The sequence below is a fragment of the Sycon ciliatum genome, chromosome 8 (genome assembly GCF_964019385.1).
Source record: "Sycon ciliatum chromosome 8, ocSycCili1.1, whole genome shotgun sequence".
NCBI classification, from domain to species: Eukaryota; Metazoa; Porifera; class Calcarea; order Leucosolenida; family Sycettidae; genus Sycon; species Sycon ciliatum.
Window position 1 is genome coordinate 11,852,287 of NC_088650.1, and position 71,778 is coordinate 11,924,064.

At 47.7% G+C, this 71,778-nt stretch overlaps 3 protein-coding genes across 4 annotated transcripts; 2 read left to right on the plus strand and 1 right to left on the minus strand.

Moving 5' to 3' along the window:
- The first annotated feature begins 6,481 nt into the window (after positions 1-6,481).
- Positions 6,482-26,656, plus strand: LOC135823433 (uncharacterized). Its single transcript, XM_065336287.1, has 5 exons — positions 6,482-6,658; positions 16,106-16,929; positions 22,383-22,828; positions 23,845-23,999; positions 25,971-26,656. Exons 2-4 carry the CDS (start codon positions 16,152-16,154, stop codon positions 23,962-23,964), a joined length of 1,344 nt encoding a protein of 447 aa, XP_065192359.1. The 5' UTR covers positions 6,482-6,658; positions 16,106-16,151; the 3' UTR covers positions 23,965-23,999; positions 25,971-26,656.
- Positions 26,657-28,429: 1,773 nt separating this feature from the next.
- LOC135823432 (uncharacterized) lies at positions 28,430-40,116 on the plus strand. Its single transcript, XM_065336285.1, has 5 exons — positions 28,430-28,833; positions 31,547-32,370; positions 33,144-33,589; positions 36,621-36,774; positions 38,899-40,116. The coding sequence occupies exons 2-4, from the start codon at positions 31,593-31,595 to the stop codon at positions 36,738-36,740; spliced, it is 1,344 nt and encodes a 447-aa protein (XP_065192357.1). The 5' UTR covers positions 28,430-28,833; positions 31,547-31,592; the 3' UTR covers positions 36,741-36,774; positions 38,899-40,116.
- Positions 40,117-41,375: 1,259 nt separating this feature from the next.
- LOC135823434 (uncharacterized) lies at positions 41,376-59,449 on the minus strand. Of its 2 annotated transcripts, none has more exons than XM_065336288.1 (14): positions 59,145-59,449; positions 56,087-56,303; positions 54,750-54,902; positions 53,935-54,128; positions 52,642-52,837; positions 51,839-52,066; positions 49,886-49,990; positions 49,404-49,508; positions 47,686-47,886; positions 46,629-46,764; positions 45,319-45,431; positions 44,562-44,802; positions 41,899-42,142; positions 41,376-41,813 (listed from the first exon to the last, which is right to left on the minus strand). In XM_065336288.1, the coding sequence occupies exons 2-13, from the start codon at positions 56,276-56,278 to the stop codon at positions 42,003-42,005; spliced, it is 2,004 nt and encodes a 667-aa protein (XP_065192360.1). In that variant the 5' UTR covers positions 56,279-56,303; positions 59,145-59,449; the 3' UTR covers positions 41,376-41,813; positions 41,899-42,002. The 2 variants fall into 2 exon arrangements, with proteins under 2 accessions (XP_065192360.1, XP_065192361.1); XM_065336289.1 differs by having other exon boundaries at positions 41,882-42,142.
- Between the last annotated feature and the right edge of the window lie 12,329 nt (positions 59,450-71,778).

The window sequence follows — 71,778 nt, forward strand, 5'->3', positions numbered from 1 at the left end:
TTCTCAAACAGAAAGTCACGAACGCCAACCAGCCAGAGCAAAGCAGTATCTGTATTGCGTGCCGACTGCGCTCTTTTCAGCAAGATGGCTGTTATTGCCCAGAGTCGCCATATGGATGTTCGTCAAATTCTCTCGTACCCATTGGGCGGATCAGCACCGTTATCTCTCTGTACCTCAGATGGCACACTAGTGAAAACTAACAAGTCTGCACTGCTCCAGTTGCTCGTGAAGGTTTCTGATGGTGTACGTCCACCCGGAAATACTCCATCTGAGTCAAGTGCTCTCATTGTTGATGCTATGGCTATGTTGCAAGCCATGAGCCAGAAATCACTACCTGCTACCTTCTCTGACCTTGCATATCACATCTTCATTCACTGCTCACCAAGGCTGGAAACTAGTGGATGGCAAGCTCCAGGTTGACTGGTTGTCCCTGGAGCCTGCTCCCACAGCCCTAATGGAGTTTGTTAAATACTGCTCCATCTGATATCCGCACTGCTGCATCGCCATCCCTATTTCGCCATGCATTACTTTCATTCTTAGGGTACTCCGTAAGAAGACCTTGAGTCTGTGGGGACTGCCCTATGAAAATATGAATAAAATTAATAATAAAACAAAGGACGAAACAGTTCTGTCCGCAGATTGAGTAATAATAATAATAATAAATGCGGCTGCAAAACAGGCTGTGACGGAGGCCGCTGCTCCTGCAAAGCACAGTCTTTGCATTTGTTAAATACTGCTCCATCTGATATCCGCACTGCTGCATCGCCATCCCTATTTCGCCATGCATTACTTTCATTCTTAGGGTACTCCGTAAGAAGACCTTGAGTCTGTGGGGACTGCCCTATGAAAATATGAATAAAATTAATAATAAAACAAAGGACGAAACAGTTCTGTCCGCAGATTGAGTAATAATAATAATAATAATAGTAATAAATGCGGCTGCAAAACAGGCTGTGACGGAGGCCGCTGCTCCTGCAAAGCACAGTCTTTGCATTGTACTGATGTTTGTGGATGCAGCGCTGCAGATAGCTGCCAGAACAGGGCCAGTGATCTGGGCAACTAACTGCCACTATAGCATGAGATTGAGTTTCAATTACGTACAGTGTTGGCCAAATGTTTGGGCCTACCCAAGAGAAAACAGGTTTCTAGAGAGAATCTTTGTATAGTGCACGAACAAAACTACTGAAGTTGGCTATCTACCGAAGAGATCATACTCTGATCCATCTTTCGAAGGCTAGATAGTTGTAAAATAAAATAAAGTCAATTTAATCGAAAAAGCGTAGGCCCAAACTTACGGCCAAAATTAAAAAACAGCAAAATCCAGGTGACTAGCTAATAGATATCAACTAAATCTAATCGAAATGATTTGTTTCCATGCTAAGAACCTATCAGTGAACTGTTTGCCCAATTTTACCACTAAGTAGGTCCTCTCTTTGCCTTGACGACAGCCTCCATGCGCGCCGGGATGGTCGAGACGGGTTTCGCGTACTTGTCCCTGCTGATCTTCCGCCACGCTGTCTTGCACACTTCCCCAGGCTGTATTTCGGTTGATGGGACTTGGGGAACATCATGGCAGAGACAATTCAGCATTTCCCACAAATCCTCAGTCGGATATGAATCCGGCGACTGCGTCGGCCGCCCCAGTGCGCGATATGGGCGGTCCACCAATTACGCCTTTATCGCGTGTGCGCGCGCAAATACGTCATCCAGACCGCGCAACACATCGACCATGGACGGCTGCATACTGTTCTGCAGTATTCCTTGGTATTGGTCTGCTTTCATCGCTCCGTTAACGTTGTAGAGCCACCCGACCCCGTTGCCGGCGACGAGGTCCCGTATCATGATGCAGCCACCACTATGCTTGACTGTGCCAACAGTACACTCTGGCACAAGTTGTTCACCTGGTCAACAACTGAAATACATCACACCATCTGATGCTCTCATATTAAATTTAAACTCGTGGGGCCACAGTACGTTGCTCCACTGGTCCACAGTACATCCTTGGTGGGCCCTGGCAAAGACCAGTTGTTTCTTCAATTTTCTGGTTGATATACGGTTTTTTTGTGGTCCTGCAGCCTCTCAGGCCAGCTTTCAGCAGTCTGGGACGTTCCGTACGGCTCGGGACATGTTTGCCACGGTTTTGCACCAGTCTGTCTTGAGCTCCCACGACAAAGTCCTTCTGCTAGCCAGAGTTATCACCTTGAGGCACCTGTCGTCACGAGCAGACGTCAGCCTTGGATGACCAGAACGAGGCTAATTCTTGCAGCTTTGCATCACTGCGAACCTGGTGACAGTTTTCTCACCGTGCGCGCACAAACGCGGGTCAAATTGGCGATATCATTCGAAGAGAGGCCATCATTATTCATCTTCACTGTCAACTCCCTCACGTCAGAGCCAAAGGTGCTTGGATCGACCCATGGTGAAGGAAAAATGTCAAAAACAGCAACTAAAATTTGTTGTTCGTGTCGTGAGGACCACCACGTGTTGTGCAGTTGAATTTCCCGCTGGTTTTGCATCACACATTTTTGTACCGTACGGTACCGTACAAATTCAAATATTTTGGCCAAAAATTTGGGCCTAGCTTTTTCATGATTTTCACCTGAAAATTTGTTTTGAAGCGCACGTGCGCTGTAGAAAACTTATCTCACGCGTTTTCATCGGGCTTGCAGCAGGTTTGAAGATATACAACCTGGCAGCACCACTGTATTGTGCCAAACCCCAAAAATTTATAGGTAGGCCCAAACTTCTGGCCAACACTGTACATCTACATTACATACCGTATTTCCGCAAATAAAAGGCCGTCCTTGTATACAACGCCTTCCTCGTTTACAAGGCCGGGGCAGGGGGCGATTGAAAAAATAAAAGACCGTCTCCGATTAGAAGACCGGGCCTACTAAATGAGTCTTTGTTCTTGTGTTAAAAATGGAAGACTGTGCTCAAACTGTGGAAAAAAATAGAAGACCGTGCTCAAACTGTGTAGAAGAAAATGGAAGAACGGGGGTAAAACTGTGTGGCGAGAAATAGAAGACCGGGGTCAAACTGGGTTGAAAGAATAAAAGACCGTCCTCGAATACAAGACCGTCCTCGATTATAAGGCCGGGTTAGGGCGAGGTTGAAAAAATAGTAGACCGGCCTACTATTTGTGGAAATACGGTACATGTACACATCCATGGACAATGTACACGTAAGAGTATTATGCTTTTTTATATTCCTTTCTGGCATTCCTGCAGTCTGTATATATCCCAATGGTCTTCATTCCAGATCGTGTTAACTTGATTTTAGTCATTCAATCGTTCTACAACATTACTGTAGGCTAAAACAAGAATAAAACAGTAGTTGCTATGGTGTTGCTATGCAGTTGCCATGGTTACCATGCACTAAACTTCAACGGCTAATTTCAGCACCTTCCATCACGTTTCGAGGGTCAAAAAATATATCGTTGAGCTCCTTGTGGTCCCCTCTACACGTTGAAACTCTCAAAAAGTTGTGCGCTCTCAACTGCAACGAAAGTAAATATTTTGGGCACCTGGCCCCCGTACTAGTACGGGGGCCAGGGCTGAAAAAAGTCCTTCAAAAAAAGTTTCGTTCCGAATTTTAGCGCACAACAATTTGACACCACAGAGTCATAGCGGGGGCAATACAGACATGAAACCAAAAAAAACCGCTTCGAAAAGTGAATGGAAGGTCCCGAACGAGGTGATTTTGTCCTCCACTCGGCCAGTACGTGCGGTATGCCCTGGAAGTCGTAAAATAATGACTTGCCAAGACAGATGAGACTTCCCTACACAACCCCAGTGCAGGCCCGCTGCACAAAACTTCAGTCCTGGTATTGTTGACACGCAGGTGATGGTTTCGGCACCACGAAGGGCCCGGGCAACAATTTCGAAAGTGGAGTAGGATGTGGTATGTTGACTGGGTTAACTCTCTCTCTCCTCCGATCGACTTCCGAGTCAGTCCTCTATTGTTGACACGCACGTAGCGGTTTCGGCACTACGAAGGGGCTGCACCTCTAGCACCAACAATGTGAGTTTCACGACGGTAATCTGGCGCCATCATTGAGGTGCCGGGATGTCGGAGGGCAACTCGGCAAAGCGTCTCTGCTCCCGTCGTCGAGTCAGGAAGGAAAGATAGCATTTTTCTGTCGAAAGTTGTTGCTTGGAAAGAAGCACAAGTACCAAAAGACATCTCAGTGCCAATCTCTCAACGCAGCCCAGAAAGTGCTCGATGCAGCTGAGGTAAGAGAGGTCAACGCAATTCCCTTTCATGCCCGATTGCTCGAGAGGTAGATCTACATTGCCATCGTGACTGTTTCTGCCACTACACGCGAGTTTTGGAAGACAAAAATGACATCGATTTATCGGACAGTACAGGTGGAGAGGCGCAAGTGTTGGCTAGCTTCCTTGCAGTAGTCCACAAGAAAGACTTGCGGCACAGGAAAAGAAGTTCCTGGATCCCATTCCAAAATTGAAGCTCGGAACATTCTCAAACAGAAAGTCACGAACGCCAACCAGCCAGAGCAAAGCAGTATCTGTATTGCGTGCCGACTGCGCTCTTTTCAGCAAGATGGCTGTTATTGCCCAGAGTCGCCATATGGATGTTCGTCAAATTCTCTCGTACCCATTGGGCGGATCAGCACCGTTATCTCTCTGTACCTCAGATGGCACACTAGTGAAAACTAACAAGTCTGCACTGCTCCAGTTGCTCGTGAAGGTTTCTGATGGTGTACGTCCACCCGGAAATACTCCATCTGAGTCAAGTGCTCTCATTGTTGATGCTATGGCTATGTTGCAAGCCATGAGCCAGAAATCACTACCTGCTACCTTCTCTGACCTTGCATATCACATCTTCATTCACTGCTCACCAAGGCTGGAAACTAGTGGATGGCAAGCTCCAGGTTGACTGGTTGTCCCTGGAGCCTGCTCCCACAGCCCTAATGGAGTTTGTTAAATACTGCTCCATCTGATATCCGCACTGCTGCATCGCCATCCCTATTTCGCCATGCATTACTTTCATTCTTAGGGTACTCCGTAAGAAGACCTTGAGTCTGTGGGGACTGCCCTATGAAAATATGAATAAAATTAATAATAAAACAAAGGACGAAACAGTTCTGTCCGCAGATTGAGTAATAATAATAATAATAGTAATAAATGCGGCTGCAAAACAGGCTGTGACGGAGGCCGCTGCTCCTGCAAAGCACAGTCTTTGCATTTGTTAAATACTGCTCCATCTGATATCCGCACTGCTGCATCGCCATCCCTATTTCGCCATGCATTACTTTCATTCTTAGGGTACTCCGTAAGAAGACCTTGAGTCTGTGGGGACTGCCCTATGAAAATATGAATAAAATTAATAATAAAACAAAGGACGAAACAGTTCTGTCCGCAGATTGAGTAATAATAATAATAATAATAGTAATAAATGCGGCTGCAAAACAGGCTGTGACGGAGGCCGCTGCTCCTGCAAAGCACAGTCTTTGCATTGTACTGATGTTTGTGGATGCAGCGCTGCAGATAGCTGCCAGAACAGGGCCAGTGATCTGGGCAACTAACTGCCACTATAGCATGAGATTGAGTTTCAATTACGTACATCTACATTACATACCGTATTTCCGCAAATAAAAGGCCGTCCTTGTATACAACGCCTTCCTCGTTTACAAGGCCGGGGCAGGGGGCGATTGAAAAAATAAAAGACCGTCTCCGATTAGAAGACCGGGCCTACTAAATGAGTCTTTGTTCTTGTGTTAAAAATGGAAGACTGTGCTCAAACTGTGGAAAAAAATAGAAGACCGTGCTCAAACTGTGTAGAAGAAAATGGAAGAACGGGGGTAAAACTGTGTGGCGAGAAATAGAAGACCGGGGTCAAACTGGGTTGAAAGAATAAAAGACCGTCCTCGAATACAAGACCGTCCTCGATTATAAGGCCGGGTTAGGGCGAGGTTGAAAAAATAGTAGACCGGCCTACTATTTGTGGAAATACGGTACATGTACACATCCATGGACAATGTACACGTAAGAGTATTATGCTTTTTTATATTCCTTTCTGGCATTCCTGCAGTCTGTATATATCCCAATGGTCTTCATTCCAGATCGTGTTAACTTGATTTTAGTCATTCAATCGTTCTACAACATTACTGTAGGCTAAAACAAGAATAAAACAGTAGTTGCTATGGTGTTGCTATGCAGTTGCCATGGTTACCATGCACTAAACTTCAACGGCTAATTTCAGCACCTTCCATCACGTTTCGAGGGTCAAAAAATATATCGTTGAGCTCCTTGTGGTCCCCTCTACACGTTGAAACTCTCAAAAAGTTGTGCGCTCTCAACTGCAACGAAAGTAAATATTTTGGGCACCTGGCCCCCGTACTAGTATACGCGTAGTAGATCTACGGTCTTGCGAGAGAGACTGCACTGGTAGATCTGTAGATCTCTACGTAGGCCACAGGCACAGGGTCGTGCATCTATTCGCTGTTTCCTTGCAATAAAGTCAGTACTAGTACTCTCATCCTAGCTCTGGGCGTCGTCAAGGTCCTATTGGCTATTGACGTATGTAGTGGAATCATGTAGATGCTTCATTCCCAAGTCCTCATCACTCACCAAGACTGGACCAATTGACTGAATAGTTTCTGTGCTGAACATCTCTCTCCAGCTATATCGCACAGGTGAGAAAGAAAAACTGGTACTTCAAGTAGTTGCCACTGCACACCATTTTTTCATTGAAATCTGGCCGTGACTGGACTGTTTGGCTAAGAAGCTCAGCTGCGCTTCCGCATACATGTACTAACATTTAAAATTTACTGTCCAGGTCTGAACGACTGAGTGTGTTTCAGCGATTATCTAAAGGGGATGGTGAACATTTTAAATTTCAGGGTCCGCGTATAGTTTGGGGCGCGGAGTCGAGTGGTCTTTGTCCGAGGAGGCTGCGGTCCATGGTTCGTTAGATATGCCCAATCGAACATTAGTACAGGATCCGAAGCTCAAAAATAAAATTGGGTCTGCCACTTCACTCCGAGTATTTGCCGCTTTCAGAGCTGATAGGTGATGGTTATAGAAGGTCAATTTTGTTTGTTGGCCCTTCTGAATCGGGGAAGGAGACGAGCGGCGAGAGGGTTTTCGTCGACGATTTCGCAAGCCTTCTCAAGCGTTCTCAAGGAGGTCGCAAATTTATTTTCGCCGTGCGTCCGTACGCGCATGGCTTGAGCATGCACACATTGCGCACCCACGACAAACATTTGAAAAATTTAGGAAATGACGACGCCGTAGAAAATGACGACGCTGGCCGGGGAACTTATTTTGAGGAAGCACGAGGTCTTTCAATTTCAATCCCACGCGAGTAGGCATGGAGGAAGACGAGAATTGTGCCTCCTGTGCACAAAGTCCAGGTAGTGTTGGGCATTTAGTGGCTTCAGCCAGTACTCAGGTTTCGGAAATTTCGTGGGGCTCATGTTTGTGCCACTGTGTGAAGATCGAAGGAAGCGAAAAGGAGGAGAAAGTAAATTTCACGAACACCAGCTGGTCTCGAGTGGTATCTGCTGCCAAAATTCGCCAGGACGGCACATGGGCCTTTCTCTGCCAGGAGCAGTGTAGCACGGATGAGAGCACCCCGCGTGGCTGGTACCATAGGCGCTGCTATGCAGCCTACACCCACAAGAAGACTCTGAGTCGTTTTGAGGGAGAGGAGAGTGGTGGCCTTGCCAGCAATGTTGACGCAGAGGAGGTGGGTGACGCAGATGCCTGTGAGGATGAACCTCCCAAGAAGCGTGTTATGACACGAAGCAAAGTGACAACCATCGACATCACTCTGTGTATAATATGTCAACAAAAAACAAAACAAAAGAACCGGAAAGCTGAACCGCTTACCCTCTGTTCAGAATTCCGTGCTGGCGAAAGCCTGATCCGTGCGGCAAATGCACGTGGAGATGAAGCAGGCCAGCGGATTTTACTTACCCTCCAGGAGGGCAGTCCCGATTGTGTAGCATCGGACATATGCTACCATTTCTGCTGCTACCGTAACTACACTCATTCTAGCACGGTGGCAGCACTGGAGGCAAAGAAGACGACGGCAGTTGCAGACGACAATGTGTACGATAGAGCCTTTGAGTGGCTGGCTGTATGCATGGAGAAGGAGCTCTTCAGTGAGACAGAAATACGAGCGATGCGTATGGACAGCCTGACGTCCAAGTACAGCGCCAAGCTGGCAGAGCTCGGAGCTGCAAGTCAATACCGACGATGGCTGCTGAAGAAGCGCCTGTTGGAGCATTTTGGAAAACGCATCAACTTCGTCCGTCCTGGTCCATTGTCACCCGAGAGCGTTGTAAGCAGCTCCTTGACAGAATCACAACTGCTACAAGTAGTTGGTGCAGCAGTAGCCAAGGCTGAGGCAGCCCAGCAGTGCGCCGACGAATATGCTGGAGATGATATGGCGGATGAAGATGCACCTCCAGCTATTGATAGCAGCTGCAAGGTACATGCCTTCCACACAGCCATGGCTCTGAACAACGCCATCCGTGATCAGCAGCCCACAATACCCACCATGCCACATGCCAGTGATATCGTAAATGAGAATGCGCCAGTGCCAGACATCCTCTACAATGTGCTTGCCATGACCATTGTCGGCCCTGAGAAGTGTGACATTGGTGACCTGACGGACTCCCGTGTCCATGTCCCTGCCGACATCCATTGCAAGATTTTGGCAATTGCTGAGGATATTGTGTATGTTGCAACTCGTGGATCTATTCTGACACCAAAGCACGTAGCTTTGGCGCTTACTGTCCACCACCACACGAGGAGCAAGCACATGGTGGATCTTCTCAACCAGTTCGGCCATGGCATATCGTATTCAAAGCTGCGAGAAGTAGAAACCGGGTATTCTCTCGAAGTAGCAGGAAGTTCCGCAGCCAGCAGTGTTGTAGTACCCCGTGGCATTTCCCAGCATGGAGGTGATGTTCATTTCTGCTGGGACAATAACGACCTCAACGAGGAAACTCTGAGTGGCCAAGGGACGACACACTGCACCAACGGCATTGTGCTCCAGCACTCGCTGCCCTTCCAGGACGATCTGTGTCCACCAGAAAGTACGAGCCGTGCCGAGCCAGGTAACCAACGCCGACCGCGAAGTGTTGCCCCACCTGCAGTTCCGAGCCTAGAATACAACTGCGGTGCGAGACCAAGACCTCCTCCAATGGCCCATCCAGTTCCTGATGCACAAGGCTCGATTGACCCATTTCTCACTGTGGCATCGATTGACCTGATTTGGTTCTTGTTGCGCGCAGACCAGACGGTATCACCGAAGTTTGGTAGACCTGGGTGTGACAGTGTCAGTTCCTTTTCTGGGAAGGGAAAGACTGCTCCGCTGAAGCTGCTCCTGTCAAGCACGCGAATGGCAGAGGCACTGGCGACACTGGGTGTCAATGCTACATCGGATGACCAGCTGCTTTCTGAATGTGAGTGGTTTGCGTGTGCCTTGTATGGCAATCCTGGCCAGCAAGACATCAACAGCCTGCGCTACCAAAGGTTCTGTGCGGCCACATCCTGTGCTCCGCACAAACTACCGCCCTCACGCGACGCTCTCCATCAACATGTGGCCAGGGCTAACTACCAGGCCCACATTTGGCGGAGCGCCACCACTGCGATGCCAGAAGTACCGAGTCCAGTGGGCCATGGCTGGCAGTCGGAGACTGACGGCACGCCTTCCATCTCCTGGATGCTGCAGCGCGTCGCTCCTGCTGACATACTAAAACTGGTGAGCTGTGGGTGCAAGACAAGGCACTGCGTAAGTCAGCACTGTTCGTGCAAGAAGGCGTCCTTGGCTTGCACGGACATCTGCTCGTGCTGCTCATGCGCCAATCCGTTTGGGGCCGTACTCGAACAGAACGACAGCTCCGGTGCCGCAGATGTGGGAACAGCTGCATGTGAAGGCGACCAAAACAGTGAGAGCGAGGAAAGTACTGGTGCTGACGACTTTGAAGAGTCTGACTCCAGCTCAGATTCTGATGAGGATCCAGATCAGGAGTTTGACGACTCGCTGTAGACACTGGCAACTGCACCGTCCTCCCCTGGTCCAAGCCACCCATTGTGTTTGTGAATTATGGCTGTCAACACACCTAACCTGTTCACACATTGTATATAAACTGCTTGTACATAGCTTGGCTTCTAAAGTGATGACGCTATCATCCTACATTTTGTTCCAATTTACATATTAAACTGGGCATATTGTCCATGAATTGCACAGCACTGGACAGCACTGGACATGTCTTCCTTACTACAGTTGTAGTATTTATTTCATTTTCGATTGTGTTGTGTCTACAATGCGTTTATATCATTTCTAGTCTTCTCTAACTCTAATTTAATCGAGTGCTATTGAAGGTGTGTGTGCCTGAGAGAGAAGCAGGGAAAGGGTCCAAGCTTACCTTTGCAGAATGATAGGTAAGGTGTCCCTCGTATCGATCGTATCAACGAAATTCCAATCAAGAAAACATTTGAGATCACTCGCGAAGCAGCGTCAAACTACACGACACTACGGGTAGTTTGTTGGCTGCCATTGCGAGTGGGTAGTGGAAGGACCAAACGATATCTAGGCTAGGCTTACGAAGTCCCTGTGCTTTACTTCTACAAGAGCGAGAGTAAACTTCTTGACCAAGAATATGATCAACAACAAAGTGAAGTCGCCGACCAGATCAGACACTCGCTTTGAGTTTTCAAATTTGACTGCATTTGGTTGTCATGTGCGTACTCTACGCAACTCAGAATCGGCCCGAGACGAAAGGTGAGCAGTTCAAGTGACCGACGAAGCTGAACTAAAATTGCCTCTCGCGGAGCTCCTTCCCCGATCTAGACGGGCCAACAACTACCATTCGACTCCACAACAGGTACTCTCTCCACCTGTACAGTTCGATTTTACTCGGATTCTAGTGGCAGACCACTTTCAGATTTAGACACTTTTTTTTGTCCTGGATCCCCGACTACATGTGCGAATTTGAGCGCACAGTCATCCGGATCCAGGTGATGACGTCACAGAGTGCAGCCAGGTAGCCACACCATCTATTTCGTGTACACAATGGCCATTGTTCGGAACGCGTTCGATTGGGGAACTGTTTGTCGCAGCGTCTTCAGACCAAGACCATTGGACTCAGTGTTACAAACACTATGTACCCTGTGTATGTGGCTTTCAGCTTGGCAAATCTTGAGGTTATCCCGTCTTTTAGCCGTTTCCGAGTTGGACTTTTCCGGCCGCGCTGGCCTTTGCGTGCTTGCTAGCTGCACTGTAGACGTGTTGTCAGCAAAGTCATCACACACGGAACGTGACTGCTCCCGCACTGCCGTGCTACGTTAGTCGTGAGGTAGATCAACAAGAGTCGAGTATAGAGACCAGTCAAGAAACGGACTTGTCATGTACTACACTCGTATCAGTCGTATGTACAGTCAGGGAAGGTGCGTTTCTCCTTTACCGGTGGTTGTGCTTTGAGAAAGATTTTTTAGTTTTCCGCATGGAATAGCCCAGATTCCTTTATGCTACAACGATGAGTTCACAACCGTGACAAGTGACGAAACAATAAACAGCTCGTGCCCGTGGTTCAAAGAGTTTGCACTGTTCTCCAATCGAGCAGCGTCCGAAATTCCGTAAAAGTCCGTAAATAAGTACCTGCCCGAAAGAAATACCCCTTCATTCTTTTGGCTCTGTCTGTTGAAGTCAAGTCCAGCCCGATAAACATACTGCCCGAAATAAGTACCGGTACGGTGCGCACATGCAGCACGTAGCATGTACATCGACATGAAAATGACTTCTCCACTACACACAAGTCAGGTCCGAAAGTTAGTTCGTGCCCGAAAGTCAGTACCCACCCGAAAGTTAGTACGGGTGTGGTCACTAAATTCAAAAGTAAATACGTACTTATTTACGGATTTTTACGGTATGCCAAATTCACACCAAAAAAACCGGCAGTATATGGGAACGATGAGGCAGGCCACTGGAGTCGGTATTGAACAACATTTAGAGCACTCGCATCACTCTTCTCCATTTTGATGACTCTGCTCTCCAGAGATCTGATAATTGTATCAGCATCATCTGCAATAGCTGCTGCTTTGTCATCCGTCGCAAACGCGACACTCTTGACCGGCCTGTGTGGCCATATCTTGAAATTTTCTTCAGCAGAATACCGAAGTTCTCAGCCCCAGACCAAACTCATGAAGGTCAGCCGTGGCTGCATCCTCACTCTCACATGGAGTCACATCTTCGGGGTCGCTTGGACCAACTACTATCGGTCGCCGAATCATTTGAGATAGCATTGACACTAGTATTGCGTTGAAGCGCTTCTTTTGACCTAGCTGCACGCTATGACGTTGCAGAGGCCGCATGACGCGGCCGCATAATGACATGGCGCACCCCCCCCCCCCTCCGAAGCTCAGTTTTTCAAACGGAAATATCTCAAGAACGCTTTGTTGGAGACACATGGGACCAACACCATTCGACTCAGCGCCCCAAAGTCTACGGACCCTGAAATTTAAAATTTTCACCGGACCCCCCCCCCCCCAAAATCAAATTTCCACCAGTTGTAGTCTTCGGTTGCTGAGTCGAATGGTCTTGGTCCGAGGAAGTTGAGACGCTCCCTTCCCCCTATATTCCCAATCAAACTCGCCACTTCCACCGAAACTGGGTGACTGCGCCCTACTAGTTGGGGATTTGTATGCAAAATGTCACTAAAAGCGCCATTTCGTTCTTATAAAAGCACGGATGACCGCGGTTGGCCCATATGTTATAGTCTTTTGGACGCTGAGTCGACTGGTTTTGGTCGTACACCAGTCGGCAGTCGCCTGGTCACAGTGCCTGCAGGCTGCAAGGTTCAACTCTAGTGAATGACAGGAACGAGCCCAAACAGGCTGTAAGTTGACGGTGGCCATGTGACAGATGTACACATGAGCACGTGACCGTTTACTCAACCGTGTTGGATGGGGAATAAGGGCCGAACGCTGCATCTCTGCATTTTCGGACCAAAACCAAAAGACCTGTAACGCTTGTACAGTAGATTATAAACATACTGTAGTGTGTACCCGGGGTGTCTTCCAGCAGACTTACGTCGCGTGTCTTCCAGCAGACTTACGTCGGGTGTCTTCCAGCAGACTTACGTCGGGTGTCTTCCAGCAGACTTACGTCGGGTGTCTTCCAGCAGAGTTACATCGGGTGTCTTCCAGCAGACTTACGTCGGGTGTCTTCCAGCAGACTTACGTCGGGTGTCTTCCAGCAGACTTACGTCGGGTGTCTTCCAGCAGACTTACGTCGGGTGTCTTCCAGCAGACTTACGTCAGGTGTCTTCCAGCAGACTTACGTCGGGTGTCTTCCAGCAGACTTACGTCGGGTGTCTTCCAGCAGACTTACGTCGGGTGTCTTCCAGCAGACTTACGTCGGGTGTCTTCCAGCAGACTTACGTCGGGTGTCTTCCAGCAGACTTACGTCGGGTGTCTTCCAGCAGAGTTACGTCGGGTGTCTTCCAGCAGACTTACGTCGGGTGTCTTCCAGCAGACTTACGTCGGGTGTCTTCCAGCAGAGTTACGTCGGGTGTCTTCCAGCAGACTTACGTCGGGTGTCTTCCAGCAGACTTACGTCGGGTGTCTTCCAGCAGACTTACGTCGGGTGTCTTCCAGCAGACTTACGTCGGGTGTCTTCCAGCAGACTTACGTCGGGTGTCTTCCAGCAGACTTACGTCGGGTGTCTTCCAGCAGACTTACGTCGGGTGTCTTCCAGCAGACTTACGTCGGGTGTCTTCCAGCAGACTTACGTCGGGTGTCTTCCAGCAGACTTACGTCGGGTGTCTTCCAGCAGACTTACGCCGGGTGTCTTCCAGCAGACTTACGTCGGGTGTCTTCCAGCAGACTTACGTCGGGTGTCTTCCAGCAGACTTACGTCGGGTGTCTTCCAGCAGACTTACGTCGGGTGTCTTCCAGCAGACTTACGTCGGGTGTCTTCCAGCAGACTTACGTCGGGTGTCTTCCAGCAGACTTACGTCGGGTGTCTTCCAGCAGACTTACGTCGGGTGTCTTCCAGCAGACTTACGTCGGGTGTCTTCCAGCAGACTTACGTCGGGTGTCTTCCAGCAGACTTACGTCGGGAGTCTTCCAGCAGACTTACGTCGGGTGTCTTCCAGCAGACTTACGTCGGGTGTCTTCCAGCAGACTTACGTCGGGTGTCTTCCAGCAGAGTTACGTCGGGTGTCTTCCAGCAGACTTACGTCGGGTGTCTTCCAGCAGACTTACGTCGGGTGTCTTCCAGCAGACTTACGTCGGGTGTCTTCCAGCAGACTTACGTCGGGTGTCTTCCAGCAGACTTACGTCGGGTGTCTTCCAGCAGACTTACGTCGGGTGTCTTCCAGCAGACTTACGTCGGGTGTCTTCCAGCAGACTTACGTCGGGTGTCTTCCAGCAGACTTACGTCGGGTGTCTTCCAGCAGACTTACGTCGGGTGTCTTCCAGCAGACTTACGTCGGGTGTCTTCCAGCAGACTTACGTCGGGTGTCTTCCAGCAGACTTACGTCGGGTGTCTTCCAGCAGACTTACGTCGGGTGTCTTCCAGCAGACTTACGTCGGGTGTCTTCCAGCAGAGTTACGTCGGGTGTCTTCCAGCAGAGTTACGTCGGGTGTCTTCCAGCAGACTTACGTCGGGTGTCTTCCAGCAGACTTACGTCGGGTGTCTTCCAGCAGACTTACGTCGGGTGTCTTCCAGCAGACTTACGTCGGGTGTCTTCCAGCAGACTTACGTCGGGTGTCTTCCAGCAGACTTACGTCGGGTGTCTTCCAGCAGACTTACGTCGGGTGTCTTCCAGCAGACTTACGTCGGGTGTCTTCCAGCAGACTTACGTCGGGTGTCTTCCAGCAGAGTTACGTCGGGTGTCTTCCAGCAGAGTTACGTCGGGTGTCTTCCAGCAGACTTACGTCGGGTGTCTTCCAGCAGACTTACGTCGGGTGTCTTCCAGCAGACTTACGTCGGGTGTCTTCCAGCAGACTTACGTCGGGTGTTTTCCAGCAGAGTTACGTCGGGTGTCTAGAGTTACGTCGGGTGTCTTCCAGCAGAGTTACGTCGGGTGTCTTCCAGCAGACTTACGTCGGGTGTCTTCCAGCAGACTTACGTCGGGTGTCTTCCAGCAGACTTACGTCGGGTGTCTTCCAGCAGACTTACGTCGGGTGTCTTCCAGCAGACTTACGTCGGGTGTCTTCCAGCAGACTTACGTCGGGTGTCTTCCAGCAGACTTACGTCGGGTGTCTTCCAGCAGACTTACGTCGGGTGTCTTCCAGCAGACTTACGTCGGGTGTCTTCCAGCAGAGTTACGTCGGGTGTCTTCCAGCAGACTTACGTCGGGTGTCTTCCAGCAGAGTTACGTCGGGTGTCTTCCAGCAGACTTACGTCGGGTGTCTTCCAGCAGACTTACGTCGGGTGTCTTCCAGCAGACTTACGTCGGGTGTCTTCCAGCAGACTTACGTCGGGTGTCTTCCAGCAGACTTACGTCGGGTGTTTTCCAGCAGACTTACGTCGGGTGTCTTCCAGCAGACTTACGTCGGGTGTCTTCCAGCAGACTTACGTCGGGTGTCTTCCAGCAGACTTACGTCGGGTGTCTTCCAGCAGACTTACGTCGGGTGTCTTCCAGCAGACTTACGTCGGATGTCTTCCAGCAGACTTACGTCGGGTGTCTTCCAGCAGACTTACGTCGGGTGTCTTCCAGCAGACTTACGTCGGGTGTCTTCCAGCAGACTTACGGAGCTGCGAGTTTGAATCAACTCGCCTAAAAATAGGAGAATCTTTCAATCATTCGCCTCCCGGCTCCCACCCGAAGGCTGTAAGGGCCCCGGTCTGGTATGCAGCTGAGAGTGGCGGAACCGCTCTAGCGATAGTGCCGAAATGATATCATAAGTTACACTTCTGTGGACACTCAAATCTGTTGCCCCCCCCCTCCCTCTCAATTTTCTACAGCGATACATAATACTTCCGCGACTCTGTTTCAGCACACAATGTGTGATCTACAGTGTACGCTGTACAAGGAGTGATGTTGATTTGATGCTGTCTATTGAGTTGTGCTGACCAGTCACTGTACTGTTTTGTTTTGTGCTATTGTTATGTGCTGTAGGAGGTGGTGGAGATCAGTCTTGCTGAAGAGAATACACCAGCACAGCATGTTTGCTTCAAAGTTACGTGGCAATCTCAAGAGTGTCGGTTACTTTGTTCAGCGTGGCTATGGTGTGAGCACAGTAGCCTCGTCAAAACTCAATGTTACTGGCAAGTTGATATCCACTCAGGCATCACCACACTCCATTCCAGGTGTGAGGTATCAGTCAATTCGGCCTGGCAGTCATGCCACCACTGTACGAGATGCCTATAACGCAATTGAGTCAATCTTCGATAGAATTAACAAGACACGCACATTTCAAGCTATTGATTTGATATCTCAATGTGCTCTGATTCAACGGCATGTAACTGAAATACGGAGTCCAAACAAGGTTAGGAGTATCCTGTGGGCTTGTGCTCTGATCACGGAGGAGAACACTGACGTGACCAAGCTGGCAGTATCTGCACTTAATCAACTAGCCAGTCTACCCACTGATGTCTGGCGAGACTACAAGAATCAAGAGCACCTGAGATGGGTACTGCACTGGGCAGCAAAGTGTCGCTGTACAAGTCCAGATTTCAGGAAGTTAATTCAGCAGCAGTTTGATGTCCTGTGCCTTGATCAATGCAGAGATATTGACCATTGTGGCCATGCACTGTTCATGTTGAATTCACCCGACCGTTGCCTGGCGCAAAACTTGCTGAATCGCTTTTTGACCATACACAGTACAGGTGATCCAAAGTATCGTCATACTCAAGTACTCTCACTACTTCTCTACTGTACACTGTGTGGTGTAGAGTGCAGTGCCTTGCTGAAGCTGATCAGTGTTGATCAACTGATACAGAGTAAGTCTATTCTCTGAGTAATGTTTGTTGCATAGAGACTGTAGTGTTTGTTGTTGGTTGTGGTGTTTCTAAACACATGTAACTGCCGTGAAAGAACACTGCAATACGAATACACAGAGATACTCTTTTATTTCTCACCTCACTGTTCAAGTACATAGCTATATCTTTGATTTAAAAATATGGTGTCTATGGTTCAAGCTACACTGTATCCAGTACAGACATGTGTGCTTTCACTTGCGTGTCATAGAAATGTTTGATCCATAGTCATGACCACTGACGGGATGGGGGGGGGGGGGGGTAAATAGGTATTATTTGATGGATTTCAGAGACTAAAAGCCTCTTGTGTACTTTGGCTTGGTGTTTTAGTAAGTTGATGTGAGAGTCACTGATGATCGTTTTCAGATGTCACCTTTCTGTTCATAGTCATGTCGCTACAAGTCAATCTAATAATATAATAGTGGTGTCCATATGGTGGTCTGTATCTGTCTGTTTGTGTTTGTGTATGTATGTGTGTGTGTGTGTAAAAGACCAACAAGTAGGAATTCACTGGTCGGAAAAAGCCACTTCATAGCTGTGTGGTGTAGACTGTTGTATTATGATGTAATGCATTACGTAGCCATGCAAGAGCATGCGCGAGATACGCATCTCGCAGCTGCCTACTTTCATGCAGCATCCTTTAGATGTCGTGGTTCTTATGATTTGCCTACAATGGCCAAGTGAGAATTATAATCCTATCGTAAACAACTAACTTGTTTACCCCGAAACATGGTGTCAGAAGTAAACTAAATAAACGCCCTAGAATTGTCGCAGTAGCGCCACCGGTGCAAGAGGTAAAATGGCAGAAGCAGCCGGATTTACCCCGCCGTCGATGGATTGGCAAGCCGCAGATTTATCTGATGAATTCGAGCGGTTCCAACAATACTGCCTTCTAGTTTTCCAAGGGCCCTTTTCCGACAAGTCCGACAAGGAAAAGGTCGCCTATGTCATGCTATGGATCGGGAGAACTGGTGTTGATGCTTTCAATAGTTTCGAGTGGGATAATGCAAGCGACAAATCCAAAGTAGCTGCCGTCTTCAAGAAATTTAATAAGCATTTGCAGCCACGGGTAAATCCACGACTGGCTCGGTTTGAGCTTCAGAAATACCGCCAGCAACCCGACGAGTCTGTAGATGATTTCTTTGCGAGGTGTAAGAAGAAGACGTCCAAGTGCAAGTTCAGGGACGCTCAGGAGACTAACGATCGCCTGATAGAACAGCTAATCGTGGGGACGAAGCACTCGAAAGTGCAAGAACGCCTGCTGGAGGGTGGTAGTGATTTGACTCTGGACGAAGCGCTTGACAAAGCCCGTACTTATGAAGCAACACAGCGCCACATGGAGCAGCTGTCCACCGCCACCAGCAGCAGCCGTCTACCTGAAACGGTTCACTCCATTTCCAAATCTGTGGGACACGCAGACTGCGGCAAATGTGGACGAACCCACCACCCAAGCAAGTGCCCAGCGCACGGCTCCACCTGCAACAAATGCGGGAAGGCGAATCACTGGGCAAACGTATGCCGTTCGCAGGGGAGAGACGAGGCACATGGAAGGGGCCAGCAACGCGGACGCTGGCGCCAGAGGAGCCCCAGCCCGCGGGAGCGCTACCCCCAGAGGAGCCCCAGCCCACGGAGACGCTTCGACGCACTGCATTTCGACGCCGTCATCATCGACAGCGTCGAGCGTCACCAACCGCCACTAGAGCGAGAGGTGTTCGCGACCCTCAATGTCAGCCTGGACAACACCAACAGACCGGCCACCTTGAGAGCCAAGGTGGATACGGGCGCCCAGGGCAATATATTGCCGCTGAGAGTGTTCTGCCAAATGTTTCCCCAGCACGTCGGACCAAACGGATACCCAAAGCCGAAGTCCGTGAAGCCGTCAAGTACCACCCTCACAGCGTACGGCGGATCCAAGATAAAGCAATGCGGAACCCGTCCTATTCCGTGCTCTTACGATGGCAAGAGTCAACTCGCTGACTTCTACATCACGGACTGCCCTGGCACTGCTATCATCGGCCTCCCGACAGCGACAGCCCTGCAGTTAGTCACGCTGAACTGCGCTGTCCAGGAGAAGTCAGCGAGCATCCGAGACAAGGACGACCTGATGAAGCAATACCCGAAGTGCTTCGATGGCATTGGGAAATTCCCAGGCAAGTACCACATCACAGTGGACCCCAACGTCGTCCCGGTTGTACACCCTCCACGCCACCTCCACGCCATCGCACTGAGAGACGAGATCAAGACGGAGCTGGAGGACATGATCCAGAACGGCATCATCACCAAGATCCAGGAAGGCGAACCAACAGCATGGGTGAACAGCCTCGTGTTCCGCCTCAAAGACAATGGCAAGCTACGCCTGTGCCTAGACCCCAAGGACCTCAATCACGCCATCCTGCGAGAGCACCACGTGGTCTCCACCATTGAGGAGATCACCCCGAAGTTGAGAGGTGCCAAAGTGTTCTCGATCGTCGACGTCAAATGTGGGTACTGGAATGTGGAGCTCGACGACGAATCCAGTTACCTCACCACCTTCAACACACCATTCGGGCGCTACAGATTCCTTCGCATGCCATTCGGCCTCAAGATGTCGCAAGATGTCTTCCAAGCAAGGATCGACCAGACGTTCGAAGGGTGCTCAGGCGTCACCGGCATCGCAGACGACATCGTCACATACGGGACGTCAGACGAGGACCATGATCTCAACATGCACCAGATGATGGTTCGCTGCGAACAATCTGGTCTCAAGTTGAACCCAGACAAATGCCGCATCAAAGAGGACAAGATCAAGTTCTTCGGCATCATCTGCAGCGCTGACGGAATACAGCCCGACCCGAAGAAGGTCTCAGCGCTGAAGCAGATGGAGCACCCCGAGAACGAGGACGAGCTCCAGACGTTCCTCGGGCTAGTCACGTACATGAGCCCGTTCATACCGAATGCAAGGTCTCGGCGCCACTCTGCTGCAGGACGACAAGCCTGTTGCATTCGCCAGCAAGAAGCTTACCGAGACGGAGTCTCGCTACGCCAATATTGAGCGTGAGCTCTTAGCTGTCGTATACGGGTGTGAAAGATTCCACACCTACCTATTCGGTCAGTCATTCACAGTAGAATCCGACCACAAGCCGCTGGAGTCAATCAAGCTCAAGCACCTCCGCGCAGCCCCGCCGCGTCTACAGCGCATGCTGCTGAAGCTGCAGCCGTACGACATGACCATCAAGTACCGCCCCGGAAAGGACATTCCGATCGCAGACGCGCTATCCCGACTGTCGCCAGAGGAAACAGAGCCAATTGAGGACCTCGACGTCAGTGTACACGCCGTGTTCCCGCAATTCAGCGATGCAGCGATGACGAGGATCCGCGAGGAGTCGGCTAAAGACGCCGACATGTCAGCACTGAAGGAGATGATCTTCAGTGGCTGGCCATCAGAGAGGAGCGCGGTGCCGGCAATTCTGCTCCCGTACTGGAATTTCCGCGACGAGATGAGCACCGAGGACGGTCTCATCCTGAAGAGCAGTCGCGTCCTGATTCCCCCGCCAATGAGGGGGGAAATCCTCAGCAAGCTGCACGCCAGCCACCAAGGCATAGAGAAGACCAAGCTGCGAGCCAGAACGTCCGTCTTCTGGAAGGACATCAACAAGGATATCGAAGCAACTGTCTCATCTTGCACGACGTGCCAGCGCCACCAGAGCAGTCAAGCCAAGGAACCACTGATGCAGCCCGATATTCCGCCAAGGGCATGGCACACCTTAGGCACGGACCTGTTCTACCTCGGCGGGTCAGAATACCTCATTGCCGCCGACTACTACTCCAAGTACTTTATCACCCGGAAGCTGCCTGCCGGACAAGCGACCAGCAGGGCCATCATCCAGCACCTCAAGGAGATTTTCGGTGAGCACGGCATCCCAGCCGTGCTGAAGTCGGACAACGGGCCGCAATACAGCAGCCATCTGTTCGCGGAGTTTGCTGCCGAATATGGATTCCGCCACAGTACGTCGTCGCCACATCACCCGCAGAGTAACGGGTTTATCGAATCGCAAGTCAAGATCGCTAAGAGAGCTCTCGAGAAGGCAAGGGAGAGCGGAACCGACCCGCACTTAGCACTGCTGTGCATTCGCGCCACCCCAGTGTGCCAGGGCTTACCGTCGCCGGCCGAGATGCTGTTCGGTCGTCAGGTACAGGACAACCTGCCTCGCAAACACCAGCGCGACACTCGGGACGAGGCCATCCGACAGAAGCTCGAGGAACGGCAGGACCAGCAGAAAGTACACCATGACCAGCGAGCGCAGTCTCTCCGCCCCCTAGTTCCTGGTCAGCACATCGGCATCCGCAGCCCGACCACGCACCTGTGGGAACCTGGTATCGTAACCCAGTCTGTCAACGGGCCACGGTCATACATGGTGCAGCCTGACCATGGGACAGAAGTGCGGCGCAACCGTACCCACCTCAGAGAGAGGCGGGTCCACTTCCCGCCGGATGCCAGTCTCGCAGGCCCTCAGCCGCCGAGTGACGTGCCGTCGCCGTGGAGCGACGTTAGCCAGTCTCAGCCGCCGTCACCGTGTGACGTCAGCCAGCCTGCTGAACCTGCCACCCAGCTGTATCGAACACGGTCTGGCCGCGCAGTTGCACCCAGGTCAATCCTGGATGTGTAGGGCCAGAGAGGCCTCATGGACCTGTTCGCTTATGTCACAGTAGCTGAGGTGCCATTGTTATATTGTACATAGAGCTATTGTTGGATACTATGTCTCTGTTAGCACGCCGTCGTGTGCCATTCATGATTGTTACCTTGTACATAGAGCTATTGTTGGATGTTATGTTCTATATTGTGAACACGCCGTCATATACGTACGGTATGTTATGTAGGTTGTTAAACTCCTTTATGACGAAGGGGATGTTGTATTATGATGTAATGCATTACGTAGCCATGCAAGAGCATGCGCGAGATACGCATCTCGCAGCTGCCTACTTTCATGCAGCATCCTTTAGATGTCGTGGTTCTTATGATTTGCCTACAATGGCCAAGTGAGAATTATAATCCTATCGTAAACAACTAACTTGTTTACCCCGAAACATAGACCAGGCTGAATAGTGGCGGCCAATTCTTCAGCCTTGCAAGCTGTTGAATGGTGCAATCCCAGCACAAGTTGCTATGGCTCCTGCTGTAGCATCGCTATCATCGCCTCCCGCGATGGGCGTCCAATGGTCCAATGGTGTGTGTGTGTGTGTGTGTGTGTGTGTGTGTGTGTGTGTGTGTGTGTGTGTGTGTGCGTGCGTGCGTGTGTGTGCGTGTGCGTGTATGTGTGTGGCTGTGTAGGTGGGTGTGTCTGTGTCTGTCTGTCAATCTAGGCGTCTGTCCCTCTGTGTACATGGTGTATCATATTACCTTTTTTCTCTCTATTTTTGAATCTTTTGTGTGTTAACAGAATGCGATGGCACACACTTGCAAGTGCTACTTTTGCACAACACTCTCCCTGTTACTGCTAATCAACGACAACAGATAATGGACAAGTGTTCAGTGAGGTTCCAGGATAATGTGAAAAGTCAGCAATCAGGTCGAATGTATGACATGCTGTCATACTTCATTGGTCCAAAGTATACCACTGGCTTATCTTCGGTTGATGGTGTGGAAATTCAGGCATTGTGCATATACAACCAAGACCATGAACCAGTGGAGACTGACGCGTATCCAGCTAATGTGTACAATGGTGTATCAATAGATATGACTGCAGCTACATGTCATGGCTACAGTGTTGTGGCCTGCCTGGGTGTGAACGATACTCTACTACTACGTCATCCAGGTCATGTTCCCAATGGTTATGTTGTTCTGCAAGCATCGGCACTGAAGTGGCAAGGATGCTACTGTATTCCGGTGAGTTTAAAGTAGGAAGGAGCAGGACACATAGAGATGGCATAGGTGGCTGAAATGTAATGATTTTTGTATTCCTGGACTTTGCCCATGAGATCTGTATGATGCAAGCAGCTGTATGAAAGAATCATTGTTCACTGTACAGGGTTCTAGCCAGGAATAAATTGTAGGGGAGGGGTAAGGGACAGCAAACAGTTCACCCATTTTTTTATGTTCCATTATTGCCTTGTCACCAGATAATGCATCGTGCGGGCGCACGGAGCACCCGGAACGATCGATTAGTGGCCGCATTTTCGCTGTGTGAGCTTAAAAAACACACAAAAGTCGAAAAAATGAGTCGGGTGGTGCGCTACAAGAGTGAGGGAGGGGGGGGAGGCATCAGAATGGGGCGGCGCTGCCCCCCCCCCCCCCTAGCCCTAGTCCCTTTGGCTAGAACCCTGCTGTACCTAAGGAGTCGTTTTACCGGTGTGCTGAACCAGATCATCTGGAGAGCACATGTGGTGGGGAGTTTGGACATTGATATTGAATCAATTGGAAGACACCTGTTGGTCATTCTCTCTCATTTTACTGTTCATCATCATGTATCTGTATAGTAGATTATAGGAGTCAAAAGAATCAACTTGCACATAGGTATGGCTTTGTCAGTGTTGGACATCTGCATGAACATCAGTTTGACCAAGCTGTATACATCTTTAATAGTGCATTATCATGATGTACTCCTGGTACAGTGGTAGTACAGTGTATGTACATGTACAGACAAAGTCACATGAGTGCAGAGAGGTGTAGCATTTCCATGATTACAGGAGGGGTAGTACAGATAACAACTAAAGGGCAAGTTCAAGATTGCCTGGCTACAGTTCATGTAGCAGCATGGTATTTTATACACGTACGCCAGTTCTTGTAGCAGCGTTTGTGTGAGTTTGTGCGTGTGTGCGTGTGTGTGTGTGTGTTTGTGTGTGTGTGTGTGTGTGTGTGTGTGTGTGTGTGTGTGTGTGTGTTTTGCACCCTTAATTGCACAGATGATCCTTGAACACGGGGCAGCAAAGACCCAGAAAAGTAGCCGATTTGTTCCTGATCTTATGATCAATTATCCCGATCACATTCCAGTATTCAAACATCTACTAGCACCCAAGCAGTGATGGTCACTGGCAGTCACATCTTACAGCTTGCTTTGGTAAGAAACTGTTTGTTTTTCCCAGCTGGTTAGGATCAACGAGAGGGCTTGAAAGCCTAGGAGCCCTCGCTATGCTTTCTTTTTACTTAGGTCATCATGTGTGTTATTCGAACCGATAGAAACGTCTTTGCAAAACGATGATCGGGCACATGTTTTTGCATTGCAAAGATGTTTCTAGCAGTTCGCACAACAACACAATTTGATGACTTAGGTAAGTATAAAGCATAGCGAGGGCTCCTGGACTTTAAGCCGTCTCGTTTTCCAGGTTGGGATTTGAACCGCACCTATCGCCCTGCATGCATTCCCTCGATACACTTCATATACATACACATTCTACCAAGTTACTTCACGTAACGGTTCTGCCGTTGAAAGCCCTATTTAAATTTCTGGCCAGCTTTCTCTGTCGGTACGATACGGTACTGGACTTGCACCAGGCATGGTTTATCACGTGATGACGATTAAAGCGTTGTGGACCCTTGAGACGTTGACGGCTATTTGCCATTCGCCACGCTGTCACCTCCAACCATCCACCGTATTTTCCGGAGTACAAGTCGCACTGGAGTATAAACCGCACCCCCATTTTTTTGGCCACGAAATACGGACATCTACCCTATCTATCACCATTGATTTGATCTTCGGAGTAAAAGCCGCACCCCCCCCCCCCCTTCCGTATTATCTCTATAATACAAGCGCAGCCTCTTGTAGAAGCCCAGTCTCTATTATAAGCGCACTCCAATAGGGCTTCGTAGATATACAAGCGCAGTCTCCACTATAAGCGCAGGGCCTTTAATGGAGAACTGTATGGATCAATGCCATGCATGTTTGACGTCACGCATCACATAAACGCATGCTGATTGCTATGGTAAAAAATGTGCACGTAATGTGCATGTACCAGGTGACCGGGCAGGCATAGTGGGGTGGTCTAAGACCATGATTGAGAAACAGAGGGTACCAAGTTCAAGTCCTGCTTGGAAGCGGAAGGAATTTTTCCAGCCGTGCTGCGACCCATAGTTACTATTGAGAACTCGTGGCCTGGCACGAGAGTAACATGGATGCAGCTATTGGGATTTCTGTCTTTGACCACTTTATGGTGGGTCAGATCAAATCACCTCCCACCGTTTAGGCGCTGCATCTGCGCCTTGATCCTAGAGGGTGGTGGCGTTCCTACGGATGCGGAAAACTCGGCTTCCAGCCGAGTCTCACGCGAACCGTGAAATTCATTAATTTGTGTACCAGGTAGTTGAAAAATTATACACCCAGTCTCTTGTAGAAGCCCAGTCTCTAATATAAGCCCGCGGTCTGGACTGGTTGAAAAAATGTAAGCGCTGGGCTTGTAATGGAGATAATACGGTATAAGCCGCACACCCCCCCCCCTTGTTTGGGATGATTTTTGAGTGTTCAAAGTGCTGGTATAACCTATGAGGGGAAGGTGAGCGCAACGAACTTCCAAGCTGGAAGGCTGTTGGTTTGCGCACTGGAGATGTGTTAGAGCTAGTTGTCAGGCCGTTGAATGTCTCAGTAACATGTCAGTTGTGTGCTTAGTGATCACATTTTCTGACTGCTTATTATCTTGTTACGGTAGTGAACAGTTACTCATAACCAAGAGTACATGAAAACCAGAGTGTGCAGCTTGGATGGGTTGCTGTCACGGCGGAATTCCGTGATTACATCATTTTAGTGATGTAGTGCGCGCAAGCAGGATTTAAGCAGGTCTCTTTCTGCACAACTGCAGCTCAGTTGAACGCACTACGCCATTTCCCGCCTCAGATCTGCGCCCAATATGATGTAATCACGGAATTCCGCCGTGACAGACACCCATAGTAGAAAAATCTCCAAGCTGCACACTCTGGGTTTCATGTACGCTTGTCATAACTCGTAACCCATGTGTCCTTTCTCTTTTTTACACCAACAATACCTCTGATTTTTCTTCTGATTCCAGTCTCTCTCTGCAATTGTCTTCTGTTTCCTCAGACACCGTCCTTTGTTTTGGAAGACGCTCCGAGTTTGCTGGGTGGATGTCATATCATTACCAAGCACACCAACGCGCAGGACCGGTTGATCTTGAACTTGAGTGGGTGAAGCAAGTATTCAAGTATTCAGTTTTGATATTCACACTACTGTACAGTCACTCTCTACCCTGACTTGAGGTGTACTTGCAGTGCCAAACAATTTTTACACATGCATGTAATTCTTGAGGCAATACACTTTTTGCATTTTATCTTGGCCCGAAGTTGCTTCCGTCGATGACTTTCACGGTCGTTCATTCTTGTCGCGGCATTGTATATGCTGTGACTTGTGGCTGAAGCTACAAGTGTTATTTGCACCATATGAAGCTTTGCCTCAGTGCCCTGCACAGCAGAGCAACGACCTTGTTTTCTCTCTTCTCATAATTATGTACAGTGCTCTTGACTGCTGAAAGTTCATAATTTTTAAAACTTCTGTATTCATCTCCTGCTCCCTATCCGCATCTGTGGTGATCTCGAATGCGTGTGGTATCTCCTGGCTCTTTTTGAAACATGGTTAACGTCAGTAACGTTATTGTACCAATTTTCGTTTGATGATCGATTAAGTTCGTGAAAAGTCGGAGTTACGAAACCGCAACTGCTCGTTCTTCTGTCTGTGTAACGTTATATTGTATGCTGACAATACAGTCGTCCCTCTCTAATCCGGCACTTGTTTATCCAGCACCCTTGCAAACCAGCACACCGCTTTCTGGCAAAATGGATTTTTCAGTTAATTTTGTACGCTTTAAAATCCGGCACTTGAATTCCGCCTCCGCGGCAGCGATTTTCTGCAACAAATCGCTCAAACTGTACGTAATTCGGTTTTCTAATCCAGCAGGTGTACATCGCATACCGTACCGGAGCACAGCTATGTCAGTTTGGTCAGTGCATGAGCTACTTATCAGGGAGCATTCTACACATGTAACATACACTTGGGAATATCCTATGCACTGTATAGACATGCATTCCAGAAGTACTTGGATTAACACGGAAAATCCCTGCTTTTTGACGTACGACACAAACATGTATGTTAGTAGGTGGGCCGGGTTGCAGGACAGGACTTGATAATCCAGCACCCTTGTTTATCCAGCAGAAAATGCCGTTGCAAAAGGTGCGCCGGATTAGAGAGGGACGACTGTACTACATTGTTTTTTGATTTTTCACGTTACTACTGTTGTGAACATAGAAATCCAGTGGAATGACCTGACCGCGGGGATGGCACCCTGGTCTTACTTACTTAGTTTGCACACGCACTGTGTGACACTTTAAACACATGGACCAGCACTGGTCACGGCTGCACGGCCAGCGCCTCGTCGCCGCTTGACTTTGCAGCGGATTTCAATGCCCGCTACAGCAGCATGCTGTATGTCTTGAAATTGCTATGTCACAAACAGCCCTCCTGAGTTATGACTATGCTGCCCTGGACGGCTCCAGGACTTGGCATGTGATTTGATATTAAAATTTAATAACTATCATAGGACTACCCAAAGGCAAATTGCCTATTGAGGGGTTTATCGCGTTGAATGGTTGTGGTATGACAAAGCAAAGAGGCAACCATTGTGTGTGTGTGGGGAGGGGGGGGGGGGAGTTTCGAACTATGCAGTCAAAGGATAATTGTATGAAATATGTATCATCTGTAGACGATAGATTACGAAGAAAATGTACGGGTCGGTACACACGGCCCAGGCTTGATCTGGCTGATCCAAGCCCTCTGAACCTCGTTCGGTATGTGCAAGAGTTCATCAACCATGGCTTTCGTTTCACCTCTTGTGTTCATTGCACCTCAAGTTCAAGACCTTGGCGCGGGCTTGGCGGAAAATGCTTAAAAAAACCCGGCAGAATTTGGTACTGGATCACATGATGTTAGTGCACAGTCTAGTTCTGGCCGGAGCAATCCGACCTCATAACTAAAGTAACGCTGTGCTCAAGTAATAAGTAACTTAGCAGAGTGTTTTGTGTGGTGTTTGTTGCCCCCGGCGCAATTTATTCATGCGCCGGTCGGATTTCTCTGGCCAGAGACTACTTTTCTGGTACATCATTTCCAGCATTATCCGCCCAAGCCTTATAATTATGTGAGTACAACACCTGGAAGTGCACTACCCGCCGACAGGTTACACACACTGTGACAGTAGATCTCCCAAAAAAAATGTGAGACCTGCTAGTAGACCTACTGTCTAGTACTACTTACTAGTACTAATAATAATAAGAAGAAGAAAGCAAATATGGGCGTGACGTCACAATCTGCATTCGAGTGCAAAAAAATCGCAAAAAGTAAACGAAATACTCGATCGTACATACATGTATCAGGGAGTCGTAAAATAATGGTATTTTACGACTCATCTGTGATCACTTGATGTAGACTACGTCTCGATCGAATAGTACGCGAGTGGCGAAAAATACTGTCAAAATACTATCGGATGCACTCCCAGAGTATCTTTCAATCCGAGTTTGGTTTGTTTCATACAGTCATCATGGTCATGTACAAATGTCAATGACATGATGTACTACGGTCTTGTTATTCCTGCGAGAGAGACTGCAGTCTGCACTGGTAGATCTCTAGACTCTACATAATAGTCTGCACTGGTAGATCTGTAGATCTGTAGACTCTACATAGGCCACAGGGTCATGCATGTAGTCGCTGTTTCCTTGCAATAAAGTCAGTACTCTCATCCTAGCTCTGGGCGTCATCAAGGTCCTATTGGCTATTGACGTATGTAGTGGAATCATGAGATGCTTCATTCCCGACCCAAGTCCTCACCACTCACCAAGACTGGACCAATTTGACTGACTAGTTTCTGTGCTGAACATCTCCCTCCAGCTATATCGCACAGGTGAGAAAGAAAAACTGGTACTTCAAGTTGCCACGCGGCACACCATTTTTTCATTGAAAACTGGCCGTGACTGGACTGTTTCAAGTGTTTGGCTAAGAAGCTCAGCTGCGCTTCCGCATACATGTACTAGCATTTAAAATTTACTGTCCAGGTGTGAACGACTGAGTGTGTTCGAGCGATTATTGAAAGGGGATGGTGAAGACTTTAAATTTCAGGGTCCGTATAGTTTGGGGCGCGGAGTCGGATCTTTGTCCGAGGAGGCTGCGGTCCATAGTTCGTCAGCCTGCCCAATCGAACATGTGCGAATTTGAGCGCGCAGTCATCCGGATCCAAGTGATGACGTCACAGCGTGTAGCCAGGTAGCCACACCATCTATTTCGTGTACAAAATGGCCATTGTTCGGAACGCGTTCGATTGGGGAAGCGTTTGTCGCAGCGTCTTCAGCCCAAGACCATTGGACTACGTACCCTGCGTATGTGGTTTTCAGCTTGGCAAATCTTGAGGTTATCCCGTCTTTTAGCCGTTTCCGAGTTGGACTTTTCCGGCCGCGCTGGCCTTTGCATGCATGCTAGCTGTACTGTAGACGTGTTGTCAGCAAACTCATCACACACAGAACATGACTACTCCCGCACTGCCGTGCTACGTTAGTCGTGTGGTAGATCAGCAAGAGTCGAGTAAAGAGACCAGTCAAGAAACGGACTTGTCATGTACTGCACTGGTATCAGTCGTATGTACAGTCAGGGAAGGTGCGTTTCTCCTTGCCGGTGGTTATGCTTTGAGAAAGATTTTTTTAGTTTTCCACATGGAATAGCCCAGATTCATTTATGAGTCCACAACCGTGACAAGTGACGAAACAATAAACAGCTCGTGCCCATGGTTCAAAGAGATTGCACTGTTCTGCAATCGTGCAGCGTCCGAAATATGCCAAGTTCACACCAAATTAAATCCGGCAATATATGGCAGGCCACTAGAGTCGGTATTGAACAACATTTAGAGCACTCGCATCACTCTTCTCCATTTTGATGACTCTGCTCTCCAGAGATCTTATAATTGTATAAGCATCATCTGCAATAGCTGCTGGTTCGTCATCAGTCACAAACACGGCAGCGCTCACTCTTGACCGGCCTGTGTGGCCATATCTTGAAATTTTCTTCAGCAGAATACCGAAGTTCTCAGCCCCAGACCGAACTCATGAAGGTCAGCCTCCATCCTCACTCTCACCTGGAGTTACGTCTTCGGGGTCGCTTGCACCAACTACTATCGATCGCCAAATCATTTGAAATAGCATTGACACTAGTATTGCGTTGAAACACTCCTTTATTGCGTTGAAGCACTACTTTTGACCTAGCTGCACGCTATGACGTTGCAGAGGCCGCATGACGTCATGGCGCAGCCCCCCCCCCCCCTCTGAAACTCAGTTTTTCAAACGGAAATATCTCAAGAACGCTTTGTCGGAGACACATGGGACCAACACCATTCGACTCAGCGCCCCAAACTCTACGGACGCTGAAATTTAAAATTTTCACCGGACTTCCCCTTTAATTTAAAGAGGAAGTACACCCTAAAATCAAATTTCCACCAGTTGTAGGCTTCGGGTTGCTGATTCGAATGGTCTTGGTCCGAGGAAGCTGAGACGCTCCCTTCCTCCTTTATTCCCAATCAAACTCGCCACTTCCACCGAAACTGGGTGACTGCGCCCTATTAGATGGGAATTTGTATGCACAATGTCACTAATAGCGCCATTTCGTTTTAATAAAAAAAACCTAATCAATATAGCTTTTCGGCTGTTTCCTTTTCATGTATATAATCTTCTCCTTCTTTTACCATGGTTGGCTATCACCCACATCTTGCCGTTTTGGCTGCCATCGGAAGCCATAAGATGTTGAATAAATAAATATATAAATAAAAATAAAAGCACGGATGACCGCGATTGGCCCATATGTTGTAGTCTTTTGGACGCTGAGTCGACTGGTTTTGGTCGTACACCAGTTACCTGGTCACAGTGCCTGCAGACTGCAACTTTAACACCAAGGTTCAACTAAAGGGTTCAAAGGTTCAACTCCAGTGAATGACAGGAACGAGCCCAAACAGGCTGTAAGTTGACGGTGACCATGTGACAGATGTACGCATGAGCACATGACCGCTTACTCAACCGTGTTGGATTGGGAATAAGGGCTGAACGCTGCATCTCAGTATTTTCGGACCAAAACCAAAAGACCTGTAACGCTTGTACAGTAGATTATAAGTATACTGTAGTGTGTGCCTCGGGTGTCTTCCAGCAGACTTACGTCGGGTGTCTTCCAGCAGAGTTACGGAGCTGCGAGTTTGAATCCACTCGCCTGAAAAATAGGAGAATGTTTCAATCATTCGCCTCCCGGCTCCCACCTGAAGGCTGTAAGGGCCCCGGTCTGGCATGCAGCTGAGAGTGGTGGAACCGCTCTAGCGACAGTTCCGAAATGTAAACACCTAATAATATACAACTGCGGGAACTGCGGAATTTACACTTCTGTGGACACTCAAATCTGTTGCCCCCCCCCCCCTCCCCCACCCTCAATTTTCTACAGCGATACATAATACTTCCGCGACTCTGTTTCAGCACACAATGAGTGATCTACAGTGTACCGTGTACAAGGAGTGATGTTGATTTGATGTTGTTTATTGAGTTGTGTTGACCAGTCACTGTTCTGTTTTGCGCTATTGTTATGTGCTGTAGGAGGTGGTGGAGATCAGTCTTGCTGAAGAGAATACACCAACACAGCATGTTTGCTTCAAAGTTACGTGGCAATCTCAAGAGTGTCGGTTACTTTGTTCAGCATGGCTATGGTGTGAGCACAGTAGCCTCGTCACAACTCAATGTTCCTGGCAAGTTGATATCCACTCCGGCATCACCACACTCCATTCCAGGTGTGAGGTATCAGTCAATTCGGCCTGGCAATCATGGCACTAGTGTACAAGATGCCCTTAACGCTAGTGATTCAATCTACGATAGAATTAACAAGACACGTACATTTCAAGCTATTGATTTGGAATCTCAATGTGCTCTGATTCAACGACATGTAACTGAACTACGAAGTCCAAGTTTCGTTAGGAATATCCTACATGCTTGTGCTCTGATCACGGAGGAGAACTCTGACGTGACCAAGCTGGCAGTATCTGCACTGCATCAACTAGCCAGTCTGCGTACTGACCTCTGGCAAGACTACAAGAATCAAGAGCGCCTGAGATGGGCATTGCACTGGGCAGCAAAGTGTCGCTGTACAAGTCCAGTGTTCAGGAAGCTACTTCAGCAGCAGCTTGATGTCCTGTGCCTTGATCAATGCAGAGGTGTTGACCATTGTGCCCATGCACTGTTCATGTTGAATTCACCAGACCGTTGCCTGGCGCAAAACTTGCTGAATCGCTATTTGACCATACACAGTACAGGTGATCCAAAGTATCGTCATACTCAAGTACTCTCACTACTTCTCTACTGTACACTGTGTGGTGTAGAGTGCAGTGCCTTGCTGAAGCTGATCAGTGTTGATCAACTGATACAGAGTAAGTCTATTCTCTGAGTAATGTTTGTTGCATAGAGACTGTAGTGTCTGTTGTTGGTTGTGGTGTTTCTAAACACATGTAGTGCCGTGAAAGAACACTGCAATACAAATGAACAGCGATACTCTTTTATTTCTCACCTCACTGTTCAAGTACATTTAAAGCTATATTTTTGATTTAACAGATATGGTGTCTATGGTTCAAGCTACACTGTATCCAGTACAGACATGTGTACTTTCACTTGCGTGTCATAGAAATGTTTGATCCATAGTCATGACCACTGAGGAGATGGGGGTAAATAGGTATGGTTTAAGCTACACTGTATCCAGTACAGACATGTGTACTTTCACTTGGATGTCATAGAAATGTTTGATCCATAGTCATGACCACTGACAGGATGGGGGGGGGGGGGGGGGGGGTAAATAGGTATGTTTGATGGAATTCAGAGACTAAAGGCCTATTGTGTACTTTGGCTTGATGTTTTAGTAAGTTGATGTGAAAGTCAGTGATGATTGTCTTCAGATGTTACCTTTCTGTTCATAGTCATGTCGCTACAAGTCAATCTCATATAATTACAGTGGTGTGTATGTGGTGGTCTGTATCTGTCTGTGTGTGTGTGTGTGTGTGTGTGCTTGCGTGCGTGCGTGTGTGTGTGTCTGTGGCTGTGTAGGTGTTTGGGTGTGTCTGTGTCTGTCAATCTAGGCGTCTGTCCCTCTGTCCATCATATTACCTTTTTTCTCTCTCTCTCTATTTTTGAATCGTTTGTATTTTAACAGAATGCGATGGCACACACCTACAACTGCTACTTTTGCACAACACTCTCCCGGTTACTGCTAATCAACGACAACAGATAATTGACAAGTGTTCAGTGAGGTTCCAGGATAATGTACCAAGTCCGCACACAGGTCGAATGTATGATATGCTGTCATACTTCATTGGCCTAAAGTACACCACTGGCATGTCACAGGTTGATGGTGTGGACGTTAATGCATTGTGCATATACAACCAAGACCATGAACCAGTGGAGACTGGCGCGTATCCAGCTAATGTATACAATGGTGTATCAGTAGATATGACTGCAGCTAAGCGTCATGGTTTCAGTGTTGTGGCCTGCCTGGGTGTGAAGGATACACAACTACTACGTCATCCAGTTCATGTTCCCATTGGTTATCATGTTCTGCAAGCATCGGCACTGAAGTGGCAAGGATGCTACTGCATTCCGGTGAGTATCAACTTCAAGTAGGAATATGTCACGGATGGGTGTAATTTGAGACCAAGGGGTCGTCGCAAAAGTTGTTTGGTCGTCCCTGAAACGAACATCGTTCAGTTCGCACGCGGAATCCCTCCCCTCCCTCTGAAATGAACGCAGCTTGCTATGCTGGACGACGAAAATCTCATGAATGTACTTTTTGAAGTACAATCATGTATATGTACAGTGTTAGTTGACTTGCAATTTTGGATCACACCCCCCACCCCCACCCCCTCCACCCCCCACCCCCCTCCACCCCCCTCCACCCCCTCCACCCCGCCCCCACCCCCTCCCCAATGAATGATGTTCGTTTCAGGGACGACGAAAAACGTTTGCGACGACCCCCAAGTTGCCTGCAATCCCATCCTGCTCGTTCCAGTTGCCACAAGAGAGAACTACTCGGGCGCGAGGCAATGCCTTACCCTATCTTGATCTGAGTCTTTCAGGAGATTGAACCCAAAGTCCTCCTGTTCTGGAAAAGAATGAATTCGTCTCTGATGGTATTCTGCACATGCGAATTAGACGGGTAATAATAATGGGCCTTGGCGTACATGCAAAAAGCAGCACAACAGGAAATAGTGTACAAAAGAGGGTAGGATGGCAATTGCAGCGAGATGTTCCACTATTCTGCACATGCGAATTAGACGGGTAATAATAATGGGCCTTGGCGTACATGCAAAAAGCAGCACAACAGGAAATAGTGTACAAAAGAGGGTAGGATGGCAATTGCAGCGAGATGTTCCACTTTTGGCAGAGATGCATTCAGCTGAAAAGAATCACTTGCAAGTGTGTTTACGTATATAATAACACATGGTACGGAGGGCATTATGGCTGATTTATGCCCTAGTGCGTAGCCCGAGGTCGTGCACCGTAGCCCAAGGGCCGCAGGCCCGCGGGCTACGGTGCACGACCGAGGGCTACGCACTAGGGCATACAATCAGCCATAAGGGCCCGGTCACACATGCACTCGAAAGTAGCGTATACGCTGAAGCGAGGTCGCAGGAGCGAAAAATGGCATGGCAACGGCGAAAAGCGGAACTTCCGCTTCAGCGAAAACTCCAATCCGCTTCCGCCAAAATTTTCGAAGCGAGACTGTCGCTTCTGCGGATTCGCTTCAGCGGAAATACCATGATCTGCTGTATATGGACTTGCTACGAGAAATTTGTATGCGTATGATGTCCATGCAGCTAAAATGCGTGCAAGATAGTCATTGACCTCGTCTATTCTCCGTACCGTATGCACCACAGTCTCATTTTCCGCCAAAGTAGGAGTTGTGCCCTGTTTGTATGTGTGACCACACACACGTGGTTTCGCTGGAGCGACACCAGGCTCGCTGCCGCCGAACCTCGTCGCCGAAGCGAATCCCAGTGCATGTGTGACCGGGCCCTAATGCACGACGCACCATGTGTTTATTATAGTTCATACATGCCACGTGCCTAGTTGTAGACACATAAGGTAAACATGGTCAATACAAGGGAGGAGGAAGGTTCCAATCAGCTGTCATATGAATGAAGGGTCGAACAAGATCGGAAGGAGCTTTCTCCGTGGAATGATAGAACGTTTTGTGTCAGATTTACTTGCAGTTCCAGGAATATGCCTTTGCATTTTGGTGTTAGTGTTGCCTATTGGGCGGTGCGGAAGTTAGCTGATTCGCTGCTGCTTTGGAGTTAACGTTGGATGCAAACATCCTTGACCAAATGGCACTAGTAATTAGACTAGTTATGAGAGTACATTGTAAGTGTTCTTATTCGGAACAATGATACTTTTTCACATACATCTGAGATTGTGTTCACATTGCTTTCAGTTTACTTGAGGTCCATATGTACACTGGACATGTAGCTAGGTACATTTGAAGTACATGTACATGTAGATGTAACTGTATATTTTGTAGGAGTTCGAGATACAATTATTCTGATCTATTCCAGATAGGTAACTTTGTGATGCATGTTCACCTGTCGACTTGTTCGTCTCAATTGACTTGAATTTAGTAATGCATTGCAATGACATGCTGTGTGCTATTGTCACGTTGTTATAAATTACTTCTCCTATGTCGACATTGCCAGTAAAATAGAATTGTTTTGGATGGTGCACGTAAGTAGTTTCGTTTTGTGTGGTGTGTGCGAGTGCATGTGGTGTCCTTAGGAATGGTCCCGTGCGTTCTATGTGCGCTGGAGTACTGCCAATTATGTGCCAGGTCACTGCCCAAAAGGCATGGCTTGGTGCATATTTGGCAGTGCACCAGCGTACGTAGTACGCCTGGGGTCATTCCTAATGGGCATGGGTACGCCGTACCCGGGCATTATCGTCTGATAATGCCCTAGTACGGTGGTGCTCTGATTGGCCAAATGCTAGCAACGACCTGACAACAGGCACGTGACATGTATGAAGATAGCTTACAACATATACCAACGTGAAATGCATGACAGTTGATGCGTACACATGACAATTGTACTCTGCTATCAGTGTACTACTGTACTATCAGTGTACTGTAGTACACTGATAGCACTGTAGTACACTGATAGTACTGTACTATCAGTGTACTACAGTACTATCAGTCTATTGCACATGCGACGTCATCATTATGTGATTTGTTTTCAATCCTCCGCCATGGCAAATTGTGTTTTGTTCGCCCGTAAAAGAGGCTTTTACTACTACTAAAAAAAAAAAACAAAAAAAAAACTGTACTATCAGTGTACAGTACTATCAGGGTACAGTACTCCATTTCCAGGCAGATAGCTGTTTTGACCTTCTTAGGTCTCATCAGCGGAGCTAAGAGTGACTAGCTGAGCCGATCAGAATGAAATCTACTGAACGACGAAGCATTTCATAAACCGGCTCAAAGCATCAAAGTCAGAGTGCTTGTGTGTGTGTGTGTGTGTGTGTGTGTGTGTGTGTGCGTGTGTGTGCGTGTGTGTGTGTGCGTGTGCGTGTGTGTACATGTGTGTATGTGTGTGTACGTGTGTGCATGCACACCATATATGCGTATATCATTGTTTCTGCACAGATGATCCTTGAGCACGGGGCAGCAAAGACCCAGAAAAGCAGCCAATTTGTTCCTGATCTTATGATCAATTATCCCGATCACATTCCAGTATTCAAACATCTACTAGCACCCAAGCAGTGATGGTCACTGGCAGTCATGTCTTACTCCTACTTTAGTAAGGGCCTGCCCGTATCTTTCAACTGATCAATGAGTGTATTTCTAAGCGTTCGATCGGTCCCTCGGTTGCTATGGTAGCTAAGCCTGCCCTGCGCATGTGGTAGTTTGTCTCCAGCATCTGCAGTGTTCTCTCTCTCTCTCTCTCTCTCTCTCTCTCTCTCTCTCTCTCTCTCTCTCTCTCTCTCTCTCTCTCTCTCTCTCTCTCTTATGCCTGATTCACACTAGGCCGATTTTTGGACCGACACGAAACTCTGAAAATCAGCTGGCGTGGACGGTGTTGTCGTACAAGTTTCCGACAAATCTGCGGCGAGTTTCTGGTCGTACGTGTTTTCGGCCAAGTATCGACTGGTCGATATACCGGCCGATTTTAGTGCTTGCACGGGGTGTAGCCGGCCTCCAACCAATTCCTTACGGCTTTTCCCCATGACAGCAGAGACCGAGAACTGGCTGCACTGGATCGTGACTAGACGCTAGCCATTTCACGCTGTTCGCCATGTGGCTCGTGTCAAAACTATCCCTTTTTCACTGGCGTGTACTCCGGTCTAGCGGCGCTGTGTACGTCGTGTACGTGTGTGCACAGACAGGCTTGCAACTATATGTAGTGCAAGCGAGATTGCCCACCGTTGCGTGTGAACAGCTAGTCCGACTCATCCGACGCAGTCGGCCGATTTCTGGTCGGAGTCGGTGTTGGAGCATCTGTCTAATGTTGACCAGGCATTACAATCGTATCTCTCTCTCTCTCTCTCTCTCTTTATACGGTCCGTCTGGGACCGGTGGACACTTTGACTTTGAAATGTCTGTAACTCTGGATCACATACATTTCAATAGGGAACAGCCAGAGATCTGGCATGTCACTTCACTATTTCCACAAGAAATGGCAAAATAGTGGTAATATTTCCACTAAAAGGGTGCCGGGTATACCGAGGTGCTCGAAACTTCGGCTAAGCAAGATAAGCGCGGGGTAGAGGGGACGGTTTCAAATAGGACACAGGTTGCAAACCGGAACGGACTCAATATTCACTTTCTCTCTTGGTATTTTGATTAGAAAACATATGTCACAGTGAGACTACGATGTGTTATACTCCGAGCCAAAATTTCATGGTTCTGCGATGACCAGAAGTGCCATATCAAGCAGGTGAGTTTTTGACGTGTTGCTTCGCACTGCGACTTGAGTTTTACGACTTTCGAAAAATCAACTTCTTGTCGCAGGTAAACAGCGGCTCGCCTCTCGCCAATAAAGCACCGCATACCAATCAAAACTAATGGAAGCACACACAAGGCTTATTGTTACTCTGTACTGGCCGTCGTGGAGCGATAGCAATTACCTAATTTCAGACCCAGAGTGAATTTGACGTGCACTCTAAAACGTGTCCGGTTTGGAGCCACCTCTGATTTGAACTTTTTTGAAGCGAAAAATTGGGCAACTTGGAGGCAATGGGTCAACACAAAGGAGTGGCTCAGTTCGATTGACTCTGGCCCGAGAGCAAACTTCAAGATGCCAGTTTCCTTCCACAAACATATTTCGAGTGAAAAATCAACGCTGATGATCGGTTTGGGTCTATACGAATTTGGCTGTCAAAGCGTCCCGGTATCCCGGTATCCCGGTATCCCCTCTACATGACTACTGTAATTTCACAAATTTTCGGTGTACTTTTGTCTTCGGTACTTTCGGTGCGTCTGTCTCATACCTGAAATTTCAATACACCGAACAAACACTAACACACATAATCCAATCGGGAACTGCTTCTCTGTACCTAAAATGTCTGTTCACCTAACCTGGCCATTTGCCCTCATACCGAAAATATTGAGCACCTAAGGGGCCGTCCGTAATTATCGAATGTTTTTCGCCAAACTGCAGCCACGAGGCGCCCATTCACTTTGTACAGGCGAGCTGTGACTGCGTTTTTCGCTTTTCAGCGACCGGAACTGAACTCCCTTCTACTACCACCCTCGATATCCCGGCCAAATAGGGATAGTTGGTAGGTATGCAATTGTGGAATTGATATTTTCTTCTTAACTGAGGTAGAGTTTCATACCACCGGCAATTACCTATATCTTTCTTTCCTGATTCAATCTTTCTGTGCTTTGTGCGCTGTGTTCTCTGATATATCTTGTTTTGCAGTGGCGTCTCTGTACAGTCTGGAAGTCGCCAGCAAGCGCGTCATTGTTGCAGCGTCAGCCGTCTTGAGCTTGAGCAAGGGCAATGGTCGACAAAGCTGTATTCAGACTCTCTCTCTCTCTCTCTCTCTCTCTCTCTCACACACACACACACACACACACGCACACACACACACACACACACACACACACACACACACACACACACACACACACACACACACACACACACACACACACACACACACTCATCAGCCACTCTCTGCTCTGATCTGAGGGCGGCACTGTGCCTCGCAAATGTCAACCGGAGCTTGCGTGGAATGCAGCGTGGCTCGCGTGTGTTCCTGTCAGCTTTACATCTGCTTGTCTCATCGTTTTGTCTTTCACCAAAATTAATGCCCTTGCCCATCGTCGCACCAGCTCCAGCTATTGTTCCGATACCACGACTCGTGATGTATGTTACTGTTACCGGTGCATCCAGCACTCCAAGCCTGCCGTCTTTGAGTGAGCAGCACTGGTGCCAAGCAGCTCTGGTGCGTGCTAACGCCTAAGGGTATACCTGCAAGTCAGAGCACTGCCGGTCAAGACTCTGCTTGCTTTGCCCGTGCACAGCGTGTGCCATCGATCAGAAGACCCTCTGGAATGAAGGCTTCCGGACGGTTTCAAAATAGGGCCGCTCTTGGCTAGGATCCCTGTTCACAAGTGGCATGGTCACAGGAAAATGAAAAATGAAGGTATCGGTGCAATAAAAGCCGCTCTTGAATCGAAGACTGATTCCTGCATAATAGAGTGAGTACTCTAGTGTGTGTGGTATACACCAGAAACGCTCTGAACTTCTACTTGTCTTGGCCTGTTCGTGGCCTGAATGTATGTATGAAGCAGGTATCTGCACCGTGCTTTTCCACGGTGTCTCGCACTTGAATTCATTTTTTACCCCTTTTGGCAGGCTGTTGCTGGATAATGTATTAATAATTACGTATGCGTGCACATGCATGCTCGATAGCCATGCTAGTTCCTAACTTTTACATGAGTGTACATGACATTGTACACTCTAGCTGCTTGCTTAGTCAAGCATGCGCTGTACACGCTATGGCATGTACATGTACTGAACTTCTTTCATGCATTTGAGTGTCTAGTATTGCATTGCAATAGGCCTCCGCATTGCTTTTCTTTCATATCTTCGTGTGCATGTATATGTATATGGACCGTTGCTCTGCTGTTGTCAAGGAAACTGCGTGTGCCCAGTTGGCGTGGCAATGTCCGCGATGCTTGGCTGCCTGACAGCAGGTGTAACGGGGTTGAATCTGGGTGTGAGGCCAGTTCTCATGGCACTAACATGCTGTGTCCGTCCCCCATGCCCTCTGGAGTTCCAGCGATGAGTACCACTGAAGTCCAATTTCCTATAGGTGATACGCCAGGTAGGATGGTAGGGTGGGGATGGTGGCTTTCCACCTTCTGAACCTAACTATGACCAAATTTTTCTCAATTCTTTCGCAAAAAAGACGTGCTCTGCTAGTTTCTGACCCTTTACTTTAGTAAAGGCTTCACTTACACCACAAGCAGTCACGCATACACATCTCAGTGCTATCTGCTCCACACGCAGCCTGCTGTTGTGGGTTCAATATCTATGATCAGATCTAGAACTATCATGCTATCTTAATCCGGACCTGATCTCTGGATACATTCATATCATGTACGATGGCTGGTAGCAGGTATCTGGTTACATGCATAGCCCCAAGCATGTGAATGATGCATGCCACCAGGGAGCCCTACCCAACACATACCGGCATGTGTAGGGCTCCCTGTATGCCACACACCTGTTTTAGGTGATCTTGACCTGATCGTTTTCATACAATCGTGCTAAGCACAATAGATTTTGCAGGCCTTTCTCAAGCCATGCAAGGTCAAAAAAGAAGTTGCACCCTAGATTTGAACCCAAGTTGATACACCTGCATGCTGACTGAGGGAGTGATTTCCATTGACCAAGAGACAAAGCAGCTTCTTCTCCAAGGAAACTCTGTAAAGAAGGATTTGAGTTTGCCATGCCATTCCCAAGCGTAGAAACGGTTCCTGCCGAAAACGATGCAGTCATCAGTTCAAAGCCAGCCGACACCCACTGTGTAGTGTACTGCAGAGTAGCCTGAGAGGTACTGCCGTCCGTATCCCGGGGCACGGCTGGTTTGGGAAGCCTGAGACTCAGGCTCTACTCGGATCATCATGAATTTACTTCTGAAGTACAAGTGTCTCGGTGATCAGGAGTTGATGTACTAACGCCATCATTCTTTGATACTATGAACAACAAGACAGCATTTACAAGCTTTGAGACATGAACACTGTCAACAGATGAGCTGAGTTACGCATGCAAAACAAGCCGCGAGATTTCTGTAATTTATAGAGAGAACAGGGATTTCTCCCAATTCAAAAGTCGGAACTTCACCTCCTCGCATTCTCTTATACTCACGCACAAAGCACATTTGCTCCCATGTAATTGGGCTTGCTGCCCGTTTGATTCGGCGAATTAAAATAAATGAAACAACAATGACCTCCTGCCCGAACAGCACACATTCTGGAAACGGAGCAGGGTCAAAAACTTACAATGCATACTCTTGTGGGATAGGGCAATTCTCACGTGCCCACGCCGCGCAGCAAACACTGCCACCACAGCAGTGCACAAGTTCACAACGGCAGCTTTCCAGCAGCGGGAGACTGCACCAGTCAGAAATGTATGCTTGGGAAAAATGTTTGCGTGCAAAGGAACGCTCAAGGCTCATAGACCTCTGTAGGACAGGAGGTCTGGAAACGGGGACTATTTCTGGACAATTTGGAAATATAATTGCTCTCTGCTACAAAGCATCAATGAAACTGTTCAAAGAAATAAAATTACGGTGAACTCGGCGGAGAAAATTGGAACAAGGAAAGAAGAAGAGAAGGGTGAAAAGAAGAGAAGGGTGAAAAGAAGAGAAGGGTGAAAAGAAGAGAAGGGTGAAAAGAAGAGAAGGGTGAAAAGAAGAGAAGGGTGAAAAGCGGAGGGAAGAGACTAGAAACACCTGTAGTTTGCCTCTGATGTACGAATCAAAACCTAGCCAAAGACTCGGTAACTACTAACAGTTAGGCTTGCTGTTCAATGCCAGTACCGTACTCGGTTTCTCCAGTCAGTAGCATGCCGCCTTCAAAGACAAACAACTCCTCAGCCGTGCGCTCACGTGCGGTCACTTCATACGTCGACAGCGCTCTGCTGTTGTCTTCCGCTGTAACAAGATACAATGCACACGCGCACGAAAGAAGCCGGCAGAGTAAAAATCAGCATCCAGCAATGTTTCTAGCAACGCAAGACACCCTAGTACTACACAAACAAAAGATTAATGTTCTTATCATCTGTCCGCAACTTTTGGTGTGGTTACAATCGACTCCTGATATGACAAACACCATTGTGCAGGAGAACTGGTTCTTTTTTGCCGAAGTTCTCCGTTATAACAGAAATGCACTTCCACGGTACAAGCAGCAAGTCATGCCTAGCATGTGGCACATGACTGCACGAGTGCACCTGGCTTACATGTGGTCCATTGTAGTTCGTCATAAGCGAAAATGGTTCGCTACGAAGGGTCCATTTGTCTGGGTGTTCAAACTTGGACATGGACAACGGTTCGCTAAGTTGTATCATGAAATTCACTATATGCGTCGTTATAAGCAGAGTCGAATGTATAATGATTATAATGTAATCTGCCCTTGTGCAAAGATCGCTGTGTTTATCGCAGTTAGGGCACTCCGACTTGGACGCTTTGAGCGGGTTTAGCAATACTTTGTCATCTCCCAGACTTCATTGTGATCGGTTCGACCAGTAACTCTGAGCTCCACAGATAAGATCTGACAGAGATCCAAAACAGCTAGCTGTCCGGTCAGGGGCGCAGCAGGGGTTTTGTTGGAAGTGGTACGACCGAAGGTCGGTGCGGCTGAAGGCCGTGTTGGAGGGGGTCCGGGGACCTCCCCCATGAAATTTTGTAAAAAAGACACAACATCCTGCGTTCTGGGACTGTGCAGTGTGCAGTCGAGTCGAGTACAGTACTCAGTACGACTGCAGATGTATGGCAGATCTACGAGTACGAGTCTAGAAAAAGGTCAAAAATCGGATGCGCATACCGTATTTTTCCGGTTGTAAGTCGACCTTTTACGACTTAAAATAGAAGGAGAAAGGGTGGGGGTCGACTTACAACCGGGATTCGACTTATAACCGGGAACTATCAGAATCTTACAAAAAAAATGACCTGCACTGCATGCACGAGTGCACTATGTGTACACATTTTTCCAGTTTATTGGTCTTTTGAAGGATTGGGATGTTATAACCTCAATTAAGGAATGTTTACATGATTTGTTGATGTGTTAATAGCAGGAAGTGGTTAATAGTGCTTCTTTGGGTGAAAACTTTAAAACGCAGAATTGAGACCTCCGGATACGGGGGTCGACCTATAACCGGGGTCGACTTACAACCGGTAAAATACGGTATGCATCGATGGATCCTGATTTTTTTAGTACGGTTTCGCACGTTCCGGACGGACCACACTTTTCGAAAAGCGGTACGGCCATGGTCGTACCAGTCGTAGCGGGTGCTACACCCCTGCCGGTGATAGAGTAGAGTGTGATTATACGTGAGACTGCATGCTAGGCTGGCCCCCTGCAACCAGTACCTCATGGTTGTACTCGCACAAACTGAATTGCAACTACAGTCATACCTCATTTATCCGGGCGGTCCAGGACCAGGCAGTGCCTGTAACTTTGAAATGTCCGTAAGTCCGAATGATATTCGTTTTATGGTGAAAAAAGGAGGACAAAATGTTCCGAGTTATGACTAACTGTCCACCAACGTAACCAGATCTTATACAGTCCTTGTCAGTTTTGTGCCATTTTGTCGCACTCGCTGACTGTATACGATCTGGTTACGTTGGTGAACAGTTAGTCATAACTCGTAACATTTTGTCCTCCTTTTTTCACCATAATTTAATTGGCTCACCATCCGAGATATTCGTTTTGATGGGGAAAAACCATAGATATGGAGTGCGGCATTACTATTTCCACAAAAGTGACAAAAGAGTAGTAATATGCTCGGACGTCTCTTATCCGGGCACCTTGGGACCGGGCACTGCCCGTATCTCAGATTTTCCCATTATCTCAGGATAACTCATCTACCATGGATCATATCATCTTTGAATAAGTTTATTTGGCAAGTATTGCACATGTTCAGGATTCAAAAGGAACCCATTGATAACAATGTGTGGATTACATAGGTTGGCAGTGAAAAATAGGCACTTCCACCTATGGAAAAAAGTTAAACACTCCCAAATTCGAAGCATTTTTGCCATAGGAACTCAAGCTGAAGGTGCCTGGTAGAGAGACGTGCCCGTATCTGAGGCGTCCGGATAAGAGGCGTTTGAGTGTATTTCCACTGAAACTCTCCCAAAGGGTGTCCGGTAGACCGAAGTGCCCATTCCTTCGAGGTCCGGATAGCCGAGGTATGAGTGTACTAACATCATTTCACTGTGTTGCACCATTCATCCAACGCCAACGTGTCAGAATCAAATAACTTTCTCTACTTTGCACTGATCTCTAAAGGTCTCCTGGCTAGCATCAAGTCAATTTCAAGTTTCAAAAACAAAATAATTCCCGGCCCCTCACCATCTGCGTCCTCGGACTTGGCGGGGTTCCTTCCATTGCGACTGCGCTGATACCGCCGTGGTCCAGGCTTCTTGCACGCGATTATGACAGTCAGCACCGGGAGGATGTAGTGGTCGAAGAAATCCACAAACAAGAAGTCCACCATGTTGGCAAAGCCCTGCATGGGAATGGCGCGGAGGACGATGAAGACGAAGCCGCAGCTGCCGACACTCCACGCCATTATGACGCCGATGGCTCCAAGCTGCACGTACAGGGAGCCAAGCATGCAGACAAACAATGTTAGATGGAGTCATTGCTTCAACGTATACAAGTTTAATTAACTCCACTATGCACACTGCCCCTGCTCTAACTATGCTAACGTTTTGAGCAGCAACGGCTGGCAGTCGCACACCTAAACTCGTAGGTGCAATGAATGGCATACACGACATTAGGCCTAGGCCTAGACGTGACATGCATCTTGTAGCAGCCGTTATTGTATTGAAAAAAAGATTTAGAATTGGCGGAACAGCCTCTTCCAGGCGAATACACTAATGATGGCATGCTCGAGGGAATCGAAGTGCATGTTGAATTGTGACATGTGGCTGTGCCTAAACCAGATTTGACCTTTCAAAGATGAAGTTGAACGAAGGGTTCAAGAACATAACCAGTACGTAACTAAATGCTGGTTAACCCCTTTAGTGCCAAGGGGTGAGAAAAAGTATAACTCAAATTTTCATAGCTCTGTTCAAAGATTTTTAGAGCTCAACAGTCATCTTACCTGATAGAGGAAAACCATCCATGCATCATCTACTGTGTCGGGTAGGCGGATCTCCAAGCACTGGCATAGGTTCTCATAGGTCTGGCGAATAAGATTGGCTTGTCCAAGAATACCTGCAGGCAGCAGCAACAGCAGCAGCAGCAGCAGCAGCAGCAGCAGCAGCAGTAGCAGGACCACCACCAGCAACAGCAGTAGCAGAAACAGCAGCAACAATCCCAAAAGGAGGTCATGTAGATTGGGTTATATGTTGGTCAATTTACTCAATCTGCGGACAGAACTGTTTCGTCCTTTGTGGACTAATCAGCGCAGCATAGAGGAAATGAGGCCGAACCTGGTAGCAATGAAAAATAAAATTTCCAAAGCCAGATTTAAACCAGGCCCGGACGTACCTTGCCAGAGTGCTCAAACTGACAAGTCAGTGAGCTCAAGTCAGTGAGCTCTCTCTTTCTCTATAATTATATAGACAATGCCAAAGGAAACCACTTCATTTACCCACGAATCTTTCTTCACGAATCTTTCTAGCAAAAACCCTAAACACTGGTTTATCAGGCAACGGCCTTGCAGCTTGGGCTACCGCCATTGGAGAATCGGTATCCGTAAATATAGCTATCCATTCTATTTCCCCTGGAATTGGCCACAACAGCTCTTGGAGGTTAACATCACACACTCCAGTCTGTGTTCGGCTGTACTAATAACTCTGTTATGTGTAGGTTATTGCCTCTTGTAAATTGTACTATTTTTGCATTGTTTTTGCTTACTGCCATGGCTGGCTATCGTCCCCCCCCCCCTCCCCCCCCTCCATATTAGCCTATATTCCCTGGCCACGGGAAGGTGAAATAAATATATACAAAAATAAAAATTAATACTGAGTGTTCAGGATGCTAGACTTGGGTTAGATTTCTGGCCAATTTTCTCAAAATCAGAGTTAAGCATTCATCCCAGGTGATACATGTACGGTGTTACGTGACAAGTGCGAGTCCCGCGGTAGTCAATGATTTGCACAGACTCTGCTACCGTCATTCAAGTTAGCCACTGCGGCATGAAGTTCCCCGTCCTTATCTACACACACTAATTCCCACATGCCACACTCACTCACCTACACACAGAAATCCCCACACATCACGCTCCCTCACCCACACAAAGTAATCCCCACATGCCACACTCCCTCACCCACACAAAGTAATCCCCACATGCCACACTCCCTCACCCACACACAGTAATCCCCACATGCCACACTCACCCACACACAGTAATCCCCACATGCCACACTCACCTACACACAGTAATCCCCACATATCGCGCTCACTCACCTACACACAGTAATCCCCACATGCCACACATGCCATGGACCGGGAACACACGGGCCGTGTCGTTGATCTTCCAACGGAACTCGGCGTGTGCTCCGAGGTGATAAAACAGAGTGGCCCCAATGCCAACAACGATTGCCTGTGCATACATCAAAGCAGAAAGAGAACATTTACAGCATGCAATACTTATAGTCTTTCACAGGAAAAGTAAAATGAATGGCACGTGTGACAAACGATTTTCAGCACGCAAGCAGCTATCCATTTCAATGTTTTATTATCCATTTCTGTGTTGAGTGCTAACAAGCAGAAGCAGAGAAGTACAAGCAATGAAAAAATGCAGAGGGGGGGGGGGGGGGGGGGAGCGGGAGGTGGCTAGCGCATAAATGGAGGAGCCATCCTCGCCTGAACAAAGGTCTTGGGGTCAGCAGATAGTCTACGCATCGATGGGAGAGAGAGAGAGAGAGAGAGAGAGAGAGAGAGAGAGAGAGAGAGAGCGAGAGCGAGAGAGAACAAGAGAGAGTGAGAGAGAGAGTGTGTGAGAGAGAGAGGAAGGAAGGGGGGGGGGGGGCAGAACACAGTAGGGCTGAAGAAAAAAGTCTCTCCGACAGCTGCTCCAAGGCCGGGCTTGGAACGATGATACAATTGCTGGTGAAAAGCCAATGTCACTGACGGAGACATGTAGACCACTGGCTGGCTGATCTCGTCAACCTGAACAAGGATCATCCTACTGGTCCTATGGCAATGGCCACCTGTTCCATTTGCAACCATTGTTGTGATCACAACCCGTCAAACAAACTCTCTCTGATTGCCAAGTTTTTTTCCAGCAAATGGCCCGCCCAGCGCTGACACCTTGGACTCAATGTGAACTTCCCTTCTAGGGCCTTTCGGCCCAGGATCGGCACACATATTCTAAGGCCTTATTCCCCTGGGTCTGCACAAATATTCTAAGGCTTTATGCCTCTGGGGTCCGTACACATATTCTAAGGCCTTATGTCCCAGGGGTCGGCACACATATTCTAAGGCTTAACGTCCCGGGGGTTGGTACACATGGGAAACATACCCGTGGAGAGTCAATGTACGGGCACACGCCTGTGATGGCCACCAGTGAACCGAGAATGCAGTTGGCAATCTCGTTGGTGTTGATGAATCGGCTGCGTGACCTGAGCTGCGCGAACAGTGCTATCAGGATGCCGCATATGCCGCCGAAGCAGCCCGAGACCACCATGTTGAGTGCAATGCGTCCCAGAATGGAGTGGTGAACCTGTGACAACACATCAAACGGACAAACAAACAAACAAACAAAGCACTCGCCGAACGGTATAGATTCTGGTTGTACTAATCAGAACACATCACAATGGTCAAGGTTCCGCCACAATCCCACTTACAGCAGTACACCTACCACATCTGGCAGGGCAGGTAGTGGCAAGGATTTCTAAACTGGATTTTTTCATCACACATAATCAGGTACACGACCAACCGGTGGTGGTGGTCCAATCTCATGGAGACGTTTACCAGCTGAGCCGGAGTCGGCCACTGCCCGACAGTACGCACAACGCAATGCAAACTCGCATATCCGCCAAAATTGGGACCAGCCAGAGTGCACATGTGACACTCGAACTTCAGTACAACGTACCTGGGATAGTACATACTATGGGATATAAAGTACTATTTTTACGACCCTGCACTGTACCATACCAGTCATTTGACCTAGGCTATAAAGTACATATTTTACGACTCTTGACGAGGTACGTAATACTGAAGTTTCGTTGTAACTGATACCAAATGTTCACATGGTCTGGACCATACATTGTGCAGTCGGGATGCTGGCCTAAACTTGTGTATCAACGTCTACATTATTTTTAAAAGAGGGTTGGGACATGAGTGATTCAAACATCACCATTCTTGGCAGAAGTGTAGAGCGCATAATGTTCAGCGTGTTTGATCGTGATTTCACAGACTATAGCCATCTTTGTTTGGAATTGGGACACCTGCAACCGTTTAGTTCAACCGCCACCACATACTTTGCTTCAGACTGCTGAAGTGCATCAGGAGGAGGCCCAGGGGCAATCGTAGGATCTGGTGTGTGTGTGTGTGTGTGTGTGTGTGTGTGTGTGTGTGTGTGTGTGTGTGTATGTATACTTCAAACTCCGTATACATACCTGTTAACCATGGACTGCTTCTGGCTAGATTAACTCTTGTGTAATCAATGGCCCGGTGCAAGTGCCGGTGCTATTGAAGCTTTTATCAGATCCACTCTGATTTAGCCACTCACCTAGTAGCAAGTATTACCTTCACTGGGGGCAGGGGTAACTGCAGTTGGATCCCGGGACGGATACCCTGATGCCGTCAATCCTTTTTCTGCACCTTGTCCTCACCCACTTACTGAGGTGTGGTGAGCCCATAAGTGGGGTTATTTTCAAGTCCACCCAGAGTTTTGGGGATTTTAGGGGGTGTCGGCCGTTGGGCGATTCAATAACCAATTGAGTCATCTTTCCAAGATTCCTTTCGAGTCTCTCTCCCCTCTTCCGGGGGGAATCACGTGACCAGTTTTGGCAGTGAGAAACAAGTACAAGTACAGGTGTGTGTGTGTGTGTTTGCATGCATGTGTGTGCGTGTGTGTGGCTCACACATAGTTATGATATGTGAAGCGGCATGGGTTATAGAGACCACGCACGTGGGGCATTTCGAGGGACGGGGAGGGAGAGGGGGGGGGGTTCTCAAGCACCAAAGCCCCCCCCCCCCCCTGCCACCACCCCAGAGGACGCTACTGAACCTTACCTTTCCAGACACGCTCTCCGTCGTACCACAGTTGAACGCAAAGAAGGTCATCCACAGAATCAGCACACCAAGAGCAGCAAACTCCATGTGCTCTCCAGAAGAGTCCTGTACACACATGGACACATGCATGTTGAGTACATTTACCATCAGGAGAGGGTCTTGTTCAGATATTCTCACCTGATCCAAGGGGTAAATCTTCTAAAAAGGATCCAAGTGCATGTTGCGCAGCTGCTGCTGCCTCACCTCTCCCCCCAATACACACACACACACACACACACACACACACACACACACACACACACACACACACACACACACACACACACACACACACACACACACATACACACACACACACACACACACACACACACACACACACACACACACTCACCCCTATGCACACACCCCACCCCCGTACATGCACACAACCACATACTGTACATGCACTGGCTCATTGCAGCGTGGACTAGCAATCTTACTCTGGGGTACATCCAGTCCAGGAAATCATCTTCTTCGTCAATCCGCGTGTCCGCATTTGTATGTCGTGTTTCAACCGAGCTATTGATGGACACACCACCTGCCACCTACACAACAACAATAGCACGTACACGTATACAAAGAAACCCCAGTGTTCAAGACCAACTTCTTCAATACTCCGCCATGCAACATTAAAAGGGATCAGCCTTTCCTCAGCTAAGTCAAGCCTAAAAGAAATACAGAGGTACGAGGTGATTCGTAATTTTTTAACATTGAGTCATTTCTTAACAAATCGGTAAAATATCTCATTGCCAGCGCATGCAAAAAGTCATGTCAAATTTCTTTTTACCATTGCCATTGCCAATGTTCTTACAAGTTCGCCTCCAAAATTGAGACTGATATTCCTTCAGGAAGTGACATTGCAAGAGCTTTCAGTCTGCATGTGCGCGATGTTTACGGTAAAATAGAGTATAAGAGAGTCATAGCCGCTGGTTTCAACCTCCAGTGACAACACATTTAGCTGAAGAGGAAGCATATGATGGCTACATACTGGAAACGACGCCTGGGAAGGAGAAATGTCGGTGTGTTGGCCCTGGTATTGGCCAAACATTGGCAATTACTGAATTTACTCACAGATGTTGATCACAATTGCATATGAAATCAGGGTGATACATCTATTGCTATGCAAGCTTGAATGGCTTGAATTTGGATGAACATATTCTTGATCCAGTCTTTCTGGACCATCCTGGACGCGTAGGGTCTCTTTCGTTTGAAAACTGACTTGAAAATGTGGTGCTAAGGCCTATTTTACCATGATGTTAAGAAATGACCACAACAAATAATATGCAGAAAAATTGCCATTTTCAACTGCCCCCTGCTTCCCAACACCAAGGATTATGTGAATGAACAACCCACCATTGCAATCTAAGGATATCAGTATTACATTTTTAGGGGAAGAAATGGAAAGGTTCGCACCTCGAACCCTACGGAAGGCTATTTTACTTTCGTGTTAAATAATGACGAATCACCTCGTACCCAAGTCAAACCTCACGCATGCACTTCCAAGTAGGCAAACGTTAGAGTTTGCACTTGTTTGTACTAAAACCGTCCGAGGGATTTAGCGACAAGACGCTTCTGACTGTTTCTCACACGCTGACTTACACGGGGACATAATGACCTAGAGTGCAAAACAATCCCTATCGTTTATCACCGAACCTTAGAGAACCATAGTTAGGTACAGTGTGTGTTCGGTACCATGTATTTCATGTACCGAATATGGTGCGCAATCGGGATTCACGCCTGAACTCGAGCATCCAAAGATTTGTCATGCTATACAGTTTGCGAAGATTGCATCAGGATGTGTAGCTATAGAAGTGAATAATAATGATATCAATAGAACACAACCAGTCTAGGTTATCTCTGCCTGAGGAGCTACGGAATCACCTAAGTATTAGACACTGCAAATATATGTATATAGAAACGATCATGACCTGGACCAACATGATTATACATGTACAGTGTTGCTTAATGAAATCCAGTCGCGTCACTTAAGTACGCGCCGAGCCGGTTGCACAGCCGTAGACCTGCAAACACTGGGCTGCGAAATGATGCAAGGCGCAAACTTGAGTGACACGACTGGATTTCATTGAGCAGCACTGCATGTGGTCAAGGATTATGCACCTTGGCATTCTCATCGGTACTACTGCATAACATGTAATTTTAGGTGCATTTAAATAGGTCGCTGACACCGAAATTTAAATTTTAAAATTCGGTGTCAGGGACCTACCGGGTTTCAGGTGTTATGTAGAAGTAGGTGATGAGCATTCTCTTAACCTACAGTGCATACTCTAGTGCCTTTTAGGTGTAATCAAAATTTACGTGCCTGGTTTCTCTACCGAAAATACCGAAATTAAAGTTACACCGAAAATAACGTGTTATACACAGAATACACGTACCACTACGTCGGCTGGTAGATACGCCACGCTGGGTCCGGTCTGCTGTAGCGATGGGTCAGCGCCGGGTGACGGTGTATTCGCACTCAACGTGCTCATTTCCATGGGGCCGCCGCTGGTGCGCGAGCTGCCCTTTGATCCCCGCTTGATGCTAGACCGCGACGCGGCCGAGACACCACTGGCGTTGAAGTTGTTACTGACCCGGTATTCGCCGTGTTCATTGCGTTCAACCTGAAAGAAAAAATGAAAAACAAATGCACGGGTTCGAGTACAGGGCGGGTCAAGAACCACCATTCGGCTTCCGCGGGACGCCACCATCGCATGATCAGGCATCAGATGCAGCCTAAATGGTGAGGGGAGGATAGATCTGATCCACCAACCTAAGGCCAAAGGCGAAAACCCCAAAAACTGAAAGGAAAGCAATGCCAAAAGCGGTTTCAAGAAACTACATCGACGTGCAGCTGATTTTCCACCAGACTTAAAAAAAAACTTCATGTCTTAGTCTAGAGAACATAATGATCTCCACTTCATTTATTTGTGCTCCGCTGACGAGCAAATAGAGTAAACCCGGGGAACAACGTGAATGCATCAACACCCTGAATTTTGAGTCAGTGAAAATCTTAACGATCAAAAAAGGTGCACCTCGCTCTTAAAATCGCTATCATTAAATATATGCTGGGCAATCATTCTACATAACCAAACATCTACACGTCATGATTATATAGAACGAGTGACACGCAGCATAATATTTTACTCATTGGGATTAAAAAAATGTTGTCTTCTCGTCGACTGTTCCCGACTCTTACCTTGGCATTTTTCTTGTTGGCTTTGTGAAGATCTAGCTTGCAGAGGAGAGCCAGAACCAGGCCGCCAAACCCACCAAGCATGTGCACAACGCCGGAGCCGGCAAAGTCGAAGAACACAATGTTGTCGTTGGGCCCCGGGAACGACCGTTGGTAATCAAACTGCCCAGTCTCACGATTCAGTGTGCCATTACAGAACCTAACCAGCAACAACATAATATTACAGTCAACTTGGCTAATAACGACTGCGGATATAACGACAATTCGCGAATAGCGACAGAATTTCCATGCCCAGAGCAAAGTCCCATCCCACTGTACACATATACATGTAATGAGACTTCGGATATAAGGACACTTCGCGAATAAGGACACTTTTCTGATGCCCCGCCGAGTGTCGTTATACGCAAAGTTGCCTGTATGCACAAGTACAGATCAATTGAATAGTGAACACAGCGATTGTCTTGCCGAAAAGTCAACAATTCTCGTTTTTCACAGCTGGTTCAAATCAGTATTAGTACGAAGTCTTTTGTGGTCCACTTTCATTACAATAGCACACACAGAAGTCTCTGCTGTGAGCACAGAACCTCATATGATGGAATACTGGCACGTGCATGTGTGCCCATGCACAAATATGTGTGTGTGTGTGTGTGTGTGTGTGTGTGTGTGTGTGTGTACGCTGGTGCACATGCACAGCCACACAAGCACAGCCACACAAGCACACACACACACACGCGTGCGCACCCCCCCCCCCCCACACACACATGCATATACACCCACCCACACACGCGTACAAGCACGTGCAAACACACACACCCAAACACACACACACACCCAAACAAACACACACACACACACCATTGGACGCCTATCGCCGGAGGCGATGATAGCGATGCTACAGCAGAAGCCATAGCAGCTTGTGCTGGGATTGCACCATTCAACAGCTTGCAAGGCTGAAGAATTGACCGCCACTATTCAGCCTGGTCTACACCACACAGCTATGAAGTGGCTTTTTCTGGCCAGTGAATCCCTACTTTTGGTCTTTTTATTTTTTTTCCCGCACACACATCACACCACATATTCTCGCATGCACTGGCTGTTGGTAACCACCCAGGAGAATGAAAGAAAAGTCAGGAAGAGTCTGAGAAAGAGAAGAAAGACGTGACACACACACACACACACACAGACGCACACACACACACACACACACACACACACACACACACACACACACACACACACACACACACACACACAAACACACACACACACACGCAGTCAGACAGAGCCATACCTTACCTATACGGGGAAAAGGCTCCGACAGGACTCCACAATAAACGTGCTATGAACGGATGGATAAAGGCACTGATCAGGAATGCGTACAGGAACAGCGCCAGCATGCGTAACTTCCGTTTCTCCCCGACAAGCGTGCCGTGAAGAATTGTAGCGGTGTTGCTGGCAAATGTGAACCTGAAGAACCACTCGATGAAGTCCTGCAGTGAAAGCAAGTACACACACCATGTACCATGTATACGCCCGTCGCAAGAGAAGCACGCAAATTGTGCAAATGCACTGGATATGCACCCACAGATTTTCTCTTTATAGCAACGATAGCGGATCTGATTCTGATTGAAACAGATCAAGACAAGCGCCAGATAACTGTCTAATCCACACAGCTGGCGAAGCCATGTGAATCGACCCCCTAATGCACACCTGGTCTACACCACATGCACGCGCGCACACACAAACACACACACACACGCACGCACACACACTGTATACTGCGAAAGGTGTGGAATGCCCTGCTCTGCACTCGGTAAATTGGGAATAGCTTCAGTCAAAATCTAAGTAGAAGATTGATCGGGCGTCAGAGCTGAATTACAGTCAACTTCGCTTATAACGACACTCGGCGGGGCATCAAAAAGGTGTCCTTATTCGCGAAGTGTCGTTATACCCGAAGTCTCATTATATGTATTACAGTTGGATGGGACTTTGCTCTGGGCATGGAAATTCTGTCGTTACTCACGAATTGTCGTTATTTCCGCAGTCATTATTAGCGAAGTTGACTGTGATTGGATGGTTTTTTTGCATAATTTTGAGATGCTCAGTCTTACATTTTCTTCAGCCAAGACTGCTTTATTTGCTCCGGCTGCTCCTGACACGGCGTATCCAAACAGATAGAAGCCAATTGCGCTGGCACAGGTGTCCAGGTACTTGGCCAGGACCACACGGCGAGTGGCCTGGTGGTTATCTGAGACGAATGCAACCTGCACACAGAGATAGCAACGTGGAGTACACACCAAGTACATAAAAACCTGTAACTAAAGACCACCGTGACTAGCGACCAGCCTGCTACTACAGTAAAACCTGTAACTAAAGACCACCGTGACTAGCGACTAGCCTGCTACTACTGGCCACTTTGCCAGGCACGGACTATCTCACATTCATATACGGTTGTGCGGTGCAAACCTCTAACTAAGGACCACCTGCCACTGAAGACCGCTTTCTCTGGCCCCAAGAGGTGGTCGTAAGTCACAGGCTTTACTGTACACACCAAGCACACGGATTGAAACCAAGGTACGGTCAACCTACCCCTTTTAACGCTAACCCCCTTAACGGCATCAATCCTTATAACGATATTTCTTGGTCTGAAGCAAATATTGTTATAAGGGTAAGTTGTCTGTAGTAGGAGGCCGGGAGGGTGGGACTCCCAGGGTTACTGATTGCGTTTTCAAGAAGGATTTCAGCATTTTCAGCTGCCACCCACCCTTACATCACCTGTTCATCATCCTGTCAGCAAAACATGGAATTCAAACATCATCACCATTATTCGACTGAGAGAGAGAGAGAGGAAGGATGTCAGGATTCATTATTTTCAAAATGAAAACAAACACAACCCGCACGCACACCAAACTGTTCATTTCCAAAATGCAGCTGGTAATTGTGGAGGGCCACGTGTGAGGTGAAAATTTGAGTTTGACGCTCTAGAGACAACTAGTCCACACGGTTGAACATTGCCTGAAAGAGACACCACTGCAACGGTACGTTCATTTCCTGGGAGTAACAAACATCATTTATTTATTTATTTATTTCACCTTCCCGTGGCCAGAGAATATAGGCTAATATGGAGGGGGGGGGGGGGGCAGTGGCCATCATGCAACAAGGCATGCCATATACATTTCTAGTACAGGGATCGTTAGCTAGCTTTCCGAACTAACTGCATGGGTGGTAGACAAAGAGCATTTCATTATGAGCCCTGCGGGACAGCCAATAGCAAATTTACATTGATGCACTCGCTCCTGTACTTAGATCGGCTCGGAAACAGCCAAAACGGCTCGGACCACAAAACTAAACTTGGGTTATTTTGGTACTATGAACTTGCAAATGCCACTGAATTGGAAAATTTTACGTGCTAGCAATGGAAAACTTACTTCAGCAAAATTCGACATACCTCGACAAAGAGAAAGCCAGTTTTCATGAAGAATATGAGAATGGAAGCAGAGATGACCCAGGTAGCGCTGGCGTCGGAGTACTTGTCCGAATAGCGGATGCCGTCGGGGCCCTTGAAGATGCTGAACTCTGGGCAGAACTGCGTCTTGTTGAACCCATTCGGGACTAGGAAGACTTCAGGCAGGTCTGCCATCACCAGTTACTGTTCCAATGTAAAACTGCAGCAAATAATGCGAAATAGGACAATATACTGTTTTTCTGGAGTACGTGTACAAGCCGAACTTTAAATACCAGCAACTTACCCCAAAAATGGTCGGTGCTACTTACAGTCCATTTCAAAAATATATACGCATGGTATTTTTGAAATATTTCAAATTTGGCTGGATCTTGTTGATCATTTTTTTCGGAATTTTGCTTAGGTCCTTCCACCTATTACTCTCATATAGATTTTTAGAAGTGATCAGATAACAAATGCCCAATTTCGAAATTTTTATGCACAGCGTGATCACAGATTTTATGTGGCATAGGTGCTGGCCTAACGTTTTTAAAAAAAATCACGCATCTATATTTTTGAAATGGACTGTAGTATACTGAAATGGTCAAATTAACTGTGACAAACAGAGTAGATGTCTGTATTTTGTATAGGGGTGAAACAATTATACCGAATACTCGAGCACTCGCTCGTTTTTTTCCCAAAATAATCGTACTCGGAATAAATCAGAGTTCTCGTTCATACATGGTACATGCATTTACCACAGAAATCAACAGTTTCAGAGCAGCAGGCGGCAGATATTGATGTGCAGACTGCGTGGTGAACATTTGTTCACGAGAGAGCCCAAATGACCCACCAACCAATATACCCAAGAAAAATGACTGCCACTCGGTTCAATCAGGGTTGTATCATGTGATTTTAAGGCCCTTGGTGTGCAATTTATAGGAGATGAAGAATACTCGAATACTCGAATATTGGATCGGAGAAAATCAAAGCACTCGAACTCGGTATCTCAGTGCCAACTTTCACCCCTAATTTTGTAACAAAAATCTGGGTGCGGCTTATACTCCGGAAAATACTGTACACAAGTCTGGGGGAGAAAAATCTGAAGAAGAAAATTGACTGCCACCACCAGGACTCGAGCCGGGGACTCTCGCTTATGGCCATCGATGCTCTACCAGTAAGCAGTTATATACTCGTAGCAATCCTGCTATTGCACACTGTGACAGGCCCTATCAAATTGAACCGTTGACCGTGAAATTTGAATATGGCCATGCCAACACAGATGCAGTGCGAAACAAAGATCCTGAGAAGTGCTTGGTTTCAAGACACACACACACACCTCCATATTCTTATAAGGTACAGGTGAAGAGGTGACTGGATGGAATAATTATCAATAAAATTTCAGTTTTCATTGCGCTGACTGACCAAGACTTGGCGAGGACGTTCACGGCCGCTGCTAAAAGAAATTGCTCTTCGTTTGGGAAGTCGATGCACTCCTCATTGCGCGCTACGGCAGTGTCTGACCTCATCAAGATACCCCCCCCCCCCACACACACACAGGCTTGCTTGACCAGCGAGGAGTCTGATCATCCCGGGGAACAAGCTGTGTGGCCAGGCAGAGGAGGAGAAAGCCATTGCCAATATTGTGCGGAAATTCCCAATCCAAAGTGGCAACAAGCGGTAACATGATGGAGACGCTAGCCAGAAAATAGCTGTTCCAAAATGTCAGAATAACCTGTAGTTTTTCCAAGGAGCTGGAGCTCGTATCGTGGCCAAGTTCTCACACGGCCAAACTCTGAACACTATCCATACCATTATGCATTCACGGTCACACGAAACACTCTGCGGAGACCCGACCGAATGTGCTCCAGCGCCTCCGGAGTGGCAACCAGACAGGCACCAACGCCCTCACCCTCTTTTCCCACTCCGGGGTCCAGAAGGATTCTGATCTTTATGCTGCCTCATCACCCTGTGTCTTCGCTGCCACTTCCACTTCGTTCGCATCGTTTCCAACTTCCAGATTGGCATCTCGAGTTCAACAGCTCATCAGGTGGCAGAGTGGGGTGCACCCTTTAGCACAGCGGTGACCATAGCTTACTGTAGAAATTTACCTCAGTGGACAGCCAGTCGCTGGCGTTCACATAGGATTCCCACGAGACAAGCTTGCCCACAGACAGTCCAATGGAACAGTCTCGCCCGGATATGGGCACAACCGAAGTACAGACATTGGTCACCAGGACCACCGTTTCATTTTCCCAGAAAGAAGTGCAAGAGAAAGTTCCCTTGGGACGTACATTACACCGAGCTCAAAGCATGCGCAATATGGGAAAGTCCCTTTTTGGGGCTGTCATTTTCAGTCTCACTGAGCTCAAAGCTCCCCCTCCCCACACACACACAATCTTTTCACCTCGTGAGCGACGTCAGTAACAATTACTGTAGTACTTTAGATGGTCCCTAATTCAGTAATTGATAAACCTTATAGTTATAGATGAAGAAGTGCACTTGCATCACACTGTGTAGTACTAATGAGAACGCAGCTGTGACTGTAGACTTGCAACCTACTGCTAGCGTGAGTACAAGTAAATCACATCTTCTGACTTCGTGCATTTCTTGCCGGCATACCACCGAGGAATTCGTGGTGGATGTGCCTACGTACCTGTAACAGTCGCAACTAAGCCGCATTGTATTTACAACAACAGTAAAATAACTATACTCATCAGCTGGAGGTAGCGCGCGCCAATTGCGTACAATCATGTACATTGTGGCTATTTCAGCACAAAACCTACATCGCTGGGAAACAGAGAGAGAGGGTGGCCACGCTCCCGATCTTCTTGTTTATAGACGAGGACCAAATCCGAAATAAAATGTCCAACACCGCATCCTGCTTTCTCAGACAAGCAGTACAGACTACAGTTCACTCGGTAGATATCTACAGGGCAGGTGGTGTACAGTTGCGAGCGGTAGGACGTAAGTCAAGCGTTGCCTCCCACCGCTAGGCGCTAGGCGTTTGCAAAGCTTGTTCAAATTTTCCTTTGGCATAGAAACAATTGCAGGACATACGCACCTGTTTTTCAGGACTAGGATCAGCTTCAACCGCCTTGCTGCGAGTACCACCAATGATTACGTTCCCACAGCAGGCAGCACTTGCTGTTCAAGTAACACCTTCTCACCAGGAAACGGCCGTTGCTGCTCGCTTCGAGTTCCCCTTTACTGGAGAGGCCTTCTGCCCCCGCTCTGCTCCGAAAGGTAAATGAAGCCAAGAGAAAAGTGCCGAATTACAGGGAACCGCTTCATTGGACCGAACAATGCTCCAGTCTCCATTGAAACATTACGGCAATGTGAACTAAATAATTGTGCCGTGTATGTAGCGCGTTGTGAAGGGTGCAACACAAAAATGTCAAATCGGAAATTTTCGGAGCCATTCATCATGCTTGTGGCTCTACTGATAATCATGATAATACTGTGTAGACCTACAGCCGAACCCGCTTGCGCGCTGTACACCATGGTACACGTGTGGAGCTAGCTCGCGAGCGAAAATCTACACACGGATACGGCGCCGGAACACAAGACAATGTCATGTCGACAGCTAGCTACAGCCTTGGCCTTGCACTGCATCTCTGAGACTTGCACACCGCTACTACTTGAGTACTTCAGTACTTGGCGCTAGCGCTGTGGCTTGTAGTTGTACTAAGTAACGTTGTAGGTGGTAAGCTGGTGACTGACTACTGAATAATGGTGGGAAGTGCCAGCCGGATTCTTTTTGAAGGATTCGAAGTCGTTCGACAAGCGCACCTGGCAGATGGCAGGCTCGCCGTTGTCCCCACTCACCACTCTGCATGTACATGTACTGTACATGTACATGATTGTATGTTTGTCACCTGCTACTACTAGCTACTGTGAGATTACAAGTTTTACAACAGTTGAAATAATTGAAGTGGAAGACCGTGGTGGACCTGGTGGTAGTGCGGAGAAGGTGATAAAGAGTATGTACCGAAGAAAAAAGTGAATATACATGTATATATTTTTTTGAGACTCTGTCCGCAGATTGAGTATTTTCAGACTCTGATCGATGGAGAGCCAAGGATTAAAATTTAAAGAAAGGACCAAAATGTGTTACAAAGTCATGTTACAATACACATGGTGATTGTTCTGATGTTAGTTCTGATACAGTACATGTAAGTATGAGTCGTCCATTGCTAGTCATTTGTTTGAGCATCCTGAATGTCGTGCTGTGTTTTCAGACGATTGTTTTTGATTGTGTCACGTGTACGCAGTGCTAGATAATTATAATTGCTGAATGTTTTGGAAGCTGTATACATGTACATGTATATTCACACAAAGAAACCCAACCTTTGCAAACAGAAGCAAATTAGATTCACACTTAGGCTGTTAGGTACCTGTAGGTCGTCAAAAACTTTTTAGTTACATGTATGTCCATTGGTTGTCTCTTGTTGTCGCACCACATGTCACACTTGTTGGGTTTTCTCGCACTTGCACCTTTGTGTCATTATTGCTATGTGTATAGATCACGCATTTTCGCTGTATATTTTAGCTATCTTCTTCTTTGCACTGTTTTATCACCTCCTGACTGTACTAACTTACTCCACTGTTCTTGTTCCTCTCCCATTGCCTGTATTTCACCTGATGAGAAGGCTTGAAAGTATACTCTTGTGAAACCAAAAACTTTCAAAATGTTCGTAAAGAGCCGGAAGTGGGTCCTTTTTCGGAGTATTATCGCATTCTTGTCTCAGAGGAATCTGTTACATGACACTAGTAGATCTACCAGTTACATGTATAAGCAAGATCGTTGTGTAGTCAAAAGGTGCAACAGCTACATGTACATGTATAATGCAGGACAATACTGACTGCCGTGATAGTGACATTCAACGACCTGATGTTAAGCTCCATCACGTCTTGTCTTGAGTGCGCTCACCTTCCCCCTTCCCCTTTCTCATGTTATTTATTAAAATATTAGAACCTTCCAAGTTAGTTTGAGAGCTGTTGGTTTGAGCATCCAAGACGTGCATCCGTCGTTGAATGTCAGTATCACGTGACATCGGTCATGCAGGGCTAGCTGTTGCACCTTCTGACTGCACAATAATTAATTTTGCTTCATGATAACAGTGTTTTTAAGTAGTGTTTTTAGTTACTGTTTTATACACCCAATGTTGTAGACAGCAAGCTGTATAACTATTATGCCAATGTCGTGTGATTGTTGTCGATGGTGGTGGGTGGTGGGGGCAAAACTACTTGCGCTCCCGCTATCCCTGGACCCTGAAAGTCCCCAAACGTAGTGGACGCCTGAAAGCCTCTTCAAATCGTCAATATGAATATGATTTTTTTGGCTTTTTTTGGCGTTTTTTTTAAACAATGCAACACAATCATGATTGTGGAAAGGTCACAACAATAAGAGACAAGATCAAAAGGAAAGCTTTACAATAATAATAATTTTAGAATTGCGATCAACAGAACGAGCTGAACCGACATTTTCACAAAGGCTTTATTGTATTCAAAAAACGAGTGGATACGAAGGCAGTGAAGAACATGGAAGAAAGAAAAAAATGTGATATGGAAGAAATGATGAACAAAAAATTGTACTTCGAACTAGTTTTCGCACAACACTCCTCAGGAAGCTACGTTGTACTAATGAAAAACAATCCAGAAAGATACTAATAAAGAGAAATGGAGTGAGAAGAAACAACACCTATGAAAATGATAATCCTAGCACTAAGGTAATAACAGACCTTAGTGCGAGGATTATCATTTTCATAGGTGTTGTTTCTTCTCACTCCATTTCTCTTTATTAGTATCTTTCTGGATTGTTTTTCATTAGTACAACGTAGCTTCCTGAGGAGTGTTGTGCGAAAACTAGTTCGAAGTACAATTTTTTGTTCATCATTTCTTCCATATCACATTTTTTCTTTCTTCCATGTTCTTCACTGCCTTCGTATCCACTCGTTTTTTGAATACAATAAAGCCTTTGTGAAAATGTCGGTTCAGCTCGTTCTGTTGATCGCAATTCTAAAGCTATTGTCGCCTCGACGCCTATTTAAATAATAATAATAATAAAACGTGGCCTGTAAAATGTGAAGTCACTACAATGTACATGGGCATGAAGTATAAAATGGCAGAAAATGCAGGGTGATTTCGTGCAGATGTTAACGTAACAACGTCGTTAGCAACAAGCTTGGCAAGTACTGTATTATATACATGTACATGTACATGTACAGTCATGTACATGTACATGTACATGTACATGTACATGTACATGTACATGTACATGTACAATCATGTACATGTATGTGCACATACATGTAGAAGGAACTTCACAACTCATGCAAGAGTCGTGTTTCTTGGCTGACTCAGTGAAGCAGGCGGAAACTGTCAGATAGCTTAAGAATAAGAGACTAAGGCCTAGACTGAGCGACAAAGGGTAGGACTGCCCGGCCACCAGTCTGGATTGGAAGCGGACGGAAATATCGATTTTCCTCTTCTGTGGTTGGTCGGATCTATTCAGTTCTAGCCGGAGTTCTAAGTTCAACAGCATCCTTGTGTTGAGGGCGATGGCGTTGCTACGGACACGGAAAGTCGTCCAGGCGCTGCTCTTACTTCCAAGACCAGTATTGGTACTAGTAGCATAGTGCTCCATAGTCCATACTCCACAAACACCTGCTCTTTCCAAGTGCTGTAATCATCAAGCTACATTTTAAGCTAATTTGTTCTGACCCACTCGTGATAAACCGTGGATTGACCCCACATGCTCCATTACAAGCTTACCATAAACGTGCCAAGTACACGGCTTGAGGGTGACTGCGTCCGTCCAGCGTCCGCCAAGGGACGATAACTAACTCATAAGAGACAGCGGAAAAAAGCGCTTGTGTTCAACAGATGAACTCTGGCGCTGGTTGAGTACACCATGCAGCTTTGAGTCCTAGTGTGACAACATAACGCTAATTCAAGATTGCTAATTCTACTTCTAGAAATCTGTGATGACGGCGCCTTCTACATGTAGATTCTACAATGTACATGTACATGTATGATGGAATTTACGATAGATACATGTACATGTACGTGTACGTGTACATGTACATGTACATGTACGTGTACGTGTACGTGTACATGTACATGTACATGTACATGTACGTGTACGTGTATATGTACATGTACGTGTTTTTAAATCCTACACTATACTTCAATACATGTACGTGTATTTGGCTCTTACTTTTCATTTCCACTTTCTTTGTTTGAAATTATGTCTGTATAGTGTATAGAGCTTTTTCAAGGACGCCGTTTCCGCCACCGCCGCGGCGCTCACACCGAGATTGTGGTGAACAGGTCGCATGTCAAAACGCATTGAAAGTATGCGACATGTGACAGGTTCGTCTCCACCGTGTACCAGGGCTTGGAGCGATGCTAAAGCTTGTTCTTTTTCGCCCAAGCCATGGAAGGGCTTCCTGGCAACTGCTCCGACTCAACACGAGTGTCGGACGTCAAGTGGAGCGCCATTCTACCTCTTCTTTCAGCTCCACGGAATCCATTCCCATACAAAGTCACCATGAACTGGGCTTCGCCTGTTCACCAGCGATTCAAATATTTCTCGCACGCCGCGCCAAAAAGTGAAAAAAGTTGGTCCAACCTTGAAAAAGCTCAATAGTAGACTACTGTTTACAAGTTCACACCTTCCACTTCTACATGTAAAATCATGTACATTCATCATGTACATTGTATATTCACTTACAATCTATACTTTCCGCGCTAATACATGTACATGTACATGTACATGTAGCTCCCTTACCCAAGTGCCCATCCTCACGACCATCACGGCAATATTTCAGCGCTGAATCAATACCTACTGGCCACCACCACCACCAAACTATGCTTTAGATTGCCAACTCCCACTAAATATGCGTGTTTTTCTTTCTTTCAAAGAACCACTTAATATGCCAAACATGAGATGCAGCTAGGGGAAGCACGCACAACCTGAATCGTGGCAGTGGTGGTGAGGTTTAGGGAACTCCGTCGACCTAGGGTCTCGACTTCAGCGCCACCTAGACGCACCGTCATAAGTAGGCATATGCGGATAATGCCGGCAGAAAAATTGGCAGAATTCGGTGCCTGTTCTGGTAAGTTTCATGCATGTTTGGTATGTGGATAAAGAAATGGAGCAGAATTCGAGGAATTGCCCGCCATACGGTTTGTTTGGTTCTGCCAATTTCACTGCTTTTCGAGCAGAATCTACCACCTTTTCGAGCATTATCCGCCAATGCCTAGTCATAAGTCACCTGATGATTGCGTTGTGCAAGAAACACAGGCTGAGTTGCGACGAACTCCGCAAACCATCTTTGTGCCTTTTATATGTACATGTATACAGGTTTAAACACCAAAGAAATGCCCATAATGACCCTGCACAACATGGAACATGAACCGGCAAAACCTGCATGCAGGTTACATGTATTAGCAGTGTCATTGTACAGTTACAACAATGGAGTCGTGAGAGATTTCACGCCTCCGTGTACATGTTTGATACCTAGATACCATGCCATGTACATGTACGATGACGTTATGGCTGTCACCGACCTGGATCGCCAGGATCGGACTGGCCGGAGGAACACGGAAGTTTCGTTTCCTGAAAGGTTCGAAAAGTTTCGTCCAGCGTCGCATGAGCCACTGCGTGCTGCTTTGTGATCTCACAGTACTCAGTAGGCCCGACTGCATCTTGCATCTTTCCCATTGAATTTCAAGCATGTAATTATACATGTACATGTACATGTGCTCCGGCTTCTTAGGTATTGATCACCGGGCGTTCAATTGCATCAGGGTTCAACCTAGTACATGTGTTGGTTGGTAATACGAAATGTCTGTATCGCAGTTGGTGCGCGCGCTCTGACCCTGATTCCGTGGGCCGATTTAGAACTGCTTTGCTGTTTGCCTGACTTGACTTCACTGCGTTCCGTTCAACCAGTAACACTGAGCTCTGCTAATGAGACCTAAGAAGATCGAACCAGTTGGCTGCTTGGAGAATGAGTAGACTAGAGCCCTCCCGGAACTGAAGTGGAATGTTTTGGAAGGTTGTGAGTGCGTCTCAATCCCTTAACGACATGCGGATGAAGCAAAATTGACGTTCTTCAATGAGCAGGTCCACTACTAAGGACGCTTACGTGCGAAAACGAGTAAAGTGGAGACTCTTTCCTCCTAAAATGGATCAGTTAATCCTGTATTCACGGACGGAGGAACTCCTGGATGAGAGGCCCCATGCCGACCTTAACCAGAGACTAGGAAATGATCGTGTGAGTCGTGCAACCCCCCCCCCCCCAACCCATCAGCAGTCTTTGAAGTGGTGATTGTGAACTGGAGGCGCCATCGAGCCTGAACAACTATGCCCTGTTTTGATGATACAAAGAATAGGGACCAGGGCATGCATCAATACCAAGCTCTTGGGCCTAGTTCAGTGGATCTCTGGATGGAAAACAATGCTTCGGATGCAGCCATGCACTGGACATGACGATCGCCTGTTGCTGGGAAGCCCTGCATGCACTGGAGACATGTATTGGAAAGCTAAAGGTCACAAGATGTCCCAGCGCTGCAAATAGAAGGTGCCACTGCACAACCAAGATCACCAGCAGGGAGTCGTAAAAACACCACTCTCTTATCACCGATAATCAATATGAGGTAAGCACATAACAGTACTACGACCAATGACTCACGAGCCTGCTGCGAATGCATGCCACGTACACTGCAATGCTAGGCGACATTGCAGACTGGAAAAATTCACCCCAGAGAGGCTGGAGTAGTATTACACTACTCCCTGATAGTGCTCATTCACGTAGCATCCTCGATCTATTGACAGATTGGGCTCGCTAGCATTTTTTTCTAGTATGCCTATAGTGCGTTTCAAAGTATAGACCTCTGGACTCTTCCGAATAATTCAAATTTGGTTTCAGCTTTTTGAGAATTTTCTTCGGAATTTGCTCAGGCAGCTCCCGCAATGTTTCTCGTATAAATTTCTAACCGATAGATTGGATAACAAACGCCCAATTTCGGAAGGTTTTTGCACAAAGTGATCACAGATTTGATGTGGTACAGCTGCTGGCCTAATGGGTTTTTGAAACCAGAGGTCTGGACTTTTGAAACGTACTATAGCCTTATGCTAGGAAAACATGCTAACGAACCCACTAAATGTCTCATAACTACATGTAGTAACTTATAGCCTATAGGTCCTTTTTCCTTTTACATAATTATGGTCTCTTTCTTCATAATCTGAGAAGTACGTGTACATGTGGATCCTCGAGGGGAAGCACTGGGAGGTCAAGTGCTTGAGTGAAATGTTTGATAGCACACGATGTACAATGTACAGAATGCATGCTCATGCTGATGATTATGAGAGCTAAAGGTTCACACAGGTATCGGCGGAACGTCTTACTACAGTACATTGACATGGCAACAACTGCTGTATGTGGCATGGTAGCCTTGGTATGCAAGCCCCCACTTACCAGCTTACTGGCAACTGTAGAGTGTAGTGTAGTGTAGTGTAGTGTAGTGTAGTGTAGTGTGGTGTAGTGTAGTGTAGTGTAGTGTGGTGTGGTGTGGTGTAGTGTAGTGCAGTGTAGTGTAGTGTAGTGTAGTGTAGTGTAGTGTAGTGTAGTGTAGTGTAGTGTAGTGTAGTGTAGTGTAGTGTAGTCTGTCCCCGGGGAAAATTGCAATTCCGCGGCCGCGTTTTTTTCCGCGTTTTTTGCGATTTTTTAAAAGACCGCGTTTTCCGCGATTTTCCCGCGTTTTTTTTACTTTTTTGTTGCACTACATGTACACGTACACACAGTGCACTGTTCGGTCAGCAACGTCTCATCGTGGCGGTAGTCCGCAGGCCAAAGGGTTGAACTGTGTCTAAAAAAAATTTTCGTTCCCCCCGGGGTGGTACCAAGTTTCGTTGGCATGTACCGATTGTTGTAAACCACCAGTTCTCAATTGGGAAAGGCCTTCGCGCTTATGGCATTGTATTCGTTGAAATGTTGTATTTCGACTCCGCCGTACCGCTGATGTTGCTGCATGGCATACGCTATATGCGTTGTGTGCGTTTTGCTGTATACGCTGTTATGTCCAGTTTTATCTGCTTATGTTTTGCATGTACGCTGTTTTGCATGCTATAAATAGCTGGTGTTATTAGTGTTCATTGTTAATTATCAGATGAAGTGAAATATACTGTGTAAAGGAAAAGAGTTGTCCTCGTGCCGTGTGGTCGTACGATCCTGACAATTTAGAGAATCTTGCAGGGTTCACAACATTTGGCGACCACGCCAGGATAGGAGCGAGCATGGCAGAGGAACTATGGAACAATTTGGAAGCCAGCTTTATCGACAATGGAGAGCGGTTAGGATTAGAAGGCGAGTTGTTGAAGGTACATGTTGAGCAGAGGCTCCAACAGTACGCGGAGCGTGAGGAGCGCAGTGCCAGACGGCGAGAGGAGGCGCTCCGCACCGAGTTTGCCAAAACACTAAAGGAGATTAACGAGCGCATCGCCAATGCGCAGGAGGGTGAGGGTAAAGCCACGATGGGAGGTACAGAGGAATCTCCCAGTCACAGCGGTGGGCGTCAACCGGTGATGAAAATCCCCTCATATGATGGAACGCAGCCATTGGAGCGTTATCTTGACCTGTTCGAGGACATCTGTTCCAAGAACGAGTTCGAAGAAAGCGAATGGCTGCTGCGACTGCGCATCGCGCTAGCGGGTAGCAAAGCGGAGAGGATATGTATTGGATGCAATAATTACGAGGAAGCAAAACGAGAGTTGCTTGCCTCGCTCGGAAAGACTCCGGATAAAGCGTGGAAGACATTGCTGACAGGCAAGCAGCGGTCAGATGAGTCGTTTCATCAATACGTTGTCCGTGTTTGCCGAGAGGTAGAGGTGTGGGCCACACTCGCTATGACAGAAGATGGCGAGGTGGACACCAAGTATAGCGCCGATATAGGAAAAATGTCCCCGGTGCTGCAAGCAATGGCAAAGCAGGTAATCTTGGAGCAATGCGGACCTGAGATGAAGACGTACCTGGTCGAACGGCAGTGCTACGGGATGTCACTGCGCCAGGTACAGGAGCACGGCGCGTCTTACCAGGTCGCGCACGGACGACAGGGTGATACTGCCAGGAAGCCAGTAGAACGATCCGTGCCAAGGCCCACGGTGTCGGCACAGTGCATGGCGATATCGGTCGCAGATGCAGAGAAGTAGCTAAAGTCGCTGCCACAGGAAGGGAGAAAGGGTTTTCTGCAGCGAGAGAGACTCTGCTGGAACTGCCTTAAGTATGGCCATATGGCCAGAGAATGTCGGTCAGGCTCGAGATGCACGAAATGCCAGAGGAAACACCACCTGCTAATACATGATGTGTTGGATAGAGCAGGTTACAGCCGGGAGAAACCGACTGAGATAGTTACGGAGAAGAATGTTGGGTCGTGCTGTCTACACTCGCCAAGTGTGCGGCTGATGACCGGAGTGGCACGAGTTGAGGGAAGAACTCGAAACGCGAAGGTTCGCGTGTTCCTGGACTCGGGTGCTGAGGCGTCATTCGTGACTGCAGCGTTGGTGTCAGCAATCGATGCAGAACACGTTGGGGTTGAAAAGGTAGAGGTGAAGCCGTTCGGCGCGGAACCAACCCAACAGCGCATGGATAAGTACGCCATCACGATCCAGGGTAGCTCCGCTAGCATTCGGGTACGCGCGTTCGTGAAACCAACGCTTGAGCTGGACTTGAAGTGCGCAAGTCCGCAGACCATTGCGCAGTGGCACAGTTGGGGAGTAGAGCTGAGTGACAAGCCTCAACAAGGGACATCAGACGAAATACATATGCTGATTGGTGCAGACTATATCAACGCGGTACTGCACAGCAAGAAGGAAGTTAATGGTGAGACGGTGTGGAACACAGAGATAGGTAATGTATTATCTGGTCCAGCGTCTGCACCAAGTCGAAACAGTCAGCCGGTGACCGTGTCATGTGTCACAGCCCACATTGAACAACTATGGCAGTTGGATGAACCTCCAGAACAACATCAGCACCTGCCATCGTTCCCGCTATGTCGCCAGGGCAGCGGGTACCAAGTGGGTCTCTTGTGGCGAAATGAGCGTCGCCCAACGGATAACTTTGCTCAAGCTAGAGTCATCGCAACGCGGCTTCTTGAAAAGCTGAAGAGGAATGGGAAGCGTGCGCTCTATGATGATGTGCTGATCAGGGAGTACCGCGAGCTTGGAGCAATTGAGCTGGAGCCATGTGAGAGCGATGCCGGGTACTATGTACCGCATCATGGTGTATTCCGCGAGCACGCTGCAACCACGAAGTTAAGAGTGGTGTTCAATGCCTCGGCGACGGCTCCAGATGGCAAGTCGTTGAACGACATGGTTGACCCTGGACCGTCGCTATTGCTGAGTCTCGCAGGTATGCTATTACGGTTCCGTGAATATAAGAGCGCGCTGCAAGCGGACATCCGCAAGGCTTTCTTCATGGTCGCGGTTAATCCCGAAGACCGTCCGTACCTGCGTTTCTTGTGGCCCGGTCGAAGCGACAGCGATGAACTGTTAACCTGGAGGCTAACGAAACTGCCATTTGGCGTAAACTGCTCGCCATACATGCTTACTGCGGTGATTCAGCATCACTTGAAGGAGCTACGGGCGTTGTCTGCACCCAAAGAGCGAGATCGTATTGATCTCTTGCTCACGAGTTTCTACGTTGACGATTTGGTCTCTAGTGTCTCAAATGCCTCGGAAGCTAAGGAGATGCAAGAGTTCAGCGTGCGTGTGCTTACGGATGCTGGCATGGAGTTACGCAAGTGGCGAGGCAACGAAATCCCGTGCGATCCAGAGGCCGGAGATAAAGTTCTCGGTCTGAAATGGAAAACCAGTGATGACTTGCTCAGCATAGCAGCGCTAGGCGAGTCCGATAGGCCGTCTGTTTGGACCCGGCGATCCCTCCTCAAGTGTGTTGCATCAGTGTTTGATCCGCTAGGTCTAGCAGCACCGGCAGTTGTGCCCGGAAAGATACTGCTACAGCAAGCCTGGAAAGTCGGAGGCGACTGGGATGATAAGTTGCCTGATGGCATCGCAGCCGCATGCGCGCAATGGTGGGGAGAGTTGGCCGAAGTGGTGAGCATTGACATACCACGTTGGATTTGCTGCGATCTTGACACGCCGATTGCGCTTCATGCCTTCGCCGATGCCAGTGAGAAAGCGTTTGGATGTTGTTTGTATGCAGTCGTCAATGGACAGTCGCACTTGGTATTTGCCAAGGCCAAAGTGGTTGTTATGAACCCTCTAAGATTCTCTAAATTGTCAGGATCGTACGACCACACGGCACGAGGACAACTCTTTTCCTTTACACAGTATATTTCACTTCATCTGATAATTAACAATGAACACTAATAACACCAGCTATTTATAGCATGCAGAAACAGCGTACATGCCAAACATAAGCATATAAAACTGGACATAACAGCGTATACAGCAAAACGCACACAACGCATATAGCGTATGCCATGCAGCAACATCAGCGGTACGGCGGAGTCGAAATACAACATTTCAACGAATACAATGCCATAAGCGCGAAGGCCTTTCCCAATTGAGAACTGGTGGTTTACAACATTCTCCCCACCAAAGGGCTTCTCACCGCCGTACAACAATGCACACAAGTCAAAAACGATCCGGGGCTCTGACTACGCGCCCAGAACGCGTCATCTCCTGCTGCCGTGGTGGTGGTAACGGTGCTGGCGGTTCATACGCTGGCTGCTGAGGGACGATAGCAGGTTGAGCGGTATCGGCAAGCCCAGGAGCCACGTCCTGTGACGAGACTTCTAATGGCACTAACCTTTGGATCGGCCTCAACAGGGTACTGGTACTCAACTTAACCTTGGCAACACGACGCTTGCCATCTCGACCAGGGAATAACTCGATGATCCGTCCCAAACGCCAGAACTGTTTGCGCTTGGTATCATCGAGAACAAAGACAACATCACCCACAGCTAAAGGGCGCGACATGGTCTGTTGGTGCTTGTTCAGCTGACTTAGGTACTCCACCTCCCAACGATTCTTGACATGCTTCAGTGTCTGACTGAGGTAACGCAATCTCGCTGACATATGCGTAGCGTCCGGGGTACCTGCTGGCTTCGCTGACGACATCCAAATGTTACCCATCATCATTGCAGGGGTTACTGGTGGCTCATCCAGGCTATCAGACACATAAGTTAACGGACGACTATTCACCACTGCTTCAACCTCATACAAGATGGTCTCAAGCTCCTGAACCTTCAGAAACGCTGTTCCCATTACCTTTTTCAAGGCACTCTTCACTGTACCAACCATTCGCTCATAGAAGCCTCCATGCCATGGTGCAGCTGGAGGATTGAACATCCATGGCACACTCAGTTTGTCAGATGCCGCCTTGAACGTTGTAGCGTTGTCAGACCTGATCCGAGACGGCAAACTACGTCTCGCGACAAACTTCCGAAATGCCATCAAAAATGACTCGGTACTTAAACTATCGACCACCTCCAAGTGAACTGCTCTGGTGGTGGCACACACAAACAATGCTATCCATACCTTCGGAGATGACTCACCACGGCGCACGTACAACGGACCAGCATAGTCGATGCCGGTAGTTGCGAACGGCCTCTCGTGAACAACTCGGTCTTCTGGCAGCGGCGGGCAGACTTCTGAGGCAGCCTTA

Excerpts from the sequence above, each read along its gene's own strand:
- LOC135823433 (XM_065336287.1), top strand. The coding sequence starts at position 16,152 with ATGTTTGCTTCAAAGTTACGTGGCAATCTCAAGAGTGTCGGTTACTTT. Across the intron at positions 16,930-22,382 it reads TGTTGATCAACTGATACAGA|AATGCGATGGCACACACTTG; the intron begins GTAAGTCTATTC and ends GTGTGTTAACAG. Across the intron at positions 22,829-23,844 it reads AAGGATGCTACTGTATTCCG|ATGATCCTTGAACACGGGGC; the intron begins GTGAGTTTAAAG and ends TTAATTGCACAG.
- LOC135823432 (XM_065336285.1), top strand. The coding sequence starts at position 31,593 with ATGTTTGCTTCAAAGTTACGTGGCAATCTCAAGAGTGTCGGTTACTTT. Across the intron at positions 32,371-33,143 it reads TGTTGATCAACTGATACAGA|AATGCGATGGCACACACCTA; the intron begins GTAAGTCTATTC and ends GTATTTTAACAG. Across the intron at positions 33,590-36,620 it reads AAGGATGCTACTGCATTCCG|ATGATCCTTGAGCACGGGGC; the intron begins GTGAGTATCAAC and ends GTTTCTGCACAG.
- LOC135823434 (XM_065336288.1), bottom strand. The coding sequence starts at position 56,278 with ATGGCAGACCTGCCTGAAGTCTTCCTAGTCCCGAATGGGTTCAACAAG. Across the intron at positions 54,129-54,749 it reads CAGTCTTGGCTGAAGAAAAT|GACTTCATCGAGTGGTTCTT; the intron begins GTAAGACTGAGC and ends CTTTCACTGCAG. Across the intron at positions 45,432-46,628 it reads GTGGGGATTACTGTGTGTAG|GTATTCTTGGACAAGCCAAT; the intron begins GTGAGTGAGCGC and ends TGCTGCCTGCAG.